Genomic DNA, 72,089 nt, shown 5'->3' on the forward strand with positions numbered 1-72,089 from the left:
CAGCAGAATGTTAATTGAAAGAGTGAATTTCAATGTAATATATATTTAATTTAATAAGAGTCTCAAAAGATATATTAGAAAAGGAAAAGAAAGTAATTCATACTTTTAAGTATCAATGTAAGTAACAACATTCAAGTTGTTATAAGTGAGACAGAAACATTGATAGATGGCCATAACAACCTTTAATTTTCCCCAGTCTCTTGAGCAAAAAGCTATATACTTGGGTCAAGAGAGGAAAACAAATTACTTGGCCACAGCAGGCTATGATATGAAGAGGTGTTTTTATTAGTCAGCAATAGAAATAAATATGTGCTTTTTAGGAAGGACAGGCTGGGAAGATGAGGTGGTGGAGTTGCTCTTTATATGAGAGAGCAACTGGAATATATAGAGGTCAACCTGTAGGTGGATGATGAGCGAGTTGAGAGTTCGTGGGTAAGGATTAGAGGGCAGGCTAATGTGGGAGACACTGTGGTAGGCATTTGCTACAGGCTGCCTGATCAGGATGAGGAAGTTGTTGAGACCTTTTGTAGTCAGCAGGAAATAGCCTCACAGGCCCTGGGTCTCATGGGGGACTTCAAGCACCCATCAAGTGGAAAGACAACATAGCCAGGTACAAACGGTCCTGTAGGTTTCTGCAGTGCATTGATGATAACTTTAACACAGATTGTGGAGGAGCTGATGAGGAGAGGTGGTCTACTCGACCTCGTATTAACAAATAGAGAGGGGCTTGTTGGAGACGTGAAGGTGCCGGGTAGCCTTGGCTACAGCGATCATGAGCTGGTAGAGTTTAGGATCCAATGAGGAGGAAGCAGGGCTGTAAGTAGCCTTGTAACCATGGACTTCAGGAGGGCCAGCTTTGGCCTCTTTGGAGACATCTTTGGAGGAATCCCATTGGCTAGGGCTCTAGAAGGAAGGGGGGCCCAACAGAGCTGGTTGGTATTCAAGCAGCACTTCCTCCACGCTCAGGAGCAGTGCATTCCTTTGACTAAGAAGTCAGGCAGAGGGACAGGAGGCCTGCCTGGATGAGCAAGGAGTTGCTGGCAAAACTCAAACAGAAAAAGACATTATACAGAAAGTGGGAAAAAAGAACAGGGTCCTTGGGAGGAATATAGGAATGTTGTCAGTAGGACAAGAAAAGATAAGGCATGATTGGAATTAAATCTGCCAAGGAATGTTAAAAATAACAAGGAGAGCTTTTTCAAATATATCAGTGGTAAAAGGAAGATTCGGGAAAATGTGGGTCCACTGGTGAACAGCATGGGGTTCCCGGTTACGAAACACACAGAAAAAGCAGAGCAACTGAATGCCACATTTGCTGAAGTGTTTAGCAAAGGCAGGCCTCTGGAATCCCAGGCCCTAGAAACAAGGGAAGGTGCCTGGAGAGAGGAAGATTGCTCTAGGTAGAAGAGGATCGGGTCAGAGAGCACTTAGGGAAACTTGACATCCACAAATCCTTGGGCCCTCATTGGATGCACCCGAGAGTGCTATGTGAGCTGGTGGATGTTATTGCTAGGCCACTCTCCATCATCTTTGAAAGGTCCTGGAGAATGGGGGAGGTGCTGGAAGACTGGAAGAAAGCCCATGTCACCCCAGTCTTCAAAAATGGCAAGGAGAAGGACCCAGGCAACTACATGCCAGTCAGCCTCAATCCCTGGAAAAGTCACAGAATCATAGAATCATAGAATGCTTAAGGTTGGAAGGGACCTCTAGAGGTCATCTAGTCCCACCCCCCTGAACACGCAGGGTCACCTGGAGCACGTGGCACAGGACTGCATCCGAGCGGGTTTTGAAGATCTCCAGAGAAGGAGACTCCACAACCTCTCTGGACAGCCTGTTCCAGTGCTCTGCCACCCACACTGTCAGGGTGGACCAACCTTCTGGAGAGCAGCTCTGCAGGGAAGGACCTGGAAGTCATGGTGGACAAGTTGACCATGAGGCAGCAGTGTGCCCTCATTGCCAAGAAGGCCAATGGGATCCTGGGGTGCATTAAGAAGAGCGTCTCCAGCAAGTCAAGGGAGGTGATCCTGCCCCTCTACTCAGCCCTGGTGAGGCCACATCTGGAGGACTGTGTCCAGTTCTGGGCCCCACAGTACAAGATGGATGTGGACCTATTGGAGAGAGACCAGCGCAGGGATAGAGGGATGATCAAAGGCCTGGAACATCTGCCCTATGAGGAGAGGCTGAGGGAGCTGGGCCTGTTCAGACTGGAGAAGAGAAGGCCGAGAAGGGATCTAATCAGTGTCTATAAGTACCTCAAGGGAGGCAGTGAGGAGGATGGGGCCAGCCTCTTTTCAGTGGTGGCCAGTGACAGAACTAGAGGTAATGGCCACAAACTGAAGCACCAAAAGTTCCACAGGAACTTAAGGAAAAATTTCTTGACAGTGAGGGTGGCAGAGCACTGGAAACAGGTAGCCCAGAGAGGTTGTGGAGTTTCCTTCTCTGGAGATCTTCAAAACCCGCTCGGATGCAGTCCTGTGCCACGTGCTCCAGGTGACCCTGCGTGTGCAGTGGGGTTGGACTAGATCCCCCTGGGAATGGGGAATCCCTCTGAGTGGGGGGGAACCTTTGGTCCAGCTAAAGGTCCCTTCCAGCTTTAAGGATTCTATGATTCTATGATCCCTAGTCAACTCAGCCTTTGTTCAGCTTAATTGAGGATGTATTCAGTATTTCCATAGCTATAACTAAAAGTAGGTGTTCATTCTGACAAAATTTAGCTGCAAAAAAAAAGGTAGACTTCTAACATAAACAAAAAAATATAAATATTTAGCATAAACTTGCCTGTAAAAGTATAGTCATGTTGGAACGTTGGAACAGCAGTTCAGCAATCTGAATAAGGAACAATTAATCAGAGCAGGAAACTTTTTTTTTTCTTTTTTCTGGAAAGTATGCAACATTTTTGTCCTATCCTTATGCTTTTTTCCTTATATGTGGTTACACAACCCATTAGTGGTCAATGCTAGAGAGCTTTAGCATTTTATTCTTTTATTTGTTTTATTTTCCCTCTCCAGAATGAGCAAGAATCAGGCAAGAGAACTGGACTATCAAATCTTTGAGGAGACATTAAAAGTGTTCTGCAGATATGGGATTATTAAATTATGCTAATCTACTTCTACTTACACAACATGCAATTCTCACAGATGGGCTTTGAACAGAATGTGTTTTTTTTAAAAAAAAAAGGATAAACATCCAAGTTACTTTTATGCGAGGAAGCTTTCAGCAATGTTTTTTTTTCCAGAGATGCCTGGACAATTGTGTAAATCAGTGTGGACGTTCACAAAGGGACAGGACCATGTTCTTGACTGAACATTATGAGAGCTGCATAGCCAGAGCTGCACAGACAGGTATGGCACATACCATATTTTTATCCATGTCCATTAAATTTACATCCTATTTTTACTCACATTCACATGTTGAGTGGAGTAGATACTAATTCCTCTCTTTTTACTTTTGCAAAGGGCTAAGAAGTAGGGAGACACTAATGATATCCAATTTAAGCATGGAGAAAGAAGATTTTCCACCCTCAACAAGTCAGAGAGAGGCTCCCAGCCTCCAAATCCTCACTGCCATGGGCTGTTTTTCCTGAGTTCTAGAAACGCATCTATTTTGAGTGGCTGACATAGTCATTGACACTGAAATAGATAGTGTTCCCACATAATCTGATTTCTCAATAAGCTCTTTTAATAGAGCTTAAGTTTTAGTTACACACACTAGCTGTATGTGGAATCAACATTTTAATCTATGCATTTTAAGAGAAAGATCAAAAGCCCTGTATTTTTGAAAGCTCTGTAACTGTTATATTATTTTTCTTAGGTAGTCCAATGAGTAAAATCCTCTAAAATATTGTTTGTCATATTATTCTGTTAAATCTATCAAAATCTATTATAAAACTAGCTTTATATCAAACAGAGTTCATATTAAAATCAATACTTATTGACTTTTCAATGCAAAGTGGTTTCAACCTCATGAGTTTTGGTTTATTTTGTGGGTTTTTTTTTGTGTGTGTGTATGTGTGTTGTGTCATAAAACGTCACTTTAGCTAGCAACCCATATTTTTTTTACTAATAACACCTATGCAGCACATTTCCACTTCAATTTATTTAGCACTGATCATCCAAGCATAGGAAACTGCAAAAAGTGACTAGCTAAAAGAGTGAAAAATGTCAGAAAAAATAACACCTATTTTCATAGTTTCTTCTTCCCCCCTTTTTTTTTTTTTTTTTTTTCCAGAGCCAGGTCTGCATAGTTTGCTGGCAGCCACTTGTTTTTTGTTTTTTGTTTTTTTTTTTTTTTTTTTTTTCAGTTTTATTCTTGTTCATCTACTCGCAAAGACAAGATGGTATTACTGCAGGATCCTTACTACAGCTGAGAATACATGAAGAGAAAAGACTCTAGGTTGATCATTTGCTTTTAGTCTGAATTTGCAGGTCTGTTTACAAAAAGAAAAAAAAAATGCAATGACCCAAACTCTGCCCAGGAGCTAATTTTATAGTAATACTGTAGTATAAGGATTGTTTCCTCTTCTGGATTTAGCTTTATAGATGGAAGTAGACTTCAAAGACTTGGAGGGCTGTAGTAGTGTCCTTAGCAGGTCAATATTGGATTCAGTTTTCTTCAACCTCTTCATCAGTGACCTGGATGAATGGACAGAGCGCACCTTCAGCAGGGTTGCTGATGGTACAAAACTGAGAGGAATGGCTGATGCACCAGAGAGCTGTGCTGCCATTCAGAGGGACCTGGACAGGCTGGAGAGTTGAGCAGAGAGGATTCTGAAGTTCCACAAAGGTTCAGGTCCTGCACCTAGGAAGAAATAACCATAGGCACCTCTACAGGCTGGAGGATGACCTACTGAAGAGCCACTCAACAGAGAAGGACCTGGAAATCATGGTGGAAATGGAGTTGACCATGAGCCAGCACTGTGCCCCTGTGGTCAAGAAGTCTGAGGATATCCTGGATTGCATTAGGAAGAGCATTGTCAGCAGGTTGAGGGAGGTCATCTTGATCCTCCCTCTACTCAGTGCTGGTGAGGCCAAATCTGGAGTGCCGTGTCCAGTTCTGGGCTCCCCAGTACAAGAGTCAGAGAGATGAAGCTACTAGAGCGCGTTTAGTAAAGGCCACAAAGATGTTTAAAGGGCTAAAGCATCTCTCATGAAGAAAGACAGAAATCATTGGGATTGTTTAGATTGTGGGAGAGAAGCCTCTAGGGGAATTTTGGTGGACAAGTTGACCATTAGCCAGCAGTGTGCCCTTGTGATCAAGAAAGCAAACGGTCTCCTAGGATGCAATTGAAAGAGCATTGTCAGGAGGTCAAGGGAGGTGATCCTGATCCTCCCTTTTCTCAGTCCTGTTGAGGCCATTTCAGGAGAATTGTGCCCAGTTCCGGGCTGCCCAGAACAAGAGAGACATCTTGTTACTGAAAAAAGTTCAGCATAGGACTACCAAAATAGAGGACTGAAGCACCTCTCTTTTGAGGAGAGGCTCTTGTTCAGCCTGGAGAAGGCCGAGAGTCAACTTTATCAGTGTGGAAAAATCCCTTCCAATCCCAAACATTGTGTGATTCTGTGAAGTGCTGAAGTAATAAAGCTATTTTTACCAATATTACTGAGGACGACAAAACTGTAACAAAGGCATTTAACTAGGTATTGCTGTAACAGCTCTGTGAAAATAATTAACTCATAACTAGTGGCACAGAGATTCTTAAGAATTCATTTTTTATTATCTATCTGTACCACATGTACTGCGTCTCCTAAAGAGAGCACTTCCCTAAAATGGCAAGCATAGGGCTCCACATATTACTTTCTCATATTTTCTGAAATGTTTAATACTTTCTGATATATTTTCAACTCTTGACATCTGCATTATTTATCTTTTCTGAAATTAGGAACTAGTGATATATTACAATATGTGGAACAAATCAAAAAGACAATACAAGAAATATTTTTGTTACTAGACAAGATTTTATTTCAGGTTTGTTTGTAATAAATATTGTTTTTCTCCAAAGTTTGTATCAATGTTTATTGTCCTTTAAGGTAATTCATAATCTTGTTTGGAGTTTAGGTCAACTTTTATAATGTTAGGTCAATACATCATGACAAATTACTTGAACTTTATAGATATGGCTTCCAAACACTTTTTATATTCACAATAAGTCAAGGCTTTTGATATTCAGCTCTGCCAGCGCAAATGTCTCATCTCAGGACACTTTGGAATTATATCCAAATTTGAAATAAATTCACCTCTACCAGAACTCAACATTCAGTGTATCTATTCTCCAATAACATCTAGCCAACATCTAGGCTAGTGTCCCGTACAGTAATAAACAACACAAACCAGTTGGGCTTGGAAAATCCCAAAATGGTCATTAGTTAGCCAGGCTTCACAACTCTTTTCAGTTCCATGCTGTCTATGTCTTCTTCTCACGACTCAAGTCAGGTTTGCAATTCTGATACTCCTGGTTGTTCTCGCTCCCAGTTCCATTTATTTTTTGTACTTACTTCCATTTCCTATAGCTCCAATTCATTTCCAGAAGAATTCAGAAACTTCACTTTCTCTCTTTCTTCTAGTGCCTGCTGTAATACAAGCATCAACAAGCCATAGCTTTGGAGTTTTCTAATACACTTATGATGTCTTTTTACCAAGGACATTATAAATAAAAGGAATATTTACTCTCTGTGTGTCTTTTCCCCTCCCTCCCACATATAAAAATACAAACACTCTTGATCTCCTTCTGGGAACAAAACAAACAAAAAAAGACTGGCATTTGTAGTAAAAGTTAGCACTGAGTGTCTATTGTGTGGAGTGGAATAAAAAAGATTAGTACCATCAGCCCCTGAACTCTGGTCTCAAGGGTAGATTGGATCAGGCAGAATAATAAAAATTCTATGAGTTGGGCTGAATCACAGTAGTTGAATCACAGTAGCTTCAACAATCATAGAATAATTACTCTTAGAATGAAATGTAGGAATTCAACCCATAAATTCTACTCATTCAAAAGAAAGTTCATTATTTTCCTTGTCTGAAAGCCAAAGTAAATGAAACGGTGCTTCCGAGTATGACAATGAAGCTGAAAACTGGCATTAGGGCTTCCTAGGCTTGAGAGAAATATAGCCAGGGAGCAAACAAGACATACAAACCCTGTTTAGTAAACTCCAGGCTCACAATGATTATGAGTCAAGACTCTCAATCCTATGAGGCTCTTGTAATTCTTCTTTTCCTTCTTTTATATTGAGTTCAGTTTCTGTTCACTCTTCAGTCACAAAGGCCTGAAACCCGCTTTGCAAAAGTCCTTGTTTGTTTTTTTTTAACAGCACAGGTCACATGATGACATGTTTTGCTACATCTTCTTCCTTGTTTCTGCAGGCCTGAATCAAGTTTAATATTTCCTCATAGTTCATGGATAATATCATTCCAAAGGCAACTAGGTTGCTTGCAAGTGATTTAACAATACATCTTTTATTTTCCCCCTATTTTGATAACATGAATTTATTGCAGTAGAGAGAGTTTACAAGATTAAAGTCTTGATGAAACTTGTTTTGTACTCCACTCCAGAATTTCTGCATAGCACCCAGGCAGACTAGAGGGAAGCAGATACCCAACTTAGTGGCTCTGCACTTCAGTATTGCGGTTTATGTTCCGGGCAGTTCTGGGTGGCTTCCAGCCTCTAATCCAGAAATACACGCCATGTCATATCTGCCAATGCCATGAATATATCTTGGATATTCTGGACATCTCAAGCAGCAGTAGATGCCTGCATCAGGGTCTGTGCTGAATGAATCCCTCGAGCAAGAATATAAAGGTTCAGAAGATTATCCAGCTCACCTGTGAGTAACTGCTAATTTTAGCATGACAACTCTCTCTAGGCTCTCAGTTTTTGAAATTCCTTTGATTACAGTAAGGAATTAGGTACCAGCTGCATACTCAGAAATCTATCTTCAGTTTGAATCTGGAGCAGAAGCCCCAACTTAAATTTCATTTATTTTTTTTAGACCTCCAATGCGATCTCTGGTAAACAACAACTAGCAGTGTACTATATATTTGCCTTAATAACTTCGTATTCTTGGGAAAGGTAATGCGAAGATATATTGCATTCCTAAAATGAAGAGAGTTGAACAGCCTAGAGAATCAATGTATTTCCCAGAAGTTCCACTTAGCTGCAAGGTATGGGTTATGGAAATGTCTTGCCGAGCTCTGCTTGTCACAAATGACAAGTACTAGGCAATTTTGGCATATAATGAACCAGCATACTGAAGCAGGAAGCTTATGATACAACTCTACAGCATTATCCAGCTCTGAGAACTGCCTGCACTATCTGAGATCCTAAACTATGTGCAGTCAAAATATAAGCAAACAAACCCTCTAACAAAACAAAGTATTATTTCATATCAGAGAAAATATTACTCAGTGAGAATCACAGTATCTGTACAATGCCTAAAGTAAAGGCATTGGGTGTTTTAAAAAAGAAAGCCATCCAAACAGTTAAATAACAGAAAGATGGAGAAACCTTCCAAAGAGAATATGAAATATAATCAAGCAATATGTAATTTTTATATATTTTAGTCATAAAAAATGATTATCGTGAATAAACAAAATGAATGATAGCTACACTTAAAGGTTATGATCATTTAATCAAGTGTTTCCTGCTAACTGTTGAGGCAGATGGGTTTTTCAGGACTTATGTGAAAACGTGTCAACATATTAGTTTCAAAGTGACAGAAACTCCATTTAACACAATTTGGTAGCCAGCAGAGCAGGTGGAATTCATCTCACCTAATGTAAGACACCTGCAGGGGCTTAACCAGCTACACTAGACTATGGCTATACCAGTGGACAGAAAGAGACATTTTCAAATGCAAATTACCTGGCAAGTAACACCTTAGATCCTACTTTAAGGAAAAATGTAAATTTTATCCTATAGAGGGAGTGTAGGCAACCAGCTTAGAAACAGTTGTCCTTAATATTTATATATTTAACAGGATGAAATCGTCTCCACATAAGCATTTGGTGCCATTATGAGCACTGGGGTTAACCTCCAGTTGGGGCTGGAGAACAGTCTACTCCCCTCAAGCTTTGGGTCCTATCTGCCAGCTGACTGCAATATCTTCTGTACCCCAGAGTATCTCTAATGATCATAAATTCCTATTTTTAGGTAACTTAATTAATTTAATTAGCTTTCGTGAAGTCTATTTTGGTCAGATAAATTCCACTTCTCTTTCATCCAGTCCATCTGGGATAGTTATTTATTACTTAGAATTCTATTGTTCAAGACTTTGCCTTAACTATACTTGAAACAAAATGGGATTATAAAGCAGGAAAAAAAATCAAATCATTGGCTGAATCAAAGATGTCAGTGAAAAAGATTTTCTGGAATAAAGGAAAGCAAATAAATTTTGTTTTGATCTATGCAAATACTGAGTTCAATCTGGATCGAAATATTATATTTAATCCTTAGTGGAGTCAGATTACTTCTTTACCTTCTAAAATGAGCTGTATGCAAATATACTCTTAACTATACTTGATCATATTTACTCAAATTTTCAAGACATATAAATTATCCTTTACATAATTATTTTAGGTCTCCTACATTGGTAGTCAGTTAAAAGAGAAAAACTGCAGAAAAAAATACTGAATGAACTCTATAGATTTTCTACTATTCAAAAGCATAAAACTATCTTACTAAAAATTTCTCTGTAGGCAAAATGGAACATATCTTTTACTCAAAACCAGTAATATATTAATAGTATATTTGAAATTTTACCACTCTAATCAAATAATTTTTGTTGCTTCAGACCTAAATGCAAAAATATATATTATATCTCATATAAAATAACCTACAGTGATTTACACTTTCTTTCTTCTCTGCTCTGCAACTTCATGCTACAACCAAATAGATTGAATATGAAGTGCCTTTTAAGGCCTGTGTCTCTGCTCTGATTCCTCTTTTCTACCCCCAAAACCCTAAAACTTGACCGTTGGTGAGGTGTTTATAGCCCTGGAATCCCCAGTATCATCTTACATTTTTCTTATGCCTGTAGTCTTCTGCAAAACATCAAGTGTCCCCACTGTTGGGGGTCTGCTATGAATCCCAGGGCTATACACCTCTGCCCAGCATCATTATGTTAAGCCCATAAAAAGCCATTCTGCACAGAATAACTTCAACAATGTATGAATTGTATGAATTTACAGTTGCACCACAAAATCATGCAACAATAAGCAAAAGTAAAATAAGTTAGGCAATAGTCAACTAGTCATTCAAAACAAAAAACAAACAAAAAAACAAAAAAGGCTGTCAATACCTAAAACAGAGTGTCAGACAGGCTAAATCAGGTCTGGACAATAGCTGGCAAATCCTGAAGCCTTGAAGGGTTAATATCAAGCCTGGAGCTTGTTAGTAGCGATGGAAAAAAAAATGTATTTACTAGGCCACAGGGCTACACAAAAAGATCCAATGACATTTTGATGGTTAATATTGTTTAGTGCTTATACCATGGGATTGGTAGTGTGACATCTTAATTCTATTGTTTACTTTTTCCCCGATGCATCATGTCATTTACTCTCCCATAGCTCAGTTTACCGTCCAAATACATGGAACAATGGAACAACATTTCCTCTGTTGCAGAGATATCGCAAAGATCAATTAAGTAATTCTGGGGAAAGATTTCAAGATCCTCTAAAGAGCTTTTATCTTGTGAAGCACAGAACACCGTAGCTTTATTGCAACATTTGGACGCACATTTTGCTTGAACTGTTGGAACTTTTCATATATTTAAAGCTCAACACATGTTCAGTGCACTGCAGAAAAAAAGAATGCCAAGCACCCAGCAGGACTAAGCCCTGGAAGGGTAATAAGAAGGGATGAAGTACTGTTATTATTATTTTTTTCAAAGTCTTGTCAGACAATCGTGAAATCCTGAGCATAGTGTGTGACTTATTCTGCAAGTGGTACAACTGGGACAAATGCTGAGTGGCTCCTCTGGAGCAGTGCAGGGGATGTGAAGTCATTAGGCTCGCACTGCTACAGAAAATGCTCTTTAAAACTGTCATGATTGTCAGAATGTGGCTTTTTCCTGTTTTTTCTGGACATGCTCAAGTACAACACTCCTGAAGTCAGAGACAGGGAAGAACCATGGGAACAAGCAAGAAAGGTTCTGTTCTGCTCATTGAAGTCAGGCGATTTAGAGGAATACGAACACTCACCATCCGTCTGGGTTCAGCATTTTAATGGACACCACAGTGCCCTCCAGCTATCATGTTAATCCGGCAGGGAATGAGGCAACACAAGTGCTTACAAATAGACCTAATCCTTTTACACACAAGATAGTTGTCAGGCCACCGACGCCAGGCTCTCAATTCCACCGGGGAAAGTGCTCGCAATTCGAGTGCATAAACAACATGCTGCAGAGCCATTATCTGGCAGGGTGGGTTGCTGAGCAGTTAGAGATTTCAAGTGTCAAAAGTAATTGCATAGCTCTGTGATGTGTGGAGATTTTTCAACACCATTTTAGCTGCAACATTGATTAAGCTATTTCGGTTATCTGGGTCATCAGCCCACAGTGCCAAGTCACTGATTCATTCTACAGTGGTAAGGGAAAAAATATATATATAAATAAATAAATAAAGAATCTTGCTTTCACTGCTTTTTTTTTATCCCCTTATCACTGCTATTGAATTAATACATTGCTTTTATATTTGTAAGACGCAATGACCTTTCTATTTCACACAAATCTGGAGAGGGAGAAGCAGTTCCTTAATGGCCAAAGCACTTTATTCAGTTCAGATACATGAAATTGCATAGTTCTGAGTACCCTTGGGGCAAGCAGCTCTATATCTATTTCCTAGAAGACATGAAGAGTGAGATAAATTAGTACATCATTTTATATCTGATATTTCCTGAATAGTTCTCTTGATCAATGAAATCAGAACACCAACAAAAATCTCACTTTTGATACTATTTCCAGCATGTGGACAGAAGTTTACTGTAACATCAGAGATTTAAGTAAACAATAAAAAATGAATAAAGCTCATTCATTGGAATGATGAATATCTTGATTTTTGTTATCAAAAAGATAAGGTCTTCCTAAGTCAAGCAGTGCAATTGGCAGGATAGAACAGTGGAGAAAAGTCCAGAAAAAAACATTTTTTGATTTTTTTTCTTTTCCTCTCCTACATCTATCTGCAACCAAATGCCCTCAAATTCCAGGGAGCGTATACAGGGCCCCAGTCTACTGCCTTTGAAATCTATGGCAAAATTCCTGTTAATTGATAAAACTCCAGGCACTAAGAGAGCTTGGTGTTTAGCTTTGCTTTCTAGGAAGTAGGGTGCTACAGATTTTACTTTATAAGGAAACAATAGAGTCAGAATATCAGATTCCTGCTTAAAACTGTAGCAATAAATAGGCCATATTCTTTAATAGAATGGTAGCAATTCACACTAATAGAAAATACAGCATTTTCTAATTTTGTAGTTCAAACCTTAATATAGCCAACAGGCAATCCTGACTTCTTCAGAGGTAACCAAACTCCAAACTAATGGACCTTCATTCAGGACTCACTGGATTCTTCTATTGAGGTAGGTGTCCAAATTTAAGGAGGTATGAATTTTTTCTTCAAAAGATGGACAAATCAGCTCCCCCACCCCCTGCCTTTCCTACCTCATTTCATCTTTTTAGAGAATAAGTGTGATTAGAATAAGTGAATGCAAATCTGAGGCAGTTTACTTGAATAAATTAAATCTCAGCACCTTCTCAAGTAATAATTTTTGTTCCTACTGAATTCTGTAAGAATATTAAGAAGCATAATTTTAATAAACTACATTAATTTCCGTTTGCCATCCCTACAGTTTTGATTACTTGAAATGCTGTTTTGATTACAAACTAGACATATTTTTCAGGACTGGGATGACTGGCTAGACTTCCAGCAGGTAAAATGTATGTGCATGTATTTTATAAATGTTTTGTGTATGTGTGAACCTGTTCATATGTGTACCTGTTGCACAACAACAGCTGTGAAAGACCTCAGCTGCTGTGTAGGCTGGTTGATGCTATCTAGAAAGTCTCAGAGAGCTTATAGTGGATAGGCAATACTGATAAAGGATGAGGAAGGGTGATTGACTTGCTCGACCTCAGGACAGGTCAGTGACAAAAGCAAACATATGTTAGGGACATCTTTGGGTAGAGGAGATGACTCCCTCCCTCCCATGCACTAGGAGTATGTCCTGGTGGGAAGCAGCTCATATTCTGTAAAATCACAGCTAGATTTAAGTGTGCTTTTTCTGGATAGACAAGGTTTTGCTTTCAATTTTCTTAGTAACTGGGAATGCGAAGGGAAAGAGGTGGCCTTAAAGAAATAGGTAGCAACCCCCTACCTCTAAGCTGCATTTCAAACAAAATTTATATGAATTCAAAAAAAAAGTGCTTGCAATTTATTTCATACATTTGTATTTGTATTTCATACATTGCAATTTATATCTTACATGGTAGTAAAAAACAAACACTTGTTTGCATGATTCAGAGACAGAATTCTCTATTAAGCTGTAAGGAAAGTTATACAATGCTAACATTAAAAGTATCCGAATTTAGATAATAGAATACCTATTTACAAGCATTATCTTAGCCAGAACATTTCACCTGTATTCTCATAATCATCTTTCAACATTTTTTTGGTTATCTATTTTCGCATTAAAACTCTGTCAAATACACCCTAAAATGGCTGGAGAATCAGAAAAATCTTTTTTTTAATTATTTTTTCGTCAAGTATGCCAGAATGATTTTCTCTATTATAAATACAACATACAGACAGGGATATCCATGAAATTGCTGAGCTTCCTTCTAGGTGCCGAATCAGCTATGAACCACTCTGCCTGAACAATGTATTCAGGGTCAGTTTTGTGACTTTAAACTGGAAAAAAGTTAAAACTGTGTGACCTGAAATAAGCCTGATCTGGGTGGGAAGACTAAACAGTCTACTTAACCTTTCCTTTTTGGGTTCATATTACATATTCCAAACAAAATCTTGACATATTCTTGCTAGATTAGAGCCAGAATGTATAAACAGATCCTGTTGTCAAATGGTAGGGGAAAAAAAAGAGAGAAGAATTGAAGAATTGGACTCAAAGAGAGGAACCAATTTCTTTCATTTAATTTTTTTGAATCCTTTTCTAATATCTTGTCATGTTAAAATAGTGTAATAGAGATTAAGTGATAGAGAAGATGATCCCGAAGTCTTAAAAATGATAGAATTTATATATGATATAGTAAAAGTAGCTGCATATCAAGTTACTAAATATTCCACATTTTTAAATCTTGCTTCTGGAAGAAGGCTGAAGCTAATATACAGTTGCATCTCAAAAGTAGCTAAAAGGCCAAGGAGATGAATAAGGAATTATGATAAATGGTTTCCTGAAATAAATGTCCCAGTAATTTACAGGGAAGATGTTCAGATCTAAATATATTCTATCTTAGTAATAATGGTAGATAACATATTTTAAATGAAGAAAAAAGTCCTGGACAACATGTATAGAGTCCCTTTCACAGCACAAAAGTTTTTACTAAAAAATGAGAGGTCAAATACATGAGGATTGGAACAAATAAGTCACTGTGGAGTGAGGCAAAGAGGAATGATAGAGCATTGAAGCTTATTGGTTGAGAGGATGCATTTGAAGATCTAGAAGTAAATATGAAGCTACGTACAGTCAGGTATTGACAAAACACACCTGAGGCAGTAAAGCAATGATGATGATAGGAGAGTTGAGAGCTGCAAAAAGGCAATCATTTCCCCTGTGGCATCATCAGAAGACATGAAAACATGAAGAAGAAGGTAAATGTGTATGTCAGTTAACCTTTCCTCCTTTTCTGCTTCCCTCATTTGAAATATGGTGATCACCTCCCATTATCGTTATATGTCTTTATCCAAGTGGAATGCCAAGGAAATACGCAACTACAAATTTAAATAATGAAGAATTTAGTAATTACTCATACAAAGTCTGGTAAACATACGGAATGGGTAACTGTAAAAGTATGTTAAAGAAAAAATTATAAACCTGAAAGGCATGGATTTATTTCTGAAACATTAGGATTAGAAGTAGAATTCAGGAAGTAGTTAGCACCAAATAATTCTGAAGAACATTTTTCTTCCTTTACTGTGGCCAAAAAAAGTGATTGAAAACTTTCTAGTTGTTTTGTTAGTTTTCCCTTTGTTTGCAGATAGTTGGAAAATAATCATAGTTGTATCATTTGTGCTGCATTTCCTGGTGGCATCACATGATTCCATTGCATATTATCTTCAATGTTCACTGATTTAGATAATATACAAGGTAGGTGGGAAATCAGGAAATTATCCTTTTTTTTGCAATCCAATTTCCCCACAGCTGGAATGGGGAGGCTGCCAACGCTCATGGAGCACCTACAGCTTTCCCTGTCAGAGGTATGCAGGTTACCCATGAGACTCACAGAGAACATTTGAAAATGGAGCCAGAGAAGAAGGTCACCCCTGACAATATATTTTGCAAAATATTGTCAGGGCACTGTGGCAGAAGGGCAGATTAGCACACCCTTCATCCAAAATACCTATTGCATTGCCCAAGGAAGCTGCAGAAGTAGGCATGTTACTCCATAACCATGCACTGCCTGAGTCAGGGTCATAGCCATTTTAACTAAATTGGTGTGCGAGGTAACAAAGCGCAAGGAATCATGTGTTCAGCATCAGGCAAGAGTCTTTTTCCTTATTTTGGTTACAAAAGAAAGGGTTTTTCACCACATAGTTCACCTCCTGCATTATTGCCTAATCATTCGGCATCATCTCTTGCTCCAAAACATAGAGCTACCATTAACAACGTGGTTTGTTCTGGTGGCTTTTACTCTTAACTCCAACTAATTTAAGGTAATAGATTACACCATATGCTAAGGTGTCAGTCAAAATGCTCCACAGCCTTTCTTAATAAACTGACCTGGGCTGAAAGCTTTTATTTTCTGCTCCCTGAGATTTAGCAGCATGCTTTAATAAAAACTGCAAAGCAGTAACATCACAGCAGCCACGGCTGTTTCTCTATTTGAGCTCATTTCTGGCACTAAGAAATTCATCACACCATGTGTATGTGATAGTGAAAAACTAGCCCTTAGAAATTTAGCTCATTAATTTTCAGGTAAAATTTAAACTGTGGTGCCATAAAACATAAATTAGGTGAGTGTCACTCTGCATTGATCCTTTAAAGAAACGGAAGCTGATCATTCTTATTTTATTTCACTTAGAAATTATTTGCCTGGATTATTTCAATATTTAATTAAATTCTCATATAACACATATAAAATACGAAATAAAATAGTCTTTTGCTGTGCCACTACATTAATTTCCTGTCATCAAAAGTGTTTATCTTGTTAGCTGTCAAACTTGCTTATGCCAATTAAGCATTTCATGTCTTTATGTTCGGAATACTTAAATTCCTTATTTATTACATTCTTGTTAAACTTTTAATTTTCTTTTTATTTTAATTATCACATGGGGAGTTCAGTTTCCTTAATAGTGTCTCTGTAATTTACATTTTGTATTACTTTGCTTGTTTGTCATGAGATCAGTGGAGCAATTCAGGATTTGCTTCATTTGAAAAAAAATACTGCAGGAATATCATACAGTTTTATGAAAGATTTTGTTGGCTTTATTTTGTAAGAAAGTAAGGCTTATGTTTTAGCTCTTTGCACTTCCTCTCTTTTGTGTCCATCCTGTTCATGTCTGAAAGCATCACTCAGTGTTTTCCAAATTTGATAGGCATAGGCTGCAATTATTTGCAAGTTGCATTACTTGCAACTTAATTACATCCAATCAATTCCATGATAACAGGGAGTGGGACAAAAAGAAGGTGGTTGTGTAACTCATTCCTGTACATGCTCCAGAGAGGAATAAAGCTGTGTTGCTATCTCAGACTCCTTTAGATTTTGAAGAACATCTGTGGCAGATGCATCCATGCCTAGCCATGGAAAAGATCTACCTACGTCTCACAGACATAAGAAGGACTCAACACAACTTCTTTATTACCTGTGCAATTCTAGCATTACACCAAAAAGCATTGCAACCTTTGTAAGGGCACCAGCTCTGCAGACAGAAGCAATGATCACATCTTTACTGTCTGTTGAGAATGGTCATATTGCTACCTTCAAAACCAGCAATATAATTTTGGAAGTTTGAAAGAGCAGCCTTGGTTTGAGACCTTCAAAGAACATGAGAAATCATATTTCTGTCTAATATAGACTGAACTCAGTCTATACTGTTAAACAGTTAGCATAGTCCCTCAATATGTTTTGTTGATACCAGCATGCACTGTCCCAAACAACACCCAGTTCGGGTATAGGATTTAGAACAACATGAGGAGTATTTTCAATGCAAAGTTTGTGGCCACTGTTTTAAAGACTAAGGAAGCATAACTGTACAGGCTAGCACAGTTTCACAGTCTGCCAGTCAAGAGTGCTAGGTGTATTCAGAAACAGTCTTCATCTCCAAGGATGTCTACCGTGTTACCTGTATTCAAATCTGAGCCCTCCACTTGGTAAAGATGGGAATAAGGCAAAATGTAGCATACTTAAATAGATTGTCTTCCAGGGCAGCAAGGAAGCAAATTGAAACATCATGGGTTTGTGACAATAAAATGTCAGTCTCCAGATCAGAGCGCATTTCTTCCAGACATACAGCTGTCCTACAGACAACCTTGGCCACAGCATACACTGATATACCCAGGAGTGCTGAACAAAGTGTGTTTTCAGGGGCATATTCCACCCTTGTCTGAAGTGACAGAATCACAGAATAGTTGAAGTTGGAAGGGACCTCTGAAGATCATCTGGTTCAAACCCCATGCTCTTAGTCATTTGTGGCCCTTAAACATTTTTGTCACCCTTCACCATAAGGAAATGATGAGTCTGGTACCATAAAAACTGTGAAGTTTGCCTATGTAATTAAAATCAATACTTCTCAGGTAACAATTTGTTAGAAAAATGTGTGAAGTTTAATATTTCTAGTAGTACTTTGAGATTCTTGGCTCTAGCTAGTGCTGGTCAAACAACACTATCACTACTACTATCACTTCACATCTGGAGTATTGTGTCCAATTCTGGGCTCCACAGTACAAGAGGGATGTGGAGCTTCTGGAGAGAGTCCAGCGCAGGGCCACAAGGATGATCAGGGACCTGGAACATCTGCCCTGTGAGGAGAGGCTGAGGGAGCTGGGCCTGTTCAGCCTGGAGAAGAGAAGGCTGAGAGGGGATCTAATCAGTGTATATAAATACCTCAAGGGAGGGAGTGCAGAGGACGGTGATGGTCTCTTTTCAGTGGTGGCCACTGATAGGACTAGAGGAAATGGCCGGAAACTGAAACACCAAAAATTCCATAGGAACTTAAGGAAAAATTTCTTAACAGTGAGGGTGACAGAGCACTGGAACAGGCTGCCCAGAGAGGTTGTGGAATCTCCTTCTCTGGAGATCTTCAAAACCCGCTTGGATGCAGTCCTGTGCCACGTGCTGTAGGTGTCCTTGCGTATGCAGGGGGGTTGGACTAGATGATCTCTAGAGGTCCCTTCCAACCCTAAGCATTCTATGATTCTATGATTCTATGATACACAGATGCATTAAAAAAAAAAAAGAAAAAAAGACTTGGTGTAATACTTCAAATTAAATTAGTTGCCAAAACATTTTAAAAATCTGTTATCTGCTAGCTCTAATTTACCAAGTAAAATATCCAGAGAAATGTGGTCATTTTCTCTCCATCCAGAAATAAGCTAAGCTAAAAATTCCTTTAATCATTGTTGCTGACTAATTGTGTCCACGCATTTAGGATGAACAGTTTTTAAAAACAGGGGTGTATTTTTGTCATTTATGCCTATTTTCCCCCCACTCACTGTAATCAAAAGTGAGAGTTATCAATCAGAGGACAGTGAGGCAGCATAGGTTGCAGGGTATCAGAAGGAGCTCAACTGTGCTGGAATACAAAAAGAATCGCTTTTTCTCAGTAGTGGTGTCTAATACCTGTTTGACAAGAAGCGCACTATAATTTATTGGATATAGCATAGAAATGGTAGAGATGAGTTCCGCGATAGTCATGACAATAGCTAAAAATACGTCTTTGATTCAAAATGAATTGGAGGTAACACACAGAGAATCAGTAGGAGAAGCATGAATCCTCATGACTGAGGTGCTGAGATTCAGCTGACCGTATACAAATTAATGGAGAGCTGAATAGCTCTCCAGAGTCCACTGAGTTTATTGACTGTAGCGGAAAACAATATGCCTACCACACTTAGGCTATCTACGTGTAGATGTCTAAATTCTACATCTCTTAAACTAAATGCCACTCATACAATTCAAATACAAATCTACCTATCTAGTCTATCAAGGAAACCCACAATTCAGGGAGGGGAATTCTTGATGCCCATTTGGTTCTGAACCAGCAGACCTTGCAGGTTCAAGCTTTTGGTAGTGCAACAACTGCAATTAACTGTTATCAGGTTGGACCTTGGAAACTAGTCATAGTCTCTTTGAACTCAAATGCACACTACAGGAATGTCTCCTGTAGGGCATATGTTTCAAAGATTGCACAAAAAATGCCAACTAGCATAGGATAAAAGAGCAGCCTTCTTGCTTAGCAGAGTTGGCCATCACCAGCTATGCCTGTGATGCATACTGCTTTGGGGTGCAAGTGGGTGTGTTGATAGCAGTTTCTAGGAAATAGAGCCTGCTGTTTATAGTCAAGGCCTGGAGTGGGACAGATTTGGCAGAGTTAGGCCAAGCTGTCTTTTCTTCTTCTTCTTCTTTTTTAATTTTGATTTGCAAAATTCCAAATGATTTATCTAGAGAAGAGAATCCTTTCTATTATGTCTAAGCACATCTATATATTAAGTTCAATATCATAATGGGAAATTTTCTATGTTGTGGCATAATAATGTTACATATTGAAAAAAGAACAGGTGTAGTTTCAGAAAGACAGATGTTTCTGTCTCTTCTGTATTATTATCATGTTGGAGGGTAATAATACTCAACAACTGCATCTCTATATACACATGATGCATTTTCATCATGAGAGCCTCTTACACTTATTGTGCACAAAATGGTACTAACAGCTAAGGTGCATACTCTATACCTCCCTTCCATTTCAGACTTCTGAAAGATTAACTTAGCATCTTTGGGTCACCTTTCCAGAGAAACAAAGTACATCATTGGCCTTTGTTCACAGCTAGATGTCTTCAATTTCAGTTATGCTAGAGGTAGCTTCATTTTTTTTTTTTTGCTTTTCTTTTTTTCCTTTATTCTAGCATATCCAGGAAGTGTATCCAGTCAAGATCTTCCACTGGTACCTGCGTAAGAATGATTTTAGTTACTCTTGATTACACTCAGTTTGGTCCCAGGATTGTTAAGAAGGAGGAGGGGAAAAAAAAGAGAGAGAGAGAAAAAGAGAGAAAGAATAAAAGAAAATTAAAAGAGGACCAACTACAAGCAGAACTTGATTCAGAAAACAGCATTAACATCAGTACTAACAAAGTTGACCCATCACTCAGGGAATTCTCCAACAGTCTTTTCCCACTTGAGCAAACCTTATCCAAGTGGGAATTCTTTTGTAATCTACCAAATAATCTCCCTCCCTCTGCCTAAAGAGTTTACTGGTAGCTCTGAAGCCAAGCATGAGGGTCCAGCAAGTGTTCCTGCCATTGTTGCAACACAGCTGCAAAGGTTTAGTATAACTAATGACAACGGGTGCTTTCTAATACTGAAAGGTCACGGAGTCACAGCAAGCCACCTGGCCCTGCCGTATCTTTGCTGCTCACAATTATTATTTATCTGTTATTGTTCTCTATTTATAATAAATACATTAAAATCTTGGAGGAAAAAAACAGAATCCACCCAGGATGTAGGCATCTTCACCAGAAATAAAATATGAAATTAAAATTAAACCCAGCAGCTGCTCCTAAGCAGCAAGCCAAAGAAATAAGGAACTACAATAAAAACAACTCCAGACAATGTCTACATTTTGTGCAAATTTTAATCTTTAATGTGTCATTTCCTGAAATACTGCCTGAAAAAAAAATGAACCACAACCAATTCCTTGCAGTCCATTACATTTACATGGGCCTCCAGTACCAATTTTCTCTCTTACAAAGATTTTTTTTTCCTTTACTGCTACATTGGATTCTGGGCCACCTTTAAGATGTAGCTTGACATGTCATTCCTGGTAGTTCTCTAGTCCCAAGGGGACCAAAGAATAGGTTTCCAAAACCTAATTCTTTGATTTTTATATTGTGAGATTAGTGAACAGAAGTTGAGGGTGCAACCAAAACCCCAGAGGTCAAAATTCAGTAGCTAAGCTCAGATGCTAAATTCAGGCAAAATCCTCAGCCTCTAGTGTCTCTTCACTCAAGCTGCTGTAGCTAATTCTTGTATGTGTCTTTTGATCAATATTGTCCTTTGAGTCTTATATGTCCTTGATTGTTCTGGTGGTCACAGGTAAGGAAGATCCATATACAAAGAAATGTAGCTATCAGAAGATGATTCAAGTGTCTGTTCTATATTCAGCACTTTCTTACATCTGTTGAAAGGGAGAAAATGTGGTACCATCCTGAACTGTGCATGAAGATACCCTCATAGCTGAAGAGCACTTGTATAGACCTGATCTCTGGGAATGATGAACCAAAAAGAGTTCAGGCCATGCTGGCAGCTGCATCATCTCTTGTTCCACTCTGCCAGCAGGTTATTAACACTCAACCCTTGGCCAATCCTTAAGATTATCGAAGACAAGAGAATATATCTAACAGTATCAATATGGAACTCCACTTTTCATTCATAACTGTGTTGACTTTGATCTTTCACGGGGGACTACAAAGACTAATTCCAGTAAGTGGTGATAATTTGTGATAATGAGTTTCACCAAACAAATCTGTGTAAAATGAACTTTTCTTAATCACTGTTCTCAGTTGGCTTGCTGTTGAGTTTGCTCAGCTTCTCTTTGATTTTAAGTTATGCCAAAGAAGATAAACTTTTGTCCATGCTTGTTTCTCTATGCCACTTCCTCGTATTTGCTCTTTGAAATATTTCAGTGTTTAACCTCAATTTTGAAGATTTATGCCGGAATATAGCAAAGCATTCCTAATTTTTTTTTTCAGGAAACTTAAAAACTATTATTAGTTGGCTTACTCAATGGTATATCAGATAAGAATTGCAAAAGCATTATTAAAAGAAAACAAAACCAAAAGAAAATTCAGAATATGATTTTTTCTCCTTTATCACTATATCTCCAGCAATTCTTGGTTCAAGGAAATCACCTCTTCATGAAAAATGTTCTAAAACAGTTTTACTGTTTCTTTAGTGTTCTTTAAGAGTTGGGTTGGCATTTATAACTTTTTGTTTGTTTTATGACATCCAACACAGTGTAATACTGATCTTGCTTCTGACATCCAGGTGCTACCTTAATGTACAAAACAAATCATCCAAGGAAGATAAATCATAATTCCAATAACCTTTTCTGCAAATGCTGAAAAGTGACTAAATACACCATTAAAGTCTACAGTTCCAGATTTATTTCTTTACTAATCTAAAACTTAGTAATTTTTACCAGTTATCATCCTCTTTCCACAATATCATTATCACCTAAAGCTTTGTAACTATGAAACTATCTTAGCTCTAAATGTCTTTAAACCTATAGGAATTCTTTGTTACTCTTTTATTTCCTCCTGTAATTAATAATGTTTGGTCATTTCTGCATTTCTCTTACATTTTTATGGAGCAAGAAGTCCATAATTTCAGGAACTAAACGAGGCAGTGAACAAGTTGCTGGCAGAATAACTCCTAATCTGGTAATGTTTCAAATTTGCCCCTTTTAATTGGCTGGAGATCATCTGAATGTCAGTTTCAGATAGGTTTTATGTCAGCCCTCCTCCAAATTTACAAAAGAAATATATGATATTTTTTTTAATCCTTTCATTATTCTTGAGAGGACAAGATTTGTAGGGTGTCAAATTAATATTATCTAAACTAAACCAAAATCTTAATTCTTTTTGCTCTCTTTTTTTTCAAAATTGAATACAAAAATAAACAGTTTTGATGGTATCTCCAAATGTGAAAAAAATCCGTTTCATCTAATTTCTTAGTTTTAATCTTCAGGATACTGGAATTGCATTAAATCTTAAATAGGGTTTATATAGGGAATTTTTACTGGGGCATAAGCCCCCATTTTAAAAGTTACTAAGCGTTCACTGTTCAAGCCAGGGATTCAAACCACCACAGGGACAAGGGTAGTCACAACAGGGCTGTGATGGCTCAGTTTGCACCCTGTTTAAAAAGCGTGCAATTAGGACAAGCAGCTTTAGTTGGGCTTAGTCCAATGGGGTTGGAGGCAATTTTAAACATATGCCATTTTTCCCATTTTCATTCTTTGTGATACCAAAAATGTCTTGGCAAAATGAAGGTCTAGGTAGTTCCGCTGCAAAAAAAACTCCATGATGTGGCATGACAAGAGATAAGACTTCAGAGCATAGTAATTTATCAACTAACTCTCCTTGAAAGAAGCACACACAGACAAAAAAAAAAAAAAAAAAAAAAAGAACAAATACAATGAACCAGAATTTCCTCCCTGCATGATGTGCTTAACATATCTTTGGCACTATATTTCATACAGAAGTTCAGCCTATAAAGAAAAAGGCTAAGTCTTCTAAAGATAGTTACAATAGGTTTAAAAAATTATGTGCAACACTGTAAGAAGAAATATTTCTGCTTTACAGTGTTGAAGTTTTTCTTTATTGAAGATATCAAATTTCTCTTTCTTACAAAAACAATGAAACATTTCTTGATAAAAAAAATCTGAGTTTTCTGTTTGCTATCTAGATTTAGGAAGAATATAATTATTGAAATATCAAACTTTTAAAGTTTGCTGAATGATGAGTAGAGCAGCATGAAGAGGTCTATATTCACTCTAACAATAAAGCCTCATCTTGTAGGCTAACTTTAATTTTTAACTCAAAATTTGTCCAATCAAATATTTCCACTGCCATTACGTTTAAAGGAAATTGTGAAAAAAATAATTTCTTGCTTTTGCCTTTGCAGCATAGTAGTACATTATATTTATTCACTCATTTTAATCAGACTAATATTAGAGGGAATATCTTTATTTCAGTAGCTTTATCAATTAATCCTTATGTGACAGCCTGAATATGTCTTGCGGGTTTTAGGATTTCTCAGCAAAGTAACATTTTTTTTAAGACATAATTTTGTAGAAAGTTCTTCCAGGTATGAAAAATGCAATCAGGTTCTTTGTCAGCCACTAATTGCGTGTAATTTACTTGTGAAATGTGTTGCCACAGCATTATCTTCATGCAGAATGTCAGCACATTTGGGATTTTGAAAATTCTTAGCAGAAAGCTAAATACTGGCTTCAAGAAGCTCTGTAACATTTGAGATTTCAGCATAAGTCTATAAATGAATGAAAATCCATGCTTGGAATGACTTGACATTTTGGAAATGTCTATTTGTCACTGTCAGTTTGACTTTAAGACTTTCCAAGTACTACAAATTGCCAAAAGCAGCCATGAAGGAGGTCAATATCTTTCGGTTGCCATCACATAAATAACATCAAATAAATCTATTTTTCTTGGGGGTGGGGGTGGGCGGAGGAAGAAAAAAAAAGAATAAGAACAAAAAAAAAGTGCTCTATTTTATTCAAAGTGCTCTATTTTATTCTGGTGTAAGAAAGAAAGCTAAAACACTGTTTCCAGACTCACTGCTATGTCCAGCTGAGTAGCTGATGAAGATGACTCTTGTGTTTCTTGGAGTCTAGCATGAAAGGTGGAATTCTTCATAATATCTTGATGACATTTTAAAACTAACATCAAATCTTTCTTGCCATGAATTTGCAGCACAATGAGGAATATGCATGTGTTTTATAGATTTTCCCTTGTATCCCTCCAAAGCGGTTATAAATCCATGTTCAAGGTAGCTGGAAATTTGGCTTTAGTCACTTCCCTAAGCATACTCATCTCATGTTGTACGAGATGTGTGAGTACCCCAGACCTCTGCATGTCTAGCTGGTGTGACGCTAGATCAACAGGCCTGCAAGAACATCAGGGGAAAGCCAGGTATGATGACACAAGCATGGCAAACGCCACCAGGAGTTTCCATTCAGGCTTTGGCCAAGCGAAATGGCTGCAAATGCATTCCAAAGGAAGGGAAGAACAAATTATGGAACTATACACCCTTTATGAGTATTCATTTCCTTTAGTAGATGAGAGTGAGTACTGCTATTCATGTCTGAACACATTTAAGAAAAAGTAAAAAGAAAAATTAAAAATAAAGTGAAGTCCTTTTCTTCCCATCAAAGATCTATAAGTGAATTTAAATCTAATGGAGAGAAGAACAAATCCAAGGGATTGCCAGAGCACAAGCAATCAGACTGCGAACAGCTGCTCAAGGCATACAGAAATGCTGCTCCCGTTCTCATCTCAGATGCAGATACACTGAAGTGCTTGCGCTTTCTTCTTCATCCTGGGACTGAGTCCAGCTGTCATTGCACTGCATTCACATGGACCATAAAAAGTTTACCACAGGTACTTACTTCCACCCGTGGATAGCCCCACTGGGTTTGAGTGTGATTATTTGCAGGAAGGGACACCTTTGGAGTTTGGAGAGCGCATATAGGAGATGGCATAGAAGAACCATCCAGATGCCACAGAGGAAAACAGAACCACTCTTATACCTCTGCAGACCTATCAGTGCAATGAGTAAAGCAGGCAGAGTCTTATTTAATGCCAACAATCTTGCTGACATGTACGAGATCTGCTTATTTCTTCTCTTTACCAAGCTCGCTGCATATCAGTCATTCTGCATCTGACCATGTTCCCCACCTCTGTGTTGTTCCTCATGTGAGTATCTGCAGCAACGATCTGGTCAGCGTATTTGAATTGCAGAGGAATGTCTACAGTGTAAGTCAAATATCACTTAGAAACTGAGGTTGGCTTTTAAATAAATGATCAAATCATTTTGCTGATTTGAAGAAGCTTTTATTCCAAGTGCTCCCATTTTCACATAGGTCCACTGCACGAATTTTAATGCAAAGTAGCACTTTTAAAAGCTGCTTGGTTTTCTAACGAGAGACTTCAAAAATGCTGATTTTTTTTCCTCCATTTTGTTTATCCTTTCTGCTATGTGGTTCCTCCTATTTATATTCTTTCCTTTTTAAAGAGACTTGCAAGTCATGTGAGTAACATTCTGGACAGCCCTGGATCACAAAATCACAGAATGGTTGAGGGTGGAAGGGACCTCTATAGATCATCTAGTCCAACTTCCCTGCTCAAGCAGGGACACCCAGAGCACGTGGCAAAGGGTGCAATCTAGGCGGGTTTTGAAGATCTCCAGAGAAGGAGAATCCACAGCCTCTCTGGGCAGCCTGTTCCAGTGCTCTGTCACCCTCACAGGAAAGAAATTCTTTCTCACATGGAGATGGAACTTCCTGTGTTTCAATTTGTACCCATTACCCCTTGTCCTGTCACTGGCCACCCTCAAGAAGAGTTTAGCCCATCCTCCCTACATTCACCCTTCAGGTACTTATACATATTAATCAGATCCCCTCTCAGTCTTCTCTTCTCTTGCCTAAACAGGCTCAGCTTGCTTACGATAGATGCTCCAGTCCCTTAATCATCCTTGGCACTCTGTGCTGTACCCATTCTAGAAGTTCCGCACTCTCTTACTGAGGAGTCCAGAACTGCACACAGGACTCCAGGTATGGCCTCACCAGAGGACAGAAATTTGACTACAGGAAATATCCACATTGCTTCTTGCACCTGTTTTTCACACAAGTTCAAACAATCTCCATGCTTTCTGAAACAACACTTATTTTAAAGGGAATTCATCTTTTAAAAATCTGAATAGAGAAACTGTCTTATTGCAGTATCTAGTTTTGAAAATTGTAGCACGTATCTATGAAATGTACATTAGAGCCTCCAAAAATGAGAACAAGGTCATTTTTTGTTTGCCTATGTTAGACCTTGTAGCATTTGTTAACTGCTAGGCAAGGATGTTTTTTCTTTAGATTAAGAAGTAGTGCTGGACACTTTGAAAATAATATTTGCTTATATTAAGTCATAGGGTGAAAGAATACACAGACCTATGAGAAAATTTCCAAAAATAAATACTATCACGTTACAGCAAGTACAGCTAATTGTCTGGCATCTGATGCATGCAAAACAGACTTGGGAGAGTCAAAAGCCAAATGGATACATTTCCATTGTTGGAAAATTATGAAAGATATGGGAGGAATTGAACAAATTATCTTAATCCATTTCTGCAGTACAGGAATAACCACACACAAAACTGAAGTGCTGCATGCTCAGAACTGTGAAAAGCAAATATTTCCTATTTTACGGTTGAATTTTGAGTGACTATCTTGGTTTGATTCACTTCCTTTGCTCATCTAAAATAAATAAATAAATAGATAGGTAAATTCAAGAGCACTTCCCCCTCTTCAAACTCAGAAATAACAACTTCTCTGACTACACATCCCTGCAAGAAACAGAGCAAGCACACCTTTTACACCTTTTACTCCTTTACTCCCATTTTACACCATCTTCTTAAAACCTTACAGGAATGTGTGGTTGAGAAATAGGAAAGTAGTAATTGGAGAACAGGTTTCAAGGTGTAAGTAGAGTGAATAACTAGTTTTTGTTAGTTTAAGCTGTAATTAATTACAGCTTTAAGAAGCAATAATGGAAAAAGCTACAGGGGAGTTTTCATGAATATGATGCAGTCTAATTGAATAGGCTGGAAACTGCAACCCTCATCATATGGAAATTGCTGAGGTTTCAGCATCTGGCATAGTGAGATCTCATTTTCTTTTCTCCATCTTGAAACATTGCAAACTATTGATATTCTGCTTTATATAACTGGAAACAGAAATAATTAACTCATAGCAATAAGATATGAATAATCATTAAAAGTCTGGTGAAAACTTTTCCCTTTTTTAAAAATTAATAATTTGCAAAAGAACCCCATTACAACTGAAATTTTCCAGCTAGTTGTATCTTTCAGGACTGTTTCTGGATTGGTGGAGTTCAGGTGCCATCCCAATGCATAGACTATCTAGACTAAAAACGTAGTCCGAGCAAAGAAAATCAAATCACTTTGCTATGAGAAGAAAAACAACCAGCAGCATAAAGAAAGTTAAAAATAAATCCAGGAAGTAAATAGAAGGTACCCCTGTAAATACTAGGTACCCCCATTTACTTTGCTTTAAAAAGCAATTCCTTCATGAGTCAGAAGATTAGTACACATGTCAAATTCTTTTTAGCCATACCTCAACTAAAGTTTAACGCATATTTGCTTTAAATTATTAAACTCAGTGACCTAAGATTCAACAAATATAGGTCTGAAGAATATAGGTTTCTTCTTTTTAAAGGGTGCCAACAATACTTAGGAACTTGTTGAAAGACACTGATTTCTTTTAAGTATTTGTGTATGTATACTTATTTTGAATGAACCTCCTACACATTGTTTCAATGTAAACAGAAGGTGGCAACAAACAAATTAATGCAAGATCACAGAAATACTGCAATGTTCAGAATTAGAAGCTTCTCTTACATGAGATTTGAATATCATATCTGTCATCAGCACATGATGCTCATCTGCGAGGAGAAATAAATAATCATAGAGGTTTACTCATCTTGTTTCAGTTGGTCTAGCAAAGCAAAGGGAAAGAAGGCAGAAATACACATATAAAAGTAAAGAACTAGCAAAATCATAGTGGGCAAAATAATCTGCTGTCACTTGTTTAGAGTCTATGAGAAAAAGTTTTTAAAAAGTTTAATGCTTGTAGACAGAATATTCCGATTAAGCTAGTGACTGAGTAACAGGGAGCCTTAAGGAACTCTAAAAAGTGTGAACAATTTAGCACAGGTTTTTCTTTGTGTCTCCTTTTTTCTAGAGCTGAACTCTGATCTTTCCATTTCTCCCAGAACTCCAAATCAGCCTCTTAGGTGGGCACAGATGAAATTTAACCCCTTCAAGTGAAGGAGTTTCATTGCTCCCTTCAGAAGGGGCAGTATTTTACCCTATTTTCTTCAAGTCTTCAAGTCTTCCAGCTACTGTTAAACTTTGGGAGTGATACATAGTTGGTTAGAAAGAGTCACTGGATTCCCCTGGCATTGGGCCAATTTCTTACTTCAAGCAGTTAACATCAACACCTGGGAGATGCAGAACAAAATTATGCCTTCAACGTCCATTTGCACCTGGCCCTGCAGAAGCCATTTCTGTAATGAGGTCCTCATTTCTACACTCATTTCTAAACTATCTGTAGTCCAGCAGACCATGTTTCCCATTGCTGTTCCTTTTAAAGCACCAGGCTCTCATATCCCCCAGAAGATTTCCAAATCTCAGCCATGCACTGGTCTACACAATCCCGTAGGCATACTCTGATACTCTGAAGGCATACACTGATTCTTATTTTTCCTTTTGTTAAATTCGTAGGTCATGTTCCTTTCCAATTCAGTATGATTTTTTTTTCATTATATTACCCTGATTCAGGTCACCACCTTCTTCCAACTGAAAAAATATTTTAAATGTGTCTCATGGCTTCTCTCACCAGTCCACAAAAGAAAATAAGTTGGGATTTTGCCTCTCTCTCTCTCTCTTTCTTTTTTATTTATTTTGTCTATCTGGAAAGCTGTAGGACAACATCTAAATTACAGTTAGAGATTTTTGTTAGAATCGTGATTGCTTTATTTTTTAAGTTGACAACTGCAATAAGGAATAATAAAAATTATGGGTAGCTGTTTAGCCCATTTTTCTGTTTTTATTATTATTATTATTATTGTTTCATATTCATTCAGTATTTAGAGTGCTTAGTGTCTTAGATCCTACACAATGCTGGATCTGCACAATAATAGAACACGTTTGCAGTTAAAAAATCTACTTCTAAAGATTGATAAGAATCCCATCAACAACTCTAACAATAAGTTAAGGTGTTTAGTATATCTGATAAAGAGGAAATAAGTGCCTAAAATATTCCCAGAAGGATATGGCAGTGAGACAAAAGAATTCATCTCTTAGTTGACTGCTCAGGCTATTTTAATTCTTTTCTCAATCATCATTCACTCCTATGAATGATTACAGCAGTCCAGCCTAATTAGAGACATTTCCTTTTTGTCTTCTGATTGGTATTTTTACCAATTTGCCAATATTTTACCAGTATGTATCTTTCAATAGGAGATTCTCCTTTGCCCAGAAATATAATGTCTAAGAGATGGTTTTCTTTCAAATGTCCTCCCATTTATTCTGCCAAAGATACATTTTATCTATTCTGTAATTCAAGATCACAGCTAAGCTGTGTGTTTCAATTCAGGTCCATCTCTGCAGTGCGAATAAAGCCTTGTCAAATCCTTTTACTCCTTGCTACATACAGTGATTACACTCAATCCACTAAATCATTCGGATGAGGCATGTTAACAGAGGAGATGTAGTGTAAATATGTGCACAAAACAATTGGATCTCCTTTGTCTCTTCCCTCAAGTAGCTATATGAGCAGCATTTCGGGACAGGAGTCCTTGTCGTTTTCTATTTTTTTTTCTCACTGGTGGAAAAAAATAGTGGGAGAATTAACTATAAAGACAATCAAATGCTGCTGGGTCAATTGTGTTTTTCTTGTTCCAGCCCTACTTGGAAGAGTCCACCTGTTGTTGTGCACCAAGAAAATTTATTATCGTCTTTATCAGATGTTGTAAAACTTGCTTCTTCCACTAGTCAGTTCAACACAGTAGATCACTTGTATGTTCCTACCTTAAGTTTCAGCTTAGTTTTTCATGTTGCACCTTCTTCAAAAAGAGTTGCAATTCCTCTGTCCATTGTGAATCTCCACCACTCTCTATCGACCAGCGCTATTACAATTATCTTCTTATATGCTTGCATTGCATTTACAGTAAAAGTCTTTGGAGTAAAAATGCCAAAAATTTAAGTGACCTGCCTATGGTACTGCATAAAAACCTATAACATGCCTTTAATTGCATTGCCATTTATTCAGCCATTTAGATAGATTTAAGAACATTATAGTCAGACTGTGAAAATCACAGAAATTCAAGGTAGGAAAAGAAAAAAGGAACTAAGTCATTTAATTTCTGTTAATACTGTAATCTTTTGCTGCCAGTTAAACAGCAACAGGTCTGCTTTCACTAGCATACTAATAAACTAAACTTTGAAGATTTCTTGCTCTATTGCAGATATTTTGTAGCAATTGCTGCCCTTATTGTACCTGGAACTTAAAATACAGATGTGTTGGCGTCTTGTCCTGAGGTCTCAATTGCCACTTCCACTTTTATAAATCTCTAAGTTTTTTATTCTCAAAGCACATAGGTAGCATGGTCATATGACAGCTCAACTACTTTGATGATGTTTCTTAATTTAGCCAACGCTTGTCTACAGGGATGTGGCCTGAAACTATTAATTTAAGTTATACAGGGCACGGTCTGCTTTCAGAAGGTGGATTTCTTTACTATTTTTCTGTCTGTGTGCTTTGAACTATGTTACCTAGAGGTTGAAAGACTTCTACAGCTCCTGATGATCCCCAGAGCCCTAGTAGATCCTCTAAACTCACATTCGTTTGTGCAACAGCTAGTTCCCCGTGCTTTTATAATAATTTAAAGGGTGGCATTGAAACTGTTGCCAGCAGCAGCTATGTATCTAAGCATTGTCTGCTTTATTTCCCGGTAGTACAATGCATATTAGAAATATGAAGCAGAACTCTCCATGACCAGCTTGAGAATTAGATAAAAATACAGCAGCTGGGAGAGCAGATATCATGGAGCAGGTATTCTATGGGCAGTATATGTATTTTTTGCCACTTTTATAGGCATTCTTCTGTTATTAACGTCAAATGTTATAAACATCTTTTCTAAGCCTTTCTGTATTTCTGGTTTTCAGTCCCCAACACTTTTTAGCTGCATTCAGCTCTTTCCCCAATTTATTTGTGATGGAGAAAGGCAGGAAACAGGAGGGAACTTCTCCTCTCATACCCTAAGGGTGCTCTTAATCTCTTCCTACAGATAGTATGTACACCAGTGAGGTGCACATGGTTTTCTCTGGAGATGGGTCTTTATATAACACTTTTTGTTATGCTTTCCTGGCTCAAACTGTGCTTTTTCCACTTCCCTGTTTCTGGGTAACCTCACCTGTTCACTCTCCTTAGCTAGTATATATATCAACCTTCCTCTTCTTTAGCCTTCTTTATCTTACCTATCTGCTTCTTGTCTCTTCTCTGCAGCAATATCTCAAATATTCTGCCTTTTTAGCTGTGCTGTTTCGTTTCTATATATTATCAGCCATTTCTTCAGTTTCAGTATTTAAATCTGTATGATCCAAAGGTCTCATGCGAGCAGTCTTTGGAGGATCCCAACATCTGAAATTTCAGAAACATTATCAGGTGAGCTCTGTTCTCAGAGGCATAAGAAAAAAGAAAAAAAAAAAGAGCAGATTAAAATCAAATTAATCATCCTAATAAGCTCTGGCTACACACTTAATAAAAGATCTTTAAAAAGCTGATCCTTCTTTTAGCTACTAAACATCTGGAGATCTGGCTCTTTGAAGTAACAGTGACTTTTTAATCCTCAGTGTTAATGGGCCAGGAGATTTTACACATTGCAAGCCAAAGAACTCCATCCATTTGCCTTGTATTGTGCCTGAAAATTTGAGTTTTACTAAAGTATATTTTGCAGCAAGTTGTAGTTCTGAATGCAGAAAAAAATGTTTCTGTCTGTCTTAACTAGATTGATTTTTTTTTCCAAGGGGCTAATACCCTCTCTGCAAATGACCAAAACACAAATTCTTCTTTTCATTTAATTAGAGAATGAAAATAATTTGCCTTTTTTACGTTCCAGATATCTAGCACTTCACTGAAAGCAGTACAGGAGAAAGCCAAATCACCCCACAATGGCTCTCCACACAGGGACTAAATATAACAGTGAAATACAAACGAACAATTCCACATAAATATACAATAGTTCACTTGAGCAATGATTTCTCAGGGCTTATTATATCTAATTCTATTTAAACAGGGATGCAGACAGTTTGTGCTCCTCTCAACCTGTAATTAGGAACCCTACTTCACAAATTCGAAATTGCATGTAAAAGTACCACTTTGTAAAATGTTCACAGAGCCACTTTCTTCATGAATTAAAATCGTTAGATCAGCATTACATTCTTTGTCATTAAGGTGGTGCAGCATGTTCTTCCTGGACCTAATCATCCGTTTGCTAAATAATGATCTGTTCTTCCATTTGTATGATTTAGGCAATTTGTTATGTAAGAAAGAATGGGTCTGATTCTCAATTACAGTGAGGTATACTTAACCCCCTTCACCTCCTTTAAAACTAGTGGAGACATTAAAGAGGAAAAGTCCCACTAAGTATGAACCTATGACTTGTCGATGATTCCAGGAGTAAGGATTTTATGCTGGAATCACACTGTCAGTCCTGGGCTTGAAACAGATTCTGGGAGAAGTTCAATGTTAAAAGTCTATGAAGCAAAAACATGCAAGGTGGAGAATATGCTAAAATATATATGCCCATATAGTTTCTATCTGAGAAAGCTCTTGAACAGCACCAGAGTATTCTGTGAAGAATTCCCTGCTGCTTCTAGCCTCCCAATGAAGCAGAAACCAAAAAGTGACTTTTGAAGGTAAGACAGTTATGTGAGAGGAAATGCAGTTGAAAACCTGATTTTCTTAGTGTTTCTATGAAACATAGCAATATCTCATAATAGCGAAGAAGACAGATGACATTAGAGTGAAGCCCCTGAATAAGACAGAATTTGAATCCAGCATAGTTATTCTCTTGTGACACTTAGGTAACAGTTTTACATTTTAGATATCACATTGAATAATGCAGTAAACCCCTTGGGATGGAATTCATCTTCTCCACCCTTTGCCATCCAAACCCTTGATATGGCTCAGGGTACAAGACCTGCAGAAGACCATATCCTTCTGTAACAGTTGCTGGGACTCCCACAAGATATTTCAGAGAAGCCAAAATTGTACTAGGTGCCTAAGACGAAGCACCTTCGTAAGGCATCTGTATCAGTTCATAGGAGTTCAGATGCTAGAGACACATTGTCAGAATGGAGGGAACAGTTAGACAATTAACATATTGTTTGAGAAAAGAAGATAAATAGTTTGACCAAAGAAAGGTCAAAAAGGTGGTGATGGTAGCAGGGAGGGTCTGTAACTTATGTAGTGTGATATTTTCATGGATCAGCAGAGACTTCTCAAGTGGGGTTCATCTCACATTAAACTGGGAACACAGAGTATTCATCTCCACGCTCAAGAGTTAGATGCCCAGGGACTGATTCTGATCAGTGACAGCTTAGTGGCTGAACTCCAGAAGAACAGATTTGAGTCTTCTTTGTCTGAAATAAGTACTCTTCTCACTAGATGGCAGAAGACAGAAGATGTTCCAACACACCTTCAAGAAAATGTCCACTGTAAATCTCTCTAGGGAAACTGAAGCATTTTGGTAGATCAACACGTTTTTATAGTTTGATCCCTTTTTTTTCTTTTTGACTGAAAGAACATTCATAAATATTTTGGACTACTCTGAAAGGACTCTTTTTCATGAACGAAAAATCATCTCCCATATTCTCTTATTTTAATTAATTTTTCCCCCCATTCTGTAACAACTTCCTTTGTTGTGGCAGGGGAAATGCAGAACAAAACAAAATAGCAGTTTCTGCTCCTTAGTTAATAGTACGTTTACTCAGTTCTACTCCCACCTTTCGTGACCCATATTCTCAAGAAAGAAATAAAAGTGACTGCATTAGTGAAAAATGGAAGAGATGATAACTTTGAGAAGGGCAGGTTTTATCTCGTGTTGAGCTGGAATGCATCATAAATAGGATTCCTTAGCTTCCTTAGTATAAGCAATATACCTTGAAGAAAAGATCTTGCTGGCTGCCTTTGTATTTTTCTTTCCTATTTCTTGTTTAATCAGCTTAAAGATTAGACTCATTTGCAGATAGCATTAGTTAAAAAAAAAATCACTAAAAATGCAATTTGTCATTTAGTTTGCATATGTCTGCACATTGCTGCAGAAAGAGGGTTTTAGTTGAATATATTCTTACCTTGCATGGAATATTTGGCCTCAAAGTCTTATTCCGCCAGAAAACTTTATCATACAGGAAACTTAGCTTCTAACATGCTACTTGATGGCTGCATATACAACAAAGGTCCAGGAACACTGAAATTATACTGAGAGAATAATTCTTCATTAATTTATTATAACTTGCAAAATTGTATGTTAAGAAGAGTTTTGAAGATGGTAAAGTGACCCTTAAAAGTCTTTTGTAGGAAAGCTGTAAAAATTGTACATTATTAAGGCTGCCAAATTTGTACTATGTTGCAATAGTCTGTGATGCTTATTTGAAGAAAAACAGGACTATGATGCCTGAAACTATAAGAGACAGAAATCTAAGATCTGAATCTGTATTTTTCAGAGGACAAATAACCTGGTATGTCACTCAGATAGGCAGTTGAACCTTTGCTTTCAGCATCCTCCTCCAATTGTATAGAATTTCATCATTTCCAAACAGCAAAATATTTGCCAATATTGGGTACTTAAAAATGTTTTGACTAAGTAGGAAGAAAGAAGTTCTTTCTGTTTTCAGTTTATATGCTGCCTTATTTTTATGAAGCTCTTATTGATTCCTAGCATCTACCCTCTGTTTTGAAATGGCCATTGATGACATTTATCTATAAATATGATAGTCTTGATGGGAATCTTAAAAAGGTGAAGCATCAATATATGATGACATCTCCTGCATTCATTAATTTCCTTCAAGGATTTTAAAACACTTTGGGAGCAATATACGAGACAGAATATTTTTCCTTCAAAGATCACATCCAAGAGTAGAACTGAGAATCTTTTAAAAACTTATAGTAAGGCCTTGGGCAAAAATGGGCAAAAATGAAAAAAAAAATGTTTCCACTCAGTATTACTTGAGGAGTAGAATTTGAAGCAGAACTACAGATGTCCCATCCTTAATGCTAATCTAATGTGAAGAAGAATTCTTAGCAATTTCTTAATTGAATCCTTTTGAATTATATTGATATTGGTCCTGATATTGGTCCACCTATGATAAGTTTTATATGTTTCTTTGTCAGAACTCTGAAGTCTAATCCTTACAACTGTTAAACAAAAAATGTCAAAAGAGTACAACCAGACCAAAGATGCCTCTAGTCTGTGAGTGCCTAGTAGCTTTTGTTTAGTGATTAATGTAAGGATAAGGAAAAGAACATTTATTTGCTAATTCACAGTTTTTGACAAGCAGTAGCTTAGGGATTTCTTGAACTAAGAACTGATTCAGTCTTTGGTACCTTAGATGATAAGTGTTTTCTCAGTAGCTTTTCCAAAATTTTTCTTTTTTTCTTCTTTTTATTTATTCATGTTCTTTTACATTTGATAGTACCCAGTGCTGATATGTTGCAGTATTTCAACATGTGGTGTGAGAAAAAAAATCACTTTTTTTTCTTTAGATTTTAATATATTTGCCAATCATTTATTCAGATGTTTCTTGTTACAGTATTCTAAGAAGCAGTAAATAAGAATTTTTTTTTCTTTTCTCTTTCCTCTTTCAGCATTTTCTCTTTCCCTCTTCCAAAAGTTCATTTTTTTGACCAGAAATTGAATATTAACTTAGAGTTTCTTCTAAATGTTTTCTTTTCTCGGATTCTGTTAAAAAAATTAAAGTACAGAAAAGTACAGAGTGATTTCAATAAATCAAGAAGCAGTTAAAAAATAGATATCCTTTTCAGTGGGCATTAGCCATTATTTCTCACTGGTCATTAGTGCTGAAGAGCTGACGGTGCATGAATTAGTACAGAAGAATTAATGGGCCACATCTGAAAAGATAATAGCTGAGCTATTAAAGACAGAAACAACCTAAAGGAAAAACAGGCAATGCAGAGGAAAGATTCAATGAGAAAATACTGCACCAGGGACTTTATATGTGAATACATATTCCATAGACTGCATATACAGTGTTACAGGTAGTGCTGTTAAAAGTATCTGCTTCCATTTCTAGAACTCAGTTTCAGAATCCCAAAATACTTACAGGTAAAAACCACACCAGCATCACACCATGGCCCACCAGTGTATGACCCATGTAAGCCACATCACACAGAGCACAGAGCTCTTTGGCCAAGACCTTCTGAGGCCTCCTTTAAGGTTGTCACTATGAAAAATCCTGGACCACTGTAGTAAACCTTTTGGTGCTCAAGTGGGATCAGCCCGTCAACTGATCCAAGAGTTATGATGGATTCTTCCCTCCTCACTCCTTAGTCTCCCCAGGCAGCATCCCGACCTGAGGGGAGGGAAGGGGGCTCAGCCTGTCTACTGACCCAGGAGTTACGATGGTTTATTCCCCCCTCCTTTTCATCTTTAGTTCACCTTTTATACTTTTCTTTACATTCAGGTGGAGCTGGAGTGACTAGAATCATACTTAATATTGTTATTGATTGGTGAAAAAGTTTCTCGCTTTCATTAAAAGGTACAGTCAACCGAAAATCTAGAGCGCATGCTTGGTGAGGGGTGGTTGTAGCTCGGAGGTGGGTAACTTTTGGCATGGAGGTGTGGTTTTCACATTATAATGAGCAAAGTTCGAGCAAAGTTCAAGCAAATTTCATCCAAAAGGAGTGATTTGCCACCTTTGCTGGCTCAGCACCGGACATGTTATCATATATCTCCCATTGGGCAGCTACTGTGCGGCTTATCAGCAGCCCAGCACAGGGAGTGCAGGTGCCTTCACTCCGCTCCATCCTCCGTTACTCCCCTTTGCAGCTGCGAGGAGGGCAGGTTGTGCTGCCCAGGGAACCGTGGAGGAGCAGAGTCTGTGGGCACCAGCCATCCTGGAAGTGGCAACTGTGTAGCACCCCAAGCAGGCCTCTGTAATGCCAGATCTTAGGTTAGGCCCTAGTTTTCCTCTCAGTTCCTGCTTTCAAACAATTCTTCCACAAACAATTCTTCCACAGCTTCCAAGCCTCAGACTTTTTTTGGAACCGTAGAAATAGAAAAGAAAATACCTTTTAGGAAATCTTAAAACTTGCTTGACTGGACTCACTGAGCTTTCCATTAACATTTTCTACATGACATATAGTATGATAAGTTTTAATAGAGAGTGAAGATTTAGAAATAAATGTTCCCTGACCTTTGTCTTTCCAAATCTATCCTGCCATGCTGTGGAGTTTGCTCAGACGCAGTTCTTGAAACATAAGCAATCAACTGCTGCTATTCATTTACTATTTCTCTCAGAGCTACAGCAAGTGACAGAGTCACAGATGAATTGTTTTTTGTCTTACCTGCATCATTGTCTTATTAGGATACCTGCAGAAAAATAGTTGGGACAAGATTTTCTAGTGCTCCACACCCTATGTTCCAAACACAGCCTCTTGCACTCTTTTAAACAAATAAAAAAATGTGCGATCTGTGAATATATCATCAGTACATGATGGAAAATTGTCTCCTCAGTAAAACTTTCAGCAAATGACTCATAAATAAATTTTGGGGGTAGGGGAGGTCACTGAAAGCTTTGGGTATGAGAAAGATTTCCTTCAAAAATGTAGCTCTTTGTAAAGAGTTATATACATTCCCCATGGACTCATTACTGTCAGTTGGAGTCATTACTAGTGAGGTTATATCTCCCATAGCCCCAGTTTTTTTGCTTGTTTTTGAAGATGTAAAGTTGTTCAGCAAGAATTTTCTGGCTGTGACACATAGTGGGCTATATATTCCACTAAAGGTCATGGCCTATCAAAAGTAAAGTGCAAGGAATGAAATAACTTCTCCAAGAGCTGCCTTTTGAAGAAAAATCATTTAATTATTTCAGAGTTTAGTGGAAAGAATAAATATTTTCCAATGACATTCTCCACCCTACAAGTAAGCTGGAGCTAATGAAAATTGTAACTATGCATTCTTTATGACAGCAGAAAACTCAAATTAGTTGGGCAGTTCATGTGCTGAAATCTCTACCTAGCTCCTTGCTGATTATTATTTAAACACGCCCTTGTTCTTCCCACCTTCCTGTACACATTTCTTGCCTCATACTCAGAAAGCGACATAGACTCCAGGGAATGCAGAGTACCCAGGACTCCTAGAACTTCAGGGAACTGTTCTGTGATTATGAACACTGTGGACTGAGGTAATTGGAAGAGTACAAAATGATTTATCAATCTGTGAAATATGTACAGTCAAGTGTATCTGGCCCAGTGGCATACTAAGAGAGCAAATTTATATACTTCTCTCAGTGTGTTCAGAGCCTCTCTGATAAGAGGTGCTACAGAAGGCTTCAGATTTATTCACTTATTATTTATTAGTCATGTTAGCTCAGTTTATTATACATGGAGAGAAAACAGAGAAAGAAATTATGTAGCTTTTGCATTACTCACTTCATGCTTTAGGCAGCTTTTGCAGCTTTCCTGTATTTATTTAGGCAACTTTTGTGGCTTCCCTGTGTTTATTCGGAGGCACAAAGAAATTACCACATGGGAACAGATCAATAGACTACCTGGAACAAGTCTCCATCTCCAAAAGCAGTTGATATAGCTGCTTCAGAAGGCCCTGCAAAATTATTATAATGAATCTGATTCTGTGATATAATACCACACAGGATATTTTCCCTAACCTCAATGGGTTGCACTATAGCTCCCATTCTTGCTGTTGCAACACCATTTGTAACACGGTCCAGTGCTATTCTTGAATCTATGAAGCTATTCAGTGGTATTGACACATCTTCCTGTAGCAATGAATTACACTGGGAAGTTACTTATCTTTCAATTAAAATCATTATTCTTTGAAGAATTTTTGTAAAAAATAAATACCCCTATGGTTTGAGTTGCATGCATCCTCTCACTGAATTTTCTTTTGTTTATTTTCAGTGAGTGCAATGGAGAGTCTGACTCTCTTTCTATAACAGTCTTTCCACACGTTTGTCTGCAGGAGCCTCTAAGATATCAGATCACTAGGTTTCTCTCACACATCCCTGCTAACACTCTTAAACTCAGCAGCAAGGTGTCCCTTTGATCCCAAGGAGAACTGTCTGATTGCCCTCAGAACAGTTGAAACTGCTGCCCTGCAGAACAGTTGAAAGACGAAGACAAACTCACAAAAAAAAAAAAAAAAAAAAAAAAAGGTTTGCAATGCCAAAAACATTTTATCTAAGCCAGATTAAAGCTGGATCTCCTGGGCTGCAGCTTTAATGCATTAGCTTGGTCTTAAGAGATCTCAATATGTTTTCTAAGCCACATGGAATATTCTTCCCCATCATCATCATAATGTTTTCGCAGTACTTGTTGACTTCACTAAATGTTACTCCACCAGAGAGAAGCAGTACTCACATGTTCTCTTTATGATGCCCCATGGCACACCTATTTAATTTGCCCTTTAAGTGATTTCCTGTGCATTACCTGGTAAGTGTGCCCTGTGTCCCACCTCCCGCCTTGTATATATTCAACCTCATGCTCTTCCCAAGCCCCTGTCATCCCATCTTTTATTGCCCTGTACTCTGTTTTATGTGTCAGACACAGAGGCCACAGCTCTCACAGATCATCTGCCTGAAGATGTATTGCTTGACTGTGTCCTTAAGCTTCTCTTGCCGCATAACACAGCAACACATTAATGGAATAATGGTACTTGCAAGAGCCATTGCTGCATGAGAGAAATACAAAATGGCAGAAGGGCTATACATATGAGCAGCCTGATGAATCGAAAGAGGGTCACATCTATGGCTAGATGAAATGTGGGCATTTCAACTGGTTTTATCAAAAATAATGCAACACCTTTTTAAGGATGCCTATATGCTTTCATTCAAAGACATCCCCTTTTGTAATTTCTCTCTATCCAGTCATATGTTTGCTGTTATTGTGGCAATACTGTGACAATGATTCCAGACTATGTGTTCTCCCTACTAGTACTCAAAGCCTTCTGCTTTGGTACCATGCTTCCTGAAGACCGAAGTTAAAGGAACAGACACCTCTGATGGTTGCACAGGCATTTCTGCGTAATACAGATCTTCACCAAGGAAAATATTCACTTTTATGTGCTGAAGAGGATGAAATCATACAGATCAAAATTTTTCTTAGAAAATTCAAAATAGGAGGTTATCTGTCTCTTTCTTGTATGCCAAGTCTGCCTTGTTGTTTCTGGGGGAATGACCAAGACAGGGTAGTAGTTTACTGCATATGGCCAGGACTGTCTGTCCTGCTGCAGCTGGCCCACTACTCCATGCTTCATCCTCAGTGTTGTCCCTCTGGGTGCTCCACCTCACTTTCCTCAGATGCATCACTTTTCCACTTATAATCCCATGGCAGACAGAGCACCATCCTTACCCTCAATATGGATATGTCCTATTGAACCCACTCTCCTGATATAGCTAATGTGGGTCTGTGCAACTGCCTGCAACATCAAAGGATGTTTTATGTTTGCACAGTTGCAGACAAAAAGAGAGAGAGAGGTTTTTGTAATTGTAATCTGAGACTGGATTAATGCTGGTGTCATTCATGCACAAAGGAAAAGAACAACAACAACAAACTAATTTTCAAAGTAGATTTTTAGTGCACAGTCTGTTTCAAAGATTTTTTCTTTCCAGTAAAAGAATATGAACTTAGACTGTGGGACAATTTCTCTAGTGAAAATGCTATATGGTAAAACTTCTAATGGAAGTAATAAGCACAAGTTCTTCTTCTACACCTATACAGGAGGTTTTTATTCTCTGTGAGTCAGATTTGGTACCCAGAATGACATACTGAGCCCTTTGCTTAACATAAAATATCATTTTATATGAAACAAGAGACATGAATCACTGCATTATAAACAGAATCTTTTCACCAAAGCATCCACACCAAGCAGATTTCCTTGTGTTCACATTGCAAAGTGTGCAGAAAAGGTACTCTGACTCACAGAGCAGAAATAAAATCAGCTCTGCTTTTCTACCAGTATTTGAAAGCTGTTATCCCATTATTCCCTAGTGGTCTCATGTGATTTATCAGAAATAATCTCTTTGTCATTTTGCCCTTACAATGCCTGCTTTGAATTACCTTTACATCATGTAAATTCAGTACATTCCCACTAAAGTCAATGGAGTCCACTGAAGTAAAGTCAAAGGAAGATAAGAACTAGACCTACCATTTGTTCACATTGGATAATTTTAGAATGGTTCCCGTGATTCAAAATATTCTACCTGATTTATACATAGATACTTTCTCAAAGCTTATTACAGAATAACCGTTGAATCCGTTTAACCAACTACCACGATATCAGAAGGTACACTTTGATGTGTTTCTTTGATGTACAATAAGATGAACTTTAGCATGATCAGGTTTTTAAAGCTTTCTATTCATGCAAAATCCTTAGACTGATATTCTTGCAGATGAGAATCTTTTCTGCTCCCATTAAGAAAAATAGTTACTTTTGCAGTAATGGGATAGTTTACACGGACAGGTGTGAATGTTAATGGCACACAAACAAATGCAACACCAGGCATTCTGCTGCTGTCAGCACTATGTCTTGTTCGTATTTGTGAATATCCTAACACATCTTCTTCCAATGCCTGTCAAATCACCTCCTCTGCTGATGTAAATTGGTCTTACTCTATTGAATTCAATGGGATGATGCCAATATATGCTGACAGAGACTCCTCCATCATGTCTAGGTCTATAATTAATTCCAACTATTGTTTTTTCTCTCTCATATATTACTTTTCCAGAGCTTAAGGTCAACAGAGCACCCTCTTTTTAATACATTACAAGTAATGATAAATAAGCCAATGATAAAATAGTACTTCCAAAACATTGAGAAGAGATTATAATAAACTAGTGGATTATGAAGATGTTTCAATCCATCATCTGAGATGCTGGCAAAACAGCAAGTTCAAATGCTGAGTGCATTTTAATTCAGTTTAGGTATTCTGCTATCATAAATCACCTAGTTCAAATATTACAGCTCAAAGCTCTTTTTGCCCTGTCCCTAAAGCAGAATCATCACTTTTAACTGCACTTTTTCATTCCTTGTGGAATGGATTAGCCCCCAAAAGAATGTCTCCTTTCTAATTATGGGTTTCTATCCAAAAGAAAATTGCAGCAGAAAAATATGTGTTATCTGTTAAGAAGTTCCTTTTACAAAGGTACTTTTGCTTAAAGACAGATCTGTTTATCCAGTGGACCTATTTGCAACAAAATTGGGCTGATGAGGTTTACAGCAGGATCACAACTCCCATTACTCTGGAAGTGGCTGTCGTGATAGGGCACTAACTGAAGCTTGGGTAGGTGGAACTGCTCTACCTTCAGAAGCAGTGTCCTACTGGTCTTCTGCCCTCCTCACACTGAGCAAACACAGATTCAGTGTCAGAGGAGAGTTTCTGGTCTCGTCATACCAGAGTTTGCATTAATCTTCTTAAAAGAATGAGAAAATGTGTGGGAAGGTGTCTTTAACTAAATTACTCAAGGTAGACAAGTGTTTGCTCCGTTGAAGGTCTAATCCTCTATCCCAGACATCAGAGCACTTCAGAAACACCCAGTTAGAGTATCCAGGGACATTAGTCAGACCTGGAATTTGTTATGTTTTTTTCCAAAACGCCATTAGTGGCCATCGTAATTCAAGCGAGTACATTTGTATTTTTGATTTATTTATACTTAACGTAATATTACATTATCTGTCAAGAGGGCAATGTAATAATTCATCCTAAATGGATCGGCAAGAAAAATGTTTTTACAATGTCATGAATTGTTGATGGCTTCCTCTGCCAAAGCTGACATCGGGGACTTTAATCTAAGAGTATGCTACCAACAGTGTTTGCACTTCATAAAGCCTTTTTCTTATGCCATATTAAGATTAACTACATCATAGCAACCAAGGGAAAAAGAAATCCTAATTTTCAGAGAACGTAATGAATTTAAGGTGGTTGTTGTTGCATTTGAAAAGTGGCAGTAACATGGAGGATGATGCATTGGCCAAACAAGCTCTATGAGGTAGATATATATAGATATAGATATGCAATAGCACATGTTATTCATGGAGTGGATAGATGAAAATACACTAGTTACATATATTGTGCAAGTGAACATGTGGAAATTCTCTGGTAAGCAAGACTGGTAGTTCCTCGTAACTATATCAGAAAATATATTTAAAAATAAATAAATATATTATAAAATAAATAAATAAAAACATAAGGAACAGATTTCATCAGATCTTACTGAAGAGAATCAGTTTTGAAAGAAATATATTGAACAGGCTGACAACATCTAACAACCTACCCAGATCTTAACAGGGGAAAAAATTAATCTGATCAAACATGTATGCCTGCAGCAGAGATATTTATACTTGAATCACTTCTGGTTGCCTTTTTAATCAAAGAAGATCAAGTCATTTTGTTTACTGGTTTCATTTCTGCTCATCTTAAATATTAGTTTAAAATAGGTCAGCTAAACTACAACAGAAATGTGCTTCTTTCCCTTCCATATGCTAAAAAAAGTGCTTAAAGCTCTTCTATGTGAAGGGCTACCTCCGATAAAGATATCTGTCATTTTATCTCATGAAATGAAGAAAACAATGAAAACAATGACCCCAAAGTTCCCAAATGCAGAATTAAAGTTCTTATATAATAAGGTAGACCTGTTGTCAATTTTTTACAGATGGGATTTGGCCCGTATGACATTTTCAAGCTTGGAGAGCTGTCACATAGCTTAGCTTGGATTTGAACTCCCATCATTCTGAAGTCTAATGCAGAAGCTGTCGAGAAGGCTGACCTGCAGGACAGCTCAGGAAAGGAAGATTCATCTACTTGCTGAAAGATTGGATGCTGAACCCAGCTGAATGAAATATCCTGCTTGAGCAAATAGATATTCTGTTGTTTTTATCTGTATCATCTACTTGAATTTTTCTTTTAAGAAAATGAAATAAAAGAAACATTCTGTCTTTGTGTCATATTTTTTTCTAAGGTATGCTCAAAAAGAAAAAACATTTCTCACAGCTGCTATACATTTATCCTAGCTTGCCTTAAAAGATCACTTCTTCCCTGAACCAGGAGAATTAAATGCATAAACCCTCTCAGAGCAAGATATGCCAGAGACTAAAGAAATAACTATCTTCCATAATTCACATATAGCAAGGGTGAAAAATAATCTGTTATTATCTAGAGCAAAGAAAGTAATTTATAGACAGGTATGAATACTTAATCATTAGACCAAGTGATGTTGCCCATATTAATACAGCCAAAATAAATCAGTCTATCAATCTACTGTAGTCTTTAACATAAAAGAAAGATAAATCAGCTGTTTGTGACCAGAAAAAAAAAATCTTCTCTAGACTCAATGCACAGTGACTATCCCCCCAAATATTGTAGGAACAATACTACTTGATTATTGCAAGGCAAATTAACTAGAAACACTTACTGAATCCTACTCATCTCCTAAAATAATGTGACTGGAAGTTGCTTTTTTTTTTTTTTTAAGAGGAGAGAAGGTCAGCTTTGTTTTTTGCCTTTTTTTTTTTTTTTCCATTTTTCAATACAAAATGTCCTGGAGCTAATGTGACAAAACATTATTTTCTGAGGTCTCGCAGTCCTATTCAATGTCATTGCACAGGGGCTGACACTCACCAGCATCAATCAGGGTAACAGGCCTCCAGTGGCCATAAAGACAAAAACAACTAAAAGATGTGTTATGCTGGCACACACTGGCACCTGTGCAGGCACTCTCAAGGAATAATATTGTTCTGGATGTCATTAAGACATTTCCATTAGTAAAGAAATTTATTAGTCAGCTATGAGAGGTGATAGTCACCTCATAGGTCACCAGACAGACTGGGTAAAGTGATTAATTCAGTAGGCAAATATGAGAATTTTTCCATTATCTACTTCTATTATCCCATTATCTACTTGGGATCCCCCATTACTGGATGGGAGGATCTGTAAAGACACTTGGTGGAAATGTCCTATTTATTCCCAGCTCTGAGTCACACATTGGGAAAGCAGCATCTTGAAAACATTGTTCTTGTTATATTTGTTTAACTAAATAAAATAATGTCTTGATACAGTTCACGCTCCCAGGTAGTCAGAATGCTTATTGTATATTCTTGCAGTATTTGTTTTTAAGGTTAGACTTCCTGCTGCCGAGGACAGAGTTCAGGCTTCCTGGGTACATCTTCCAGATATAGATTGCTACCCTCCATGCATCCCTTAGTGATTTATACATACAGAGCCTATTACAGGCTAAATGAAATACCTCCGTGTTCTTTGTCACGCATAGGCCAAACAGACTGGAGAAGATAACTCAGGTGACCCTTGAATGTGTGGTCTAATACTTAATTTGAATCATATCAGATGTTTGCAATTTTCAGTGACGATATCTAGCCACATTGGTAGAAGGTTTGCCTCCAGATCCTGATGATATACAAGCACACACACACATCTCAGATAGGATTGCCTTAAATTTAAACTACTTGTATGTTCTTTTTCATTTTGCTTTTAAAATGAATGCTTTAGAGTTCACCTTAGGGGAAAGAGATGGGTGGATGTCTGGAAAGTGAAAAGAGGTACCACATTTAGAGTGAAGTCTCCAGTGTAACTAATGTACAACAGACAGTAACAGTGCAAAGCTTCCCTTACATTATGTTAATGTGCCTTAACCATGAGGAAGAGGAGGAAAATTCTCGAGGGTGGTAAATACTAGATACATCTCCACTAGTTACTCTGGTGCAGGCCATGGATAAGATAGAGCTAATTATGTGCCCACTTTTTGAGAGACCTTTTATCTGTGTCTGTAAAGTACTTTTAACACTAGTTCTAGTGCCCTTCAAGATACTACTGAGAAACTGAGTGAGAGCTGCCAAGGTGGCTGAAAGTCAGTGGCCTGCGGAGAGAAGCTGGGGAAGATGGACATGTGCAGGCTGGCAAAGAAGAAGTGAAGTTCAAACAGCCTATTGCAAGTGTACAAAAATTCAAAAGAGGAATTTACTGCATAAAGCTGCATGTTTGCTTAGAGTATATAAGCTAACTGTGTGGCGCCCACATAGGCAGGCACATAAGAAATACCATTAAAAAGGAGAGCAGAAACATTAAAGCAAAGCAACAAGGCAGGGAATAGTTCACACCGCAAATCATTTCACTACTAAACCTCAAAATATTTAAGCCTTAAGTATTACCTTATGACATTCAGCAGTTCATCATCATGAGACCAGGGGGACAGTTTTAAACCACTCTACTGCTGAAAGAGAAATCTGCTATGATTTAACATTGCCTGACTTGTTCTTCGTTATTTTTACAGAGATTAGTTAGAAACTCTCCTATTAGAGTCTTTGGAGAATTCTCCTGGAGCAGAGCCAAAGACCTGCTTAAAGAAATTTGCAACTTCAGAAAAGTTCTGAAGATAACAAGAAATTGGGGGCTAGACCTCTGCCCTGTGAGAAACTGAGGAGCCTTTGCAGTCAGCTTGTCCACGTTCCAAAAATATACCTGGTATCCCCTTTAATCAGGAGAGAGAAGGAGAGCCTCTGTTCATGTATATATGAATGTTTTGTTCCCTTAAACAGCCTCCTGCAGCTCTCTTAAGATGCATATATATATATATATATATGCATGTAAAACTATTGCCAATTTTATGTATGTTTTTATATATTTGTAATTCATTTTATACATATATATGCATATATGTAAAATTGTCCTCACAAAATCCCTCTCATTCTCTTCAACCTCCACGTTTTTGCTTCAGTAATACATTTATCTTTTCCATTGCAAACTTAAGGCACATTTTTGAGATCTAAAGAGAACATTTCTTTTCAGCTCTCAGCAGAACTATGAACGCTAAACCTTGCTCTGTCTTTGAAAAAGAAGCGCTTGCTGTCTATTTTGCTTCACATTTTTCAAAAATGCTTGGCAGAGTTAGTTTTATTTTTTAAGAAAATAGAAGAAAAACCAAAAACACTTCTCAATTTATTTCTATTAGGGGGAACTCAAAAATACTTTATTGAGAAAGGATTTTTTTAATTCTGAATTTATGAAGAGAATATATTAAAAATATTTTTCCTACCTACTCTTTTTATTTAAATTATTTTCTTCCAGTGGTTACAATTAAATGGATACCTGCTTTATTAAAGTCTTCTGCATCCAGGTGTACTCAAAATTCCCTAGACTCCAAAGGCATTGCAATGGATAACTTAGAATCAGATTATATGTTTGGGCTTTCTGTTACTGTTTTCTTTTTCTTTCTTTCTTTTCTTTTCTTTTCTTTTCTTTTCTTTTCTTTTCTTTTCTTTTCTTTTCTTTTCTTTTCTTTTCTTTTCTTTTCTTTTCTTTTCTTTTTTCTCTTTTCTTTTCTTTTCTTTTCTTTTCTTTTCTTTTCTTTTCTTTTCTTTTCTTTTCTTTTCTTTTCTTTTCTTTTCTTTTCTTTTCTTTTTTCTTTTCTTTTTTTTTTTTAAGTTTAGAAAGGTCCCTTTACAAACCCAGAAGAGGTACAAACTCATTCTTCCCGCCTTTTCATCCACTCTTGGCTAATGACAGAAATAAATCCATCGAGTGTCTCCCATGAGGAGAAATCCTTCCGTTAGACTTCCTTGGTGAACTCAGTGTCTTAGTAGGGACATGTTCATGTGTAAATTCAGAGAGAAAATGGCCCACTTGCATAGTCATCCTGTGGAAGCAAATACCACAGTGAAATCTTGAATCACAAAATTTTCCAGGATAAAAGTCAGTCAGACTAGATGAGGAAATTTGCCCTTCTGCAAGGTGACTGGCATCAACACTGCAGTTCATGCAAAGTTGAGACTGGCTTCCCTCCCACAGCTTGCTTAGAGCACAGGCGAAGTCTTTGTCACAGGACCTGCCTTAACTTCCTACCTAAAAATAAATGTTGATGCTAGTGTCTCGCCTCTTTTGATTTACACATCGGGGATTGCACCAGTGATGGAGACTAATGGAGTGTTTCACTGTAGCTTGCCAAAATTCTGACTCTTGACATACCTTTACTAAAAAAGAGTAGCATTCAAGTGTAGGAGGTTTCTCTGAAATAACCACCCTAGAGTCTCAGGCAAAACGTATTACACTATAGTTAAAACTGAGAGAAGAAAGGAAGGGGCAAAAAGGTAGGAAAGGGGAATTAATGAGTTCATTCTAAAGAACTGTAATGAACTGCTGATCTTATGCAATCAGGAAAGAGGAAATCAATTACAGAAAAAAAATGAAGGAGAAGGAAAATGGTGCTGGTGGTTTTGCTAAAGTTGATCAATTTCCTGTCGTTTTACTGTCCATTTCTTCTCTCTCCAGACCTGTCACTCTGGCATAGTTGAGAGCAGGACTATTAAATTAGTAGAGCAGGAAGGTACTTCCATATCTATCTACTCTAACAAATTAGCAGACTCATAAACAAAAAAAAAGACAAGTTTAAATACAGTGGATCTCCATCTAAACAGTACAGCCATCAGATTCTGATTAACTGTGATATAGAACTAATCTTTTCAATTAATGGAAATGAGCTGCACTTTTATGTAGTCTATTACCAGAGGGCATTCAATGATATTTTTATTCACCACATTTGACCTTAAAAATGTTTTGTAGTCATCAAGGATACAATTTTTCACACAGTGGGGATGTAGGAACAGCTAATTAAGTGGTGTTTAATGACATTTGTTCCTTAAAGGAGGGCTGATTAAATGTAGCATGTAATTTTTTACCAAATCAAGCAATTCAGCCAATTTTCAAATGTGCTTAATAAGCTAGGCCTTAATAATTACACATTTTCTGTAGATGTACCACAGTCACAATGGTTTGTGGGTTGGTAAATTTAATGTCGTTTGTGAGTCTTTAGAGTTTAAAATTCCGATCAATTTTGCATTCTCCAACTGTATGCTTTTTCAAGAATCAAAAAAAAAGTATCAATTTTAGAAAGTCAGCTACACTGTAAACAAACGTGGGAGCAGTCACTGTGAAAAAAACCTTTAAAGCATTTCAAAAACACACAGTTTTCTGTGATCTCACTTTGGTGATTTTAACACCATGCTTTGCAAAGGCAACCACCCTATGCATGGGTTTTAATCCATTGCTAGGATGGTTCTTTGTTTTGGAAAATAAGTTTCTCTCCTTGTAAACAGAGCTTATTTGGTCTTAGTGAAAGTCTTAATGCTTAGGGTGAGTAAAATCATATGCTACAAAAGCTGGAAAAAAAGGGACTTTTGGGAAATTAAAACAAGCAGATTTCTGTCCCCCCAGGTTTAGGCGGGGGGGGGACAGTCGAATAATAGCGGGGGAGGAACGGCTGAGTAATTATGTTTCACCCTGGCATGGATGGCGTATCACTGGCTTCAGTTATTTCTGGCATCACACACACTTGGATCTGTGTTCTTTTCTTGCTTTGTGGTTGGATGCCTCATAGACAGGAGACTGTGGAGCAGCAGCCTTGAGCTGTAACCACGTCACTCCTGCTACTTCCTCAGGGACAACCACAAGTCTCCTGCAAGGTTTGTTTCACACCTATGAAGGTGTCTTGCATATGCCAGGCTTTTCCAATGACACCAGTGCTTCTGCTTGGACAGCTGAATTAAATCCCACAAGTTTATTTGAGATGGATTCAAATCATCCTCTGGTCTCCTTTGATAATAACAACTGAAAACTCTATTGTTTGCAAGTGGCAACCAAGTTTCACTGAAAACCTCAGCCAATGTCAGAAAGTGGCTCAAAACAGCTATAACTACATACACTTTCTATCAAGACAACAACACCCCACCACACACCAGAATGTTCAGGGTTCAAAGATCTATGAATTGCATGGAAGTGTCTCTCTCATTTTCCAAATGAAAAATATCTGGAATCCTCCTCTGGTTAGGTAGCTGTACATCAGTGATAATGAAACATAAATAAAGTACTTAGCATGTTCGTAATCAAAATGTTAGTGCTTACAAAAATGTTAATTTTATTGTTATAATTACAAGCACTCTAATTACACACTAACAGCTATCAGCTCGCAGTTTCATCCACCAGCAGGCAGTGGCATTCCTGCCAACTGTAGGAAAGTATATGCGTGGGTGTTTTGAAAAATAATAATAATTTTCATTTACTTTCGAGGCCTTTTTCTGAATTATGGGCCTCCAGTGGTAGGAAGAGCATGGACTGAGTGACACAGATTGAGGGAATCATGACAGAAACCTGGATCTACTGCAAACGTAGCTTTGGCTTACATTATTTTGAAAGCCACTACATAGTGATGATAAGTGCATTTTGAATAGTGAAGCCATGTGATGATAAACTGTGGAGATCTAAATGATATTCATCATATATATTTATTCACCTTAAGACCTTCCAAAGCTGATAAAGCGTATCTGGCCTCCCATAGTCACTGGGAATGAAGGTGTGTCTAAGTGGTTCACGTGTTCAGTGAAAGTCTATATTCCCCATGAATTGGGAAAATTCACATTTTTCTATAACAGCTCCAGCATAATTTTGTAAAACCCTGATTTCTACCACTTCTCTAAGTTATGCACCCTAGCCCTACATCCCAGGGAACATCAGGAAGAAAAAAATCCTATTAGAAGTTCCAGTCTTCCTTCAAGAAGAGGAAATTTTAAAAGCAAATAATTATAGAGCATATTCTAAGATCTCTGTAATAGGACATACCTAATACTGATAACTAATTCGAGGCAACGCTTGTATTTCAGTTCTTTTCATGGCAAACTAAGTCACCCTGCATCACACATTCTGAGTAGTCAGAGATGTAAAATCTGTCCAATGTCAGTATTTACACCATTAATGGTCTAATTCCCAGCTTTGTTTTTCTTTTCTTATGCAGTGACTTACAATATTCTGATTTTAAATCTCTGCAGCCATCTTTTTCTTTCTTTCTGTTCTTGAGAGATTCAGATTTTCAACCTCATTGTTTTTCTGTATCTCCTTACCAAACTTTGTCTGAAATATCAAGGACGAAGGTCTGTGAAGAGCATTGGTGACTTGAACTCACTCCGTCCTCATCCTATAATGAAGTCTTCAGTTCTTTATCCACCTTTATGTAGCCTTTCACAGCTTGAAGCAAATAACCAGACAATTGTTCTGCTCTAATAAGAGCTTTGGTGGAACTAGACTCATTTTGGCTAATGAACTGGCTGACATGAAAGGCAAAGGTGCCAGTTCATCAGCAGAAGCAGTCAGTCAATACCATGCTCAGCATTTCTGAGAACTCGTACATCAATGGTCATTGACCGCCAGCAGCCGCTAACAAGGACCTGTTCAATAGTCATCCGGGACACGGCACTTCACAACTGCCTTGTGAGAGACAAATAGAGCAGAAATGCTGGTGCACTCAGCAACTGCAAATTCCAGACATTGCTATTCATTTCTGCTCATATTTCTGATAGCAAATCCGCCAATCATATTTCTGGTCTTGCTGACAGATGACTTCTGCATTACTATTAATAGTTCAAGGAATGGTCAAGAGGTCCCCCCAGCCCTCTTGAGGGCTGTTATTTGGGCCATACAGTCTCCTTTCTTCTTTCCTGTGCTCTGTTTCAGAAAGTTTTTGGTGTCGGTTTTTGAAAGAAAACGTTTCCATACACATTTTTCCCTTCTCAATTTTACAAATGGGTATATTTTTGTCTTTCTGTGCCTCAGCTAGGTGAACAGCATACTGGTAAAATATGACTGTTTTTAATTTGTTTGGCTGTGAATTTTTTTGCCATACCCATTAACCATCTACATATTTCTATCCTTCAAATACATATAGGAGGAAGAGAAGAGGTGGGAGAAAGGGGCAAGAAAGCTGTAAATATGACCAGAGAAGACTGAAATGTGAGAAAGACCTTGTGGATCATCTAGTCTATCTCTCTTTAAAAGAAATATTACTCTCTACAATATATTTCTTCAAGATGTGTCCAGTCTCATCTCAAAATGTTTCAAGTAATAACTTTCCTATCACCTTCCTTCTAAGATCATTCCACAGAGCAATTGCTCTCATGGTTGGAAATTAAGGCCTAATATAAAATCTAAATTTACTTTCCCTGAGTGATCTGTAGAAAGTTTTCTCATGAACTCTTAGTATGATGTGATAAAAAAAACATTTAATGGTTGTGTTCCTAGTGTGGTATGGTGAAATTCCCCATATTACTACTATTCTTTTCATTTATTACCTGTTAGTTTATGTTTTATGGGTTTTTGTTGTTGTTTTCTTTGTTTGCTTTACTATATCAATACAAAGAACACAGCTAGGTCAAAGCAATCAACCATGTCAAATTAAATTGGTATATTATATTATTTTAATTAATTAATTAATTAATTAATTTGGACTTGTAATTGAGGCATTGGTTTAAGATGCATTAAACCCAGCATCATCTCTGACACATATTCTCTGACTCACTCTGAAATAGGCCTATGATTTCTTCTGAGATACAATTCTTCATCTGTAAAATTGGAGTAATCTATAAAATGAGACGAAGGTGCATATATTTTGGTCTATTTAAAATGAAAACTCTCCAGGGAAGATTTGAGAAATCCTGCCAAGATATAATCACACACTGAGAAATAATCACACATTGAGAAATAGTCACAGTCAGTCTGTGAGTAATTCCGATTTATTATTTGTTTTCTTTGACAAAAAAATGCATTACTTTTGATAGAAGAACTGCTAATTTATTGAATTGAGAGACAAAAAATATATTTCTTAGTGTTCTATCTTTGTTTGTTTTGAGGTTCTTGCAGTTGCTTCTGTCAGCTGTCTAAGTTTTATTGTCTTATATTACAATAAACACCATCAAAACATTTCCTAAATTGTCATAAAAGTTCTAAGTATACCCAGTTGTGCAACTGATCTTTCTAAACAACTGATTTCTTACTTTATATACTGGTCCCCATGCAATATTAGCACCTGCCAGTAACAACTGAAGCCTAGGATCCCAAATCACAATTTCTCATAAAATTTAGAACAGAAGTACCTGTTTTTAGTATGGATTATGTTAAAAGCAAAGATACCAATACCTGAAGGTTCAAAGATCATTGTTTAAGATGATCTATAGCTTCTAGTCAGAAGAGGTTGTGTGTAGATTTTCCCTCCCTGTAAATCAAAGATTTCAACAAAAAGTTATACAATGGAGTTGTGATGATAATTAGGTTTGAGAATTTATTTTTCATGAGTAAAATTTTTCAAGCCAACCAAAAGTTGTGAATTTGGCAGAACATTAGCTTAGAAATAATAAGAAATAGTCAAAATATTTAACTTTGAATGAATTATACCTTAATAATTTTTAAAAGGCACAAAAATATAAAAAAAAAATTATGTGGTGTTGCAAGTTTCAACTCAATGCAAAGAAGTTCATTTTTTGAGAAGAAAAGTTTAATAATGTGGTTTCACATAAACTTTTTTCTTCTTCTTCTGTATTTCAACTCAACCAATGAAGCCAAAGTGCACTTATTTGTGTAGTTTTAATGTCAGCTCTAGAGCTAGTGGAATTTAAAGGCTAAGCATCACCAGTGTTCAGTGTGAACATTTCCCATACACTCCACACACAATGTGTTGCTCATTCAGGCCGTACTGAGAGTGGGACTCTTCTGAATAAAAGTATATGTCTGCATTTGAATTAGGTAATAGACAGTTAATTAACAGAGCAATAAAACCCAAGCACAAACCCATACTTAGAAAACGATGCACTTTCTGTGTCCTTTTCTGACTGCAGCTCATCCTCAAAATATATGATTTACATCTACAAAGAATAGAGCTAAATTATCTGTTAATGGACTGAAATGTTCATCTATACCTATACCAGATCCAGATCATGGCAATACAGGTTTTGACGAGGAACATGTTTGAGGTCTTTCATTCAGGAGAGCATCAGACATCAAGTTAAGGTTGCATTTCAATGCAGTTCTGAAAGTTTATCAAGAAAACTTATAGATGAGTCTGCAGTAATAGGGACAAAACTTTTTAGTGCAACACTGGCTAGAAGAAGCATGCAGCGGTAATAGCTTCATGATGAATACTTTCTTGTAGAATATACCAGTATTTAGATTTATTTATTCCATAAATTATTTTTGTGAGTCTTATCCACCAGAGGACACGCCCTTGACAGAAGGGCGGACGAACTGGAATAGTTCCCTTTCTGCTACCCTTTCCCTCAAGCAGCAGACCTTTTCATTGATAAGAACATTTCCCTATAGACAGGGGGATCTTTGATATCACCAGGAATAGCTGAGGTCTGGAACTGGCTCTGCAGTTTTCTTTTTTTCAACAGGTGGCCGACTAGCATTATTTGACTTAATGATACTGTTTCATCACTAACTTCTTTGGCAGTCATCGTAAATATTTTCAAGATAGGAAACAGGTGTTTCAATATGCTCCACTGGGCAGAATGAAGAACAATTCCCTCCCTGCCGTCATTGTACATGATGTATTCAATGATTACTACTTTCCGATCAAGAGTACATTTGATCATGTGGTAGAGAGAAATCCATCTGGCTTTGTAGCCTGGGATGAGCTGTTGGAATAGAAAGTCGTTATTTCCTTGGTGGGGAGGAGGGGAGTGGTGTCTGGAAAGCAGGATGGCTGAACACATTTCCTTAATTTTAAAACTAGATGATCGTTAGAAATGTGTCTCACTGGAATATCCGTGGGTTTGTTTTCCATAGAGGGGAAGCATATGTAGGTGGGGAGGAAAGAGAAGCAGAAGGATGAAAGGAAAATAAATTCTAGTTAAAAGAAAAATGATCTATGAATCAGATGCTTCTCTAGTGTGCATTATTGTTCCAGGGCAATGAAGTTCTCCTGACTAATGCCAGGTGAGGATGTAACTGTGCAGATGTAAAATGCATTTGTAGCAGCCTAGTTTTAGGTAATTCTATCATTAATGCAGAAGTCATAGAGAAAAGTCTTTACTACCCTTACTCAACTAGAAATATCTGATTTTCTGTTCTAAATATAGGGAAAAAAATCAGCATTTTAGCTACTGTCTTGATACAGTTGTTGGCAAATATTGTTCTCCTTTAGGGTGACCACATATTCCTGCATTACCCAGGAAAGCCCAAAACTGGCATTTGATGAAGTGTGTGTTGGAGAATGTGGAAAATGTTGCAGTTTGAAAGCCATAGTGGTAGTGGTGGCGGAGGGAGAGAGAAGGAGATATCAAATCAGTATCGGATTCACAAACAGTCTGTGGACTGTAGGTCCGATCGCCCTCCTAAGAGCGAATCGAGTTCCCAAATAGTGTGATCAACTATAAGCTCGACTCTGGCAGTATCGGATTCACGAACAGTCTGTCGACTGTAGGTCCGATCGCCTCCCCCCAAACAAGTAGTCGAGTTCACAAACAGTATGATTTATTCAAATGCAACATTTACAAAGCAGGTTTCGTACGTCAGTACAGGAAATTCTCTACTAGAGCGTGGGGTTTTAGCTAGCTCTGATGTACAAACGTGCAATCATCACTCACCCCAGAAGGTGGGAGCGGGCTCTCAGTCTCGAGTCTCCTCAGGCGGCATTCTGACGCAAGGGGAGGAAAGGGGGGATCAGCGCATCAACCGATCCAGAATTTATGATGGATTCTTCCCTCTCACTTCTTAGTCTCTTCAGGCAGCGTCCCAGTGCGAGGGGAGGGAAGGAGGCTCAGCCTGTCGACTGACCCAAGAGTTACGATGGATTCTTCCCTCCCAGACTTTTCATCCTTAGTTCACCTTTTATACTTTTCTTTACATTCAGGTGGAGCTTGAGTGACTAGAGTCATACTTAATATTGTTATTGATTGGTGAAAAAGTTTCTCACTTTCATTTAAAGGTACAGTCAACTGAAAATCTAGAGCGCATGCTCAGTGAGGGGTGGCCGTACCTCGGAGGCGGGTAACTTTTGGGATGGAGGTATGGTTTTCACATTATAATGAGCAAAGTTCAAGAAAAGTTCCTCATTTGCCACCTTTGCTGGCTCAGCACCGGACATGTTATTGTATATCTCCCATTAGACAGCCACTGTGTGGCTTAGCAGCAGCCCAGCACAGGGAGTGCAACAGAGTTTGGCCGCGGTGCCTTCACCCCGCTCCATCCTCCGTTACTCCCCTTTGCAGCTGCGAGGAGGGCAGATTGTGCTGCCCAGGGAACCGTGGAGGAGCAGAGTCCATGCGCACCAGCCGTCCTGGAAGTGGCAACTGTGTAGCACCCCAAGCAGGCCTCTGTAATGCCAGAGCTGTGTTAGGCCCTAGTTTTCCTCTCAGTTCCTGCTTTCAAACAATTCTTCCACAAACACTTCTTCCACAGAGAAAAGAGTATATTTGGGGAATCTAACAACCACATGAAATAACTGTCAAGGATCTTAGCATTTACAGACTGTGGAGTAAGTCCAACTTTACCAGCATTTTGTTATTTTCTTAATAAATCAGTAAAAGTGTTCATTTAGTTGTTTTTTGCTTAGGGATCATAGTAAAAAGTCAGTAATGCACCATTATCACCTCTACCCAATGTGTAAAGGATCATATGTCACCATGATTCTGTTGCTCTGTGACTTACCTTCATGTTGCTATGCAAGAAACATTTTTGCTGAACATATTTCATTACTCAGGCCTAAAAATTATGTTTTTATTTTAATTTCTGTTTTTCTACTTTTTCCTGTTACCCATATTGATATAGAGTCAATTGCACAGGAAGTGTGAAATTGCATCTTGTAAAAGAAGAAGAAATGCTAATTAAAGCAACACTGAGTTACAATAAACACACTAAATTACTCTTCATGGTACTTCACTATTATTAAGTAAACATGAATATTCTGAGGTAAACATTTTCTTACCTTAATAGGTTCTTTGTTGAGTAAGGGAAAAAAAAAAAAACACTATAATTATTTACCATTGACATACGATTGCTATGAGCTGAATGCTATCATTAACATATGTTGAATCTACATGCATCTGGGAATCTTGAACTCTTATAAGTTCAATAGTGACTAGCAAATTATCTAAGCAGTTTTGCTCTCATTTGGAACTACCTTCATGGAGGACAACTCCATGAAGATGAGCAATTTTGCATGAGGAGAAGATTGGGAGACAGTCTTGTAAGGTTGTCAGTTTGACATAATCCCAACAACAGTGCAAAAAAAAACACCTACAAAATGAGTTGTACAGACTGTTATCCTTAAACCTGTCATTATGGAGAATATTCGAAGAGAAGAAAAGCAGCAACCTACCATGTGAAATTTTCACCACAACCGTGAATTGTTTAAGAGCAGGACACTCCTTGACTGGCATAGCCTTGAATGATAAACCAATTAAATTCAAGGAGACACACACAAAGCCCATTGATGGTAAGGGAAAACTTTCCACCATTAAACCAGAAATACTGTTTCAGAGAATAGTTGGAAAGCTGAAGATTGCAGCAGGCTCAGTGATATGAATGAGATCATGATAGCACTCAAAATGCTTCCTTGTCCAACCATACCTCAGACATTGTGTGCAGTTCTCTTGTCCTCATTTTTATAAGTTATATTTTCAAAAGTCATATTAGCATGGGGAAAAGGATCAGGGACTGCAATAAGGAATATTAAAGAAATGTAAAAATTTTTGTATGAAGAATGCTGGAATAATGAAGCCTGAAAGTCTTTTGCTTTCAAAAGAGGTCATTTAAAGGAGATATGACAAATATCTACCAAACTGTGAGAGGCATGGAGCCGGTGGACAGAAAGCAACTTTTGTCTGTGCCCTAGTATAAGGACTAAAGGCAATCAAATAAAGTTAGTAAGAGCAAAGTTCAAAAGAAAGAGAGGAGATTATGGTTCTTCTCACAATAGGTTGTGAACCTCTGAAATTCCTTGTGAAAGAACATCATGCAAGAAACTTGCATCCATGTTGCATGTTTAAAGAAAGACTGGAGAAATGCTTAGAAGAAGAATCCTACAGAATAGGCAAAACAGAAGATTAGAGTGGAAACATCCTAACTTCTTGGCACATCTTTCTTGTACTTGTCCCCATCAGTTCACTTTTAGCTTCTGTTGAAAACGGAAAGGCAGACAAAACAGATAATTTTCTGAACCAGTACAGCCATTATTTATGTCTTTTTGAGTTTTTGACATTGACTGTACAAGCAACAAGGCTCTCCTTTTAAACCATAATTAATTTATTTGTGCTATTCTTAGTGCATACATGACAAAATAATTAACATCTCCTTGGCTTGCAAATATCTTCCAGAAATATTGCTAGTTAGTTGGCTTTTTGTTTCTGTTTTTCTGTCAAGTAAAACTGCCTTGAGAGGAATAGAAAGATTTAGTTTTAGTTTAAAATTTTCAGATTTTTACTGCAGAATAAGTTTGGTTAAGCAGAATATATTTTGTTATACATATAGTGCAAAAAAACTTCAGTTGAAAAATTTAATCTGAGAAGAGTAGCAGAGGACAGAAATACTAATGATGTCATTTGTGGCCATGCAATTCCCATCACCTTGTCATCTCATATTAATTCTAGTTTTTGTCAATGTGGAAGTTGTTAAATATGGCAGGAAATTTGGATGGGTGATATGTGCTGTAATTTATTCCTATTCCATTGCCATCTGCAGGCAGAGTGACTTTATCCTTACACATCACATTTTGCTTTAAAAAAAAAAAAAAAAAAGAGAGAGATTCTTTTCCATTAAGCTAATGCGGAAGAATCTAATAAGACTTGCATTATTCCTTGCAAAATCATAAAAGCATAAATGGAATCTATCAGACAGATCCTGTTGGGTATTCATGCAGACATCTACAGCTATTCTGGCGCATTACGAATAAAGAAAAAAATGCATTGTTTACAGTAGGTTTTATTGATATAAACGAGCAATTGAAACTAAATTACTGAGACATGTGCTTTCTCCCCATTGTATTTTAATTCATCCATATGTTCCAAAACAGAGGTATTTTCTGCTCAGCCTCCAAATTCCTCAGAGAAATAATTGATGAGATATGAATAACTTCATTTTTTCTGAAAGAAACGGGGTTGTTTTTATCCTCTTGTGTCTTTTGGTCCCTCCTCACCTTTAATGACATTCACATGGTGTCACTTAGAATTAGTATCATAAGATATAGGAACATTATGAAATGGTCCAAGCTTTTTTTTTTTTCCAGAAAATAATACAAAAAACCCAGTGTGAGCAAACTTAGACAGACTATAAACATATGGTGTTCAGACAGGTGTTCTGTAAAATATAACTTTCTTCAGGTGAAGGATTTGGATCAATGATTTGAATCAAAAGACTACAAAAAAAGAGTATTTTGGTCCTTTCTGTTTCATCTCTCTTTTATTTTTTCATGTTATTTTCTGAAAAACTAAAAGTCATATACCCCTCACATCCCCCCTTTGTGTTTACATGTGTGTTCTCTTATCAAAACAAAGGAGGAAAGAGAAAAGAAGGAGAGAGGAGAGGAGAGGAGAGGAGAGGAGAGGAGAGGAGAGGAGAGGAGAGGAGAGGAGAGGAGAGGAGAGGAGAGGAGAGGAGAGGAGAGGAGAGGAGAGGAGAGGAGAGGAGAGGAGAGGAGAGGAGAGGAGAGGAGAGGAGAGAGGAAGGGAGAGGAGAGAGGAAGGGAGAGGAGAGAGGAAGGGAGAGGAGAGGGGAAGGGAGAGGAGGGGAGAAGATAAAAAAATTATGAGAGCAGTAAAGGCACAATTCCTCAAAACTTCTACCTGACCAAGGCAGAAGCCTTAGTCCATCACTCACTGAAGGTCCTCCGGAGCTCTCATCATCTTCTGTGCATATCTCGCCAGAGATGCCTGAGCAGCAGCAGGGACTTGCTAGGAGCAAACTGTAAAAGCAGTACTTTACATTCTCTCACACCATCCTGGCTGAAGAACCACTTCAGCAGGATGTTGATTCTACTTAATTTATGTTCCAGAAGTGTTGCATTGTTCCTTTATACTATCTGAGCTATATCATAAGATTTCAAGTGACTCCATGACACATATTACTGTGCAAATGAAAATTATGGAAAACTGGTTCTGAGAAACAAAACAAAAAAAAAATGGGTGAAGAGTAAATTCACAGTGTGATTCTATTCCAGATTGATACGGTTGAACTTAGGTATCTGCATGAAACAACAAATGTGCTAGATATCCAAGCTGACATTACCATTCATGGAGAGCTATGTTCAGTATACATATCTGCTACCATTTAAGAGTTTCTAGGATACTCAAAGCATCTCCACGAAGTTGGCAGCTGTGACAAATCATGTACAAGAGAATCACACATATCAGGGGACACAGCTGCAATAAGGGATAATTTAAAGCTTGCAAGTTGTCCATGGACACATGTCATTAGCAACAAAAGGAAGTCCGTTAGTCAGCAGAGTCCAGAGAACAGTTCAGCGTACCCTAGATTAAGTACCTGGTTCCTGATCAGCTCCATTAACTGTATTGGCTAGACCTTCTTTGACTGTAATGACAGGTTAAGTCCTAGAGTACATGGGATCATATCTGCTAATATATATGTATTAGCCTATATATAGATGCTAAAATACAGTTGTCTTGCTCTTGAAATAGATCCAGTCCCAGCACCATAGTTCAGCTGCTGAAATGCAAGAGACTGGTGCTACTTGAAACACCCTTGTGCAATTTTCTTGGACTCCAGGCAATGATCCTCCTATAGGTCTTTTGTCTTGTCCTCCAACCCCAAGTAACTTTCTCAGATGACCTCAATTCAGCATCTTGAATGGCAGTGAACACCTATGAATCTAAAACTGTATTCTTCAGATTACAAAATATATTTATGCTTCTCTCTCCCTTCTTCATATTACCTAATTACTAAGAGAACAAATCCAAGACAGAGATTGGAAGAGACTTGCTCAGATTGGTCCAAAACTATGATCTCTCCGAAACTTGGATTTGGTCCATGTCTGGAAGCATCCCACTCTCTTAACACATCCAATTTCAACAGTGAACTTCCTCAGAGGCTTAAATTCTCACTTCTATCTGGATGAGTCTCAATCCTGCTATTTCACCATGAAAGGGGTGATTTAAAAACAGTCATCACAAAAAATCCAACCAATTCTAGTCTGCTAAAATAACATGAAGAGTAATAAAAACAATAACATATATCAGAAGTTGCCTTTTTTTAAAAGGATGCAAGAGATTCTGTTTACTGCTGTAGGTGACATCTTGGTGCTGACAATATTCAGCATATCTTTACCATTTAGACTGATACATCTTTGAGATAAAATTTGCCTTCCTCTCGCTTTGTAACAGCTAGCATACCATGGCTTCAAATCAAGCTGGATCTTTAGCCACTAGTATCATGCAAGTAATTAATAATTTCCTTTCCTCTCCGACCTTGTGGGTTTTTTTTTCTTTTTTTTTTTTTTTTTTTTCTGTTTCTCTTAGATTACCAGGGTTTTCACTACATCTCTGAAATAATTGACATCTAGCAGGCCCATGCTGTTAACCAGATCTTCTTAAATGCCTATCTTCCCCCTGGCTTTTTTTTTTTTTTTTTTTTTTTAATTTAGTGAAGCTTTTGGTCGCTAACAGAGCTTTCAAGAATAAAACCTCCCCCCGATTTCAAGCCACTTCTGAGGCTTCTGAGGAGGAGTGATGGGAGCAGCTCCTGCTTGAACCCGCAGTGGTGCCAGGAGGTTACCAAGCAACCAGATGGAGACGAACTGGGGGACCAGGATGGGGAGGATGAGCTTCCCGAAGATGAAGCAAGGGTGTCATCATTTCCAGACCTTTCTCTCTTATTTCTTTCCTTGAGTCACGGCAGGATTTGTGCTGCAGGTTTGTGTCAAGGTTGCTTGCATGGGTCCAAAGCCCAGCATGCCAGCTGGTCTTCAGAGTGTTATCCTCTTAATAATAGTCTCCTGTGTAAGCAAAAATGCCCAAAGTGTGCATATGGCATAAAGAGTGCATGTTTTTCATGCACTTCATGCACTAGGAGAGAGAGGGCCTCGCAGGACTGGCAGCAACTGGCGCAGGGTCAATAAAATTTTGCTTGTCCCCTTCTTTGAGCTCAAAAAGGTGCATAGTCCATAGCAAGGATTAGAAATTGGAAGTGAGAAAGATTTTCTTCTTATACATTTGAAAAATTTTCTTGAACCAGTTTCCAATATATCAAATCCAAATCATTTGGGTTTAATTGGCATTCTCTAAATGGAGAGGCACAAGGGAGGTTGGAATGTAGAATCCGCATCTCTCCCTCCCCTCAAGTTTGTAAGAGATTTAGGTCTATTGGCTTGGTGAAATATATTTATGCAAACCCTGTTTCCTTGTCAAGTTTCTAAGCTTGAATGAAGTGGCATAATAGCAAAAGCTTAAGGAACCATTCTTATGGTTTGGATATTAATGTGTTAAGATAAAATGTGAACAGCCATATTCAGCACTTCCTTTGCTCTTGAAGCCAACTCCAACAGCTCCACTATAAACATAGGAACCTGATCTTATGATTTCCCGAAAGGAGAGGTTTCCTTAAGGACAGCCTAAATATGAGAGGAATAGGGAACAAGTATAACTCATGGTATTATTTGAATTGTTTAAAACTTGCATATTTTAAATTGTATATTACATTATTTATCTATTTAGATATTTAAAATTCTTCAGGTTTGCTCTGTCTCTTCTTAGATATGAATTGCCAGCATTTATAGAGTTATTTCTAAAAATCAACCTAGAAAATCTGTGTCAGGACTTTATTTTGCCTGATATTGTCCTAAGAATATTTATTCTGAAATCTATGAGATATATGAATGAAATTGAAATGGCAAATGCAAAACCCTGGTAGATTCTGAAACCAATCTTAGTTTGTTTTTTTGTTTGTTTGTTTGTTTTTTTTCCTATCATTTTTTTTTCACCTTTTGTCAATATATTCCTATGCTTCTATGATAAAGAGTTATTGAAATTGCAAAATGATCTTAGAGCATTTGACAACGATCCAGCAAATCATGTGAACAAGCCAATTTTTTTCCAGATCATTACAAGAGAATAATGTTATCAGAGACTGGGGGTCAGGGAAAAAGAGCAATATTGCTTTGCTCTCACAAAAATAAACCTGAACAGGGAAGGTGACCATCTGAGACTACTGGTTCTTCCTCACTACCACTACTACTACTGCTACCACTACTCTTATTAAAACAGGATAAAGAAAAAACTTTAGATGTAGTTAAGTCACTGCCTGAAATACCACTGACACATAAGGAAGTGATTTCCTTGTTATTTACTTACTATTTCAAAGATTTTCCCCAAGGTTATCTTGAGGGTGACACTGCACCAGCAGGACACTTCAACATATTGTGGTCTCAGCACATTTTAAGTCGTCTTGGTGGTAATTCATGTCACACATGACTCATTACAGAGTGTGGGGACTCCCAGGCCTGCCAATTGAGAGGTGTCAGCTGCGCTTACGTGCAACAGAAACACAACCAGAGCTCTTGGACCTTATAAATGCAATTTATGTGCAACCTCTTATGCCCCAAAGTTGTCATCAGATCACCCTCTGGGAGATTTTCACAAAAATTTTCTGCAGGAGAGTGCACAAATTTATTATGTTTTTTTTTTTTTTTTTTTTTTTTTCTTTTTCTCTCAGCAGTTGATAGAAATAAGACCAAACTTAAGGATGGGAGAAACACACACACACACATAATACATTTTTGATGAGAAATAATCCATTCAATTCATTTTATTTTGCCCAGTACACCATTAAAACACAGTTCAGACTGGGAGATGCCCTAGTTCAGGCTGTAATGCCTGTGCTTTTATCAGAACAGATTTATAATCCATGCACACATCAGAACTGCTTACATATGACCATCTAGATAAGTGGTGCAGAAAGGAAAGTTGCAGATTGAGTCTTCCAGCAAAACAATATTCTACCACTCTAATTATTAAATAAATAAATAAAATCCACAGTTACTTCTGAGTAAGTCATAGGCTGATATTTGTTCTCAAATAAGACAATTATTAAGGCAATCTATCTAAGTTACTTAAGGAAACATCTGGTTCTGAGTTGAATTAACAGTAAAACAAACCAATCAAAATAAATCTGTGGGAGGCAAAAAAAAGAAAAAAAAAGAAAAAAAGAAAATCTAGGACACCAGGAAGGGCCCATAAATGTAGAAATTTGGACAAATTGTGGCTACACCAGGTGTTTTCTCTAGACCTAGCTTGGGAAGTGTATTTTTAGGACAGGAGGGCTCAGTTATCCATTTCTTAGGAATATGGACCAAAAATTCAAATGTTGTGAGTCATTTAAACATCATAATGTCCTGAATGTAGGACATTGGCTCCCTAGCTGTGAAGTCCCCCTAGCTGTGAGGGACTTCAATATTATAGCCCAAACCATAACTTTTTAGAAAGAGGTCACAGCAGGAGATGGAGGAAACAGATGCCACATCTGCCTGTTGTGGAGCTATTTTTGTAAAGGCTGCAAGATTACAGTGCTGATTATTGTCAGAGGGGCAGAGAGCTGGTTAAGTCCTTTTAATGAAATTGTTCTCCATAAAACCTACTACTCAGTCATAACTGAAATACTTCATGACAATATATGTGTCGAGTGAATTTTAATTGGAAAAGATTTTTTGTTTTTTTGGGGGTAAAATTCCCAGTGAGAGATGGCCTACTTTATAGCATCCAACATGCTGATGATTAGGTCCTCTGTGATCTCCTTAGCTAAAGCAAACCCTGATTCACTGTCCCAGTTTGACATTTTATCCCGGTCAAAGCGAATGATAGTAATAATCTCACAGGTCCTAGATCCTTCTTCCCAGTCCTGCACACAAAAGATTTCCCAAGATATTTGTTTCAATCCCAGCTGAAATAACACCAAATGCTACACACACATATGGCCAAAATGTGGAACTGTTTTCTATCTAGACCTTACAATCCACTGGCCCATAGGATGTGCGCCCCGACAAGTGGCATCATGCGATTCTTTTGCTCCCAGACGAACACCAGCCAGTGCGATGCCCAGTAGTTCATTTACTGTCCCTGCCTTCATTGCGTTGGAGCAAAACATGAAGTGTATTAGGGTAAAACAGACACTTCTTTGGAAAGTGGTTTGGAAAAGTGTTTTATTCTCATAATTCCTACATTCCTCATGGGAAGAAGGCTTGTTGGCCTCTGCCAGTCTTGTTCATCTACAAGGAAGTATAACGTGAGTAGTCACACCAGAATCCTGCGTGTAGCTTGTTCTGGTAATTAAATTACAACACGTGGGGAACACTCATGTAACAGAAGCGCGCTGTGAATCTAGGCCTCTTGAAATATAAATGACGCTATTAAAATGTGGAGGCATCTACATAAGTAACCCAGGAGCATAATTGGCATCAGAACATCAGCATTAAGAAACCAAAACTTGCCACTGCTCACAAATTCCTGTTTTCCCTTTGCAAGTGTTATTTTTAAAAGTTTAGTCTTTCGTCTCGAAAGTTGTTTTAGCCCCAGTTTGAAACGAAACTTGCTGGTGTCAGCTAAGGCTGAGGGGGGAAGAGGGGGATCTCATTTCAGGTAAACTGGGTCAGCTCCCTCCCTGGTCCTTATGAATAATTTCATTGCCACAGTTTTAAAGAAGTTATATAAGTTGTCTGGGTCATGGAAATACTCTGTTGACATGGCAGCAAATGCCTAAAGTGTTTTGGGGTGTCTCACTACACAGTATGTGAACAAAACTATTTTTCTGCCTGACAGTCAAGAGACCTTGTTTTGAAGATACTGTTTATAATTTTAGCAAATAAAATCAATTCCAATGACATTAAAGAAGTTCACACTTTTACCTGAAAAACAAACACTTTTTTCACCAGTTATACTTTTCATTTTAACCACTAAGTTTCTTTGAGTTATGCACTTATTTACAAATGAAAACATTATTCTTCAGATTGTTCATGTTAAAATAGCATTTAATTCAGCACAAACACAAAAGTCCATCTTATTTTCCCCATAAGCCTGTTACGAATCTCTTGAGAGTCAGCAGCTCACTAGTATTTGGACTTTACAGTAGTCTTTTGAAAGTTCATTTCTTACATTCCCAATTTTGATGATTTTTTTTTTCTGAAAATATGTTGTTTCTGATCATGATGATGGGGAAGCAGAAAGAATAATGAGATTCACAAATAATATAAAGTCACTTTGGAAAAGTTGTTCCATTAGACATTAAGATACCAGAACACTTATTTTATTGTCTTTAAATTCATGAGTTCTACTAAAACATGTTTTCTGTTGTGTGATTACAAACAAAACTCCCAGAAAGATTTTTTTAAAAAAATTCTCTTAAAATACAGTCAATCATCAGATCATCAGTCTTACCGAGAACATTTGTAATCATTAGACTTAACAAAAATAAAGTGAGAGTTTCTACATTTTTTTAAGGAATAAAAAATGCCTCTCAGTGTGATCCAGTTCCTGTTCTTTGAGCAGTTACACAAGAGCAAGTTTCTTCTATTTATTGCTTAGAAAATGTCGGTCCTCACTGAACTGCATTTTCTCCTCTTCTCTTGTCCCATTTGTCTTTTTAATACATTATGGAGGGCTAGGCCTAGTTTGCAAGATGTACTTTCAAGAAGCAATGTTTTCAACAATTCCTATAGGAGACTGATCTACAGTCTAATGCACCTCATTTATTCATAGCAATATTTCTTAAATATTTACATAATGCTATCACACATATAGCATTATACTAAGTTTTAAATAAGAGATGGTGGAAGAACCAACTTCCTCCTCTTTCTTAGTAACATATTTAGGTGTTCACAGTTTATCATCTTGGGCATTGAAAAGTTTAAAGATTTTTTTTCCCCCATTTGAATAAAGGTCTTGAAAACCTTCACTTCACAGGACAGAAGCTCTGTAACCTTAATCAAAGTCTCATTGGCAATTTTTAGCTTGGCCTATAAATCTAACAGCTTCTTCTCAGCAAGCTTTCCAGTCCAAAACAAGCATCAGTTCTTTGGCTGTTCCCCTAGATGTCCTCACAGACTATCCAAAGTCTCTCAGAGACCTGTGGATGCCCAGTAAGCCTTACTTCTTCCTGACATTACAATTTTAGTACTTCTACCTCCTGTCTCATCAAGCATTGTTGCTAAGATTAATTCTTCATTAATTCTTCATTAAGCTCTCCAGGCTCTTTCATTGCTTCTTATATAATACAGGAACAGCATCAAAGCCAAAACAACGACCCATCATGCATAGCTAGATCCGAACATGAGGCAGTTGGTATCTTACATACAGAAATAAAGATACAGGAAGATCATTCAAACCTAATTAAAAATCCATTGTGGATTTAATTGATGAAGAAATATATATAGCATTTATGAAAAGGGGTGCGGGAGAGGAAGCGGAGTGCATGTATTTTATGCAGTACATTATGTTATATTGTTCTAAATACCCAAGTGAGCTTGTGTGAAGCTAGCTCAACTGCGTGGTGCAGACTATATTTCACCTGGAATATCAAAAGCTGAGATGGACTCTTGGATCTGTGTCAAGGGGAGGCAGTACCTTACAAGGAAATGTCAGGCTGGAAAACGGGCAAGAAAAAAGAAGAATGGGTGGTGACCAGAAGAAAAGGACACTGAAGCCTTCTATCTGTCATCGGCCTGACTGGAAACCACATTTCCCCATGCCTTGAGGAAGAACTTTGAATGGGAATGGCATCAAGGTCTTGCACCCCACCTTGTGTTTTGACATACATTTAAGGCAAGGAAATATTATAGACATCTATCACAGGATCCATCCTCGGAAACTCTATTACTGGAATATCCCAGTAGAATCTAGCTATTCATTACCTTCGGTTTGGTTAGGACATTTACTGCACATAGAAAACATTATATTAGGCTGCATCTGATGATGATCTGTGAAATATATTAAAAGCTGCTTCTGCAATTCTACAGCACTTACCAGTATTCTGAACATTAGTACAACGGATGATTCATATGCCACCCCTTCCCTTTAAGTGTGATGGACCTAATCCAATTTGGGAGAGGGGGAGCAGTGAAGAAGACAGCACAGCAATTCACAAATACCCAGGGCTCCTAGAGGTACCTGGATAGGTAGCTCGTAGGTGCAGCTTCCCAAAGCTCTGAGATTAGGAAGCAGGAAAATGAGGGGACAGAAGTGCAATGCTGTGAGGTTTTATCTGTACAAAACCCTGACTCAGGAATGCATTTTCCATTTTCTAAATTGTCAGGTTCCCAGATGGGCTCTTAAAAATGCTTTGCCATTTGAAAAGAAGTAGAAGAGATTCATAGAGCTTCAAAAGTCAATTGTACGAAAAAAATGCAGAATTCTTTTACATTAATGCCCTAATTGTTTTTATTCCAAGAGTTTTCACTCAGATGTCATATTCAATCTCTCTTTTGCTTCTCCTAGTTCACAGATGCTTAATATTCCATACCAAGACATAATGAAGCTTTTTATTTCACTTTAATATGTAATCTCTTTAAAAATAAGTGTCTTTATATGATTATCTCGATCTATTATTCAAAGAGTAGACATTGAGAGTTTTTTTTTTTTTTTCCTTTTTGGTAGGATACCTCTTAGGCCTCTGCTATTATGGTTATTAGGAAGAAATTAGATTGGGCAGTAGCACTCAAGAGGTCAGCAAGAACCACCAAGCAAAAGTGCTGGGAAAGTGAAATGTCAAAACCACTGATGTGTAGAACTTTACCCTTCTCTTCTTTCAAAAAACCCTCCTCCTTTCTCTAATACAAAATAAGATACCTGGAACTGTTTGTATTTACCTGAAAGTATATTGTCTTTTTAGACCTATGAGCTCTTGACTACCATATGTATTGAAATACTGGAGTGAAAACTGAATCACCCAAAGTCAAGAGAGACCTCCCCAAGCTTTTAGAAGAACAGTAACAGTAGTGCTGGTATAGTTTTCTAGCATTCTCAAGGAGAAAATAAAAAAAAAATGGAGAGGGAAAATGCAGCTGTGATTGATAGATACTGAACTGAAAGCATCTGGACAGCTTCAGATCTGAAGTCTTTTCCTCTCCCAGATATTTTCTACTGTTCAGCATTAGCTATTCTCAACCCTCCTTCTTTTGCCAATCACATACGCATCAAAAAGATGAAAGCAGCAGGAAGAGAGGACAAAAGACAGAACTGCACAGAGAAATACAGTGTTCTGAAAATAAGTCAAAAGGCAGTGAAGTAAGGACAGCTATATTCACCAGCAATCATCACCATGGACACTTATCCTCTTTGCACTTTATACAGTCAGCTTTCTCTTTGTGATGGTTGGGACATCATCCAGATTCATCTTCCATCTTCTCTGCTTGGTACGAGATCCTCAGATCTCATTGCATTCTTCTCAGTACTCACCTGGGAGGTAAACATCTCACTGTGTTATTGTTCACTATCATTTTTACAATGAAAACACATCCAGCTCCTATTCCAAAATACTCCAGTTGTCAGAATATACAGCTACTATTGATTAAAAGAAAACATCATGAAGAGCATCAGGCTAACATGTCTTAAAACACCACCTCAAGAGACACAAGGAGCATCTGCTACCAACTGATGGCTGTTCAGTGAGCTATGTGAAATGAACGGCTGGATGTGCTACATGTGGGCTCTGTTTGGATACTCCCAGAAGAGACTTTTTGCTGAATTCTGTGACGGTTGGATGGCACTGCGAGGAGTGGGAGTTGACATTGTGCTTTGCCTTCAGCTGAAGCCTTCAGCAACTGAAGCCTTCAGCAACTGAAGCCTTAGCTTCAGTTAGGTAATCTGCTCAATTGACTGCAGAAATTTGGTTAACATGAGTGCACTTTGGAAAATTCTTGCCCAAGTGCTCAAATCAGAGTAATGCTACTGCTAGTTTCTGGTTCTTTTCCTCGCCAGCAGTCTTGGCACAGAAGCGAAGATGCCAGGCACCCCCAAGTCCCTAAATCTTGCTCACCTCAATTAATCTAGTGTTTGCTGTGCTTATCTGAGTGCATAGGCTGGTGCAAGAACAAGAATTCGCTGTGCTGTTCACCATGAGCAATCGCTTGCGGAGTAATCAGTCTTAGACAAAATCCACCTATTCATTACCCTGATCCATGTTCTTCTCTCTTGGATTAGGTGGCCTGATCATGGCATGCTGAAAGTGGAAGTAAGGGGACCTTCCTCTTCTTTCCTCCAGCACAGATTTCTGTTGCATATTCAGCATGTTTTTGACTTTTTTGTTTTTTTCAAGAAAGTGTAATATTGGTGATCATCAGAAAAAAATATCCTTGATGCAATGATTTTAGGACTTTCGCTGCTCCTTTGTGCACTTAGAAAGTGCTTAAAAATCCTATTCAGAAAAATATTCTATGGAAAGAAAATTGGAGAGCTTGACAATGGCTATTTGCAAAATTAACAGAAACATGACAGATGATTGAACAGTGACAGTATTGTCTAGAGCCAAGTCTGGCATACGCAATCAGATACTGCCCAGGATTTGATGTTCAGATCAGCTAATACACTTGGTTGGCTGTGCTCCTGCTTTCTCTCACACACAGCTGTCAAAGCAAGCTGAGAAAACTGCAGACACTCTACATACAATGCATATGATGTGAATTTTTATTGTCTTATTTACATAAATTCCCTGCTATTATATCCTTCACTTTCTCACTCTCCTCCCATCAAATCTGTAAGTCCTTTTCAAGCTTCTCCTCCACCAGAGAGGCCCATTGGGATGCAGCAGGAGTCCATGGGGAGTCCCTCAGGGCAAAGACCTCTGCCTGGCCCAGACTGGTCATGAAATACAGACACAGGCACAGGCAGCATGGCAAATCCACCTCTCCGCTCGTCAGCAGAGATCTTCATTCAAAATAAAGACAGACAGAAACAGATCCTGCAAAAGCGTCAGGACATTGAGTTCTCTATTCTCATATCCTGTCCTGAGGAGCGACTGAAGGCAATATTGTTACTTCGACACTTTTCAGAATGTTCTAGGATTAAATATTAAGCTGTGTCTACAAATCAGATGTAAAGCCACTAAATAGCACAGAGGCTGGGAACAAAACAACCTTTTAAGTATCCTAGTCCATCTCTTTTTCAACACAGAATTGGTCCTTGGCTTTTGTCCAATTTCATCTTAATTGTCCCAGCACTTTCCTTGGGAGGCTGTTCTCCTGCCAAAGATATTCAGGCAGATGGTATTAGCAAGTCAGGGAAAAGGGACATTTCCTGTTTTCCCTTTCTCCAAAGATTAAGGTTTACAAGGGGG

The sequence above is a fragment of the Tinamus guttatus genome, unplaced genomic scaffold (genome assembly GCF_059628265.1).
Source record: "Tinamus guttatus ecotype Peru unplaced genomic scaffold, ASM5962826v1 Tinamus_guttatus_pri_ptg000038l, whole genome shotgun sequence".
In the NCBI taxonomy this organism is placed as follows: domain Eukaryota; kingdom Metazoa; phylum Chordata; class Aves; order Tinamiformes; family Tinamidae; genus Tinamus; species Tinamus guttatus.